The 64384-nt window shown below is 57.8% G+C and overlaps 1 protein-coding gene across 1 annotated transcript; it reads right to left on the bottom strand.

Annotated features, from left to right (window-relative positions):
* Nucleotides 1-4081: 4081 nt before the first annotated feature.
* On the bottom strand, nt 4082-55285 carry SYT6 (synaptotagmin 6). Its single transcript, XM_045816800.1, has 7 exons — nt 55114-55285; nt 44129-44477; nt 42151-42709; nt 15642-15762; nt 12207-12378; nt 10852-10981; nt 4082-5564 (listed from the first exon to the last, which is right to left on the bottom strand). The coding sequence occupies exons 1-7, from the start codon at nt 55274-55276 to the stop codon at nt 5493-5495; spliced, it is 1566 nt and encodes a 521-aa protein (XP_045672756.1). The 5' UTR covers nt 55277-55285; the 3' UTR covers nt 4082-5492.
* Between the last annotated feature and the right edge of the window lie 9099 nt (nt 55286-64384).

The raw sequence follows: 64384 nt of genomic DNA, 5'->3' as shown, positions 1-64384 counted from the left end.
TCCTACTTTACTCTTCTTTCTCAAAACTGCAGTAGCTATTTGGGGTCATTTATGGTTCCATATAAATTTTTGAAGTGTTTGTTCTATGTCTGTGAAATAAACCACTGGTACTTTAATAGGTATTGCATTGACTGTGTAAATTGCTTTGGGTAGGCTTTCTTTGTCCTTGACCTCTAAGTGTTGATGGTTCCTAGAGAACCATCACTTGTTGTATGGTGCCTGTGGGGCCGAGCCCGCCCCCAGTCCTCGCATCTCGTTGTGGGGTGCAGGCTTCCTACAAATCAACACCCCCCGCCCCGCGCCCGACCGCTCTGCCGGCCACACTGGTCACTGCAGCCGTCTGCTGGACATCTCTCTGGCGTCTCCAACTCACTTTGGCCCAAGTTGGACTCATCATTTTCCCCTGGTTCTGCTGAGTTTCTGGTTTCTGTGGAAGGCACTATCATTTTTCTGGTGCTGCAGGTGTACAAAACATACAAGGCTTTTTTTAAAAAAAGATTTTGTTTATTTATTTTAGACAAAGGGGAAGGGAAGAAGAAATAGAGGGAGAGAAACACCAATGTGTGGTTGCCTCTAGCACACCCCCAAATGGGGACCTGGCCTGCAACCCAGGCATGTGCCCGGACTGGGAATGGAACTGGTAATCCTTTAGGTTGCAGGTTGGTGCTCAACCCACTGAGCTACACCAGCCAGGGCTCATACAAAACTTTTGAATCCCCTTTACCTCTCCCTGTCTTCCAGGTGTGCTCAGTGTCAGCCTGTCTGCACTCACCACCTCCTGTGCAGGTGCCTCCAGGGGCACTGCCCATGCCTTGCTCAGCCCTCCATCCCTGCTCGAGTCTCCAGTCTCTCCTTGGGGGCTTGCCACAGCCATGCTGGGAGTGCAGCTGTGACCCAGCCAGGGACAGGCCAGTCCTGTTTCCTGTGCTCAGGGAGCATCTGGAGAGTGCTGACCTCCAAGAGGAGCAGGACACAGCGCAAATCATGAATTCCCAAGAGGCCTGTGGTTGAGCAACAGGCCAAGAAGCTGAGGCTGGGAAAGTGGGGAGGGTGTGGCGCTGGACTGCTGTTCAGGATCAGGCAGGTGTTGCCCCCACAGGTGACCCGCCCGTTCTGGAGCAGAAGCCAAGCCAGCAAAGGCGGGAGGAGAGGCAGCAGGTTCATTCCAGTGGAGGCAGCTGGCAAGAACGAGGTGGGGCCACATCTATGGCCTGCTGGGCTGGGGTTCGGGGTAGAGGAAAGGAGGACCCCTGGGTGGGGCAGAAGTCCAGCATTCTGTCTGGACCCACCAGCTCGAGCAAGGCGGTGGGCGTGCTCAGGGCCCATCGTTGCCCTGGGTTCAGGGTGCGTGGCAGCCCTGGAGTTCCTCAGCGCTGGGCCCTCCCCTATAGGGACCCCTCAGCCTGGAGTGTGCACCCCCCTCACAGAGCTCTGAATCGGATGCCCCCCCATCTCGAAGCTGCACTTCTCCGCCCAGCTGGGGTATTCTCCCTGGACTCCCGCGCCTTTTGTTTCTCCCCCCTCACCGCGCTCACCACTTCCTCCCTTGTGCCGCCGGCACTCTGTTACCAACTGAAAAGACGAGACTGAAAAGCTATTTGTGGGCGAGATCCAAGCCCGAGGCTTGCAGTTGTGTAGCCCAATAGATAGTGCTCCATTTCATCAAACAATAAATAAATCACAGTTTCCCTTCATTAGTTTCTCCGAATAGGCCACTCAGTAGCTGTCACCCTCCTGGGGGTCTGCTAAGTTCACGGGTCTTCCACTTGCTGCTAATATTTCCAGCTCTTCCTCCCCTGGGCACTTGAACTCCTTCGCCAGAGGCCATGTGAGTAAATAGCTCTGGGCAATGAACCATCAAAGGAAAGGGACACGTGAGGCCACTGAGAGACGTTTCTGAGCTCTTTTCCCTTGGGCGTGGCAACTAGCAGCGTCTGAGATGTTGGCTGCCATGTCATCCTAAGTCCCCCTCAGTGAATCCGTGAGCGAGCCCCCCTTGCTGGCCTGCGGTGGACACCTAGCGTGAATGACGAATAAGCCTTTGGTGTTTTCAGCCCCTGGCCCCTCAGATCTGGAGGCTGGTATTGCTGCACGACCCAGCCCAGCCAGAGGGGCCCACCTCCCCTGTTGACGGACCAGCTCTCCGAACCACCAGCACAGGACCGGGTCCTGCTGGCTGCTGGCAGATGGGCGAACTGCTGGGGAGGCAGAAGCGAGGGAAAGTGGTGTCTCTGGGTGGCACAGAGTGTTTCTCTCCGCAGTCCAGCTCCCTCGGTGGCATCTCAGTGTGGAGTGCCAGTCACTCAGATGCAGAGGTGCATGAGTGGGTGGTGCCCCCCCCATCATGGGCTGCCTTCTAAATTAACTAAGAACTAGGGGTGAACAGAGATGATAGCCTATGAAGTTAGAACGCTCTTTCTAATTTTCCAGTCTGCAATCAGACCTTCTTATCACTCGCCCACGTGGAGTTTTATGAGAATTGTCAGGAGTTCTCCCCACAGTGGGCAAAGCATTGAAATTCCCAGACATGAGGACATGACCCACTTAGCCAGGGAAGCTCTGGCATCTGGAGGGGCTGCTGATGGAGCTGAGCAGCTGAGGACACAGCCCAGCCCCATTCACCTTGTGGCCCCCGCAAGGCTGGCTAGAACAGGAGGCTGCAGCCATGTGGGGGGTGCAGGTATTCCTTGGGCAGAATAAAAAACGAACCAGCCCTCTTGCTGACTGAAGGGACGTGGCTGGCTATGTGGAGCAAAGATGAAAAAGAAAAGCTTTGCAGGGTCCTCTGTGTGTGCTGACTGATAAACCTCCAGGGCACACAGTGACAGAGGAATGGGCAAGAGACAGAAATTTAATTGAATAAAAACTCCAGGTTGTGACAGGGGTAGGAAGATGTAAAGTAGTAATTAACAACATAATCTTTTAAATGACGATGCAATTAATTAATGTCCGGACTCTGTTGCGGGTGGGAGTAAGGGGAGGCGCGTTTCAGCCCAGAAACGCCACTGAAAAAAGGACAGGGAAAGTCTGTTTGCAAAGGAAACATCTTCATGCAAAAAGGCCCTGATTACTGCAACGCCAGCAAAGCTCACAAGAGTGACCCAAGAGGTTTCTCATGGTGGAGGAATCTAACAAATCAATCAGCCTTGTGTTTCATTTTATTCGGGAACTTGTAATTTATTTTATTTTCATCTGTGGGGGAGCGATGTCGGGCTAGATAATGAAGTTGGCAGACATACATATTTCCCTGAGGCTTCCTGTGGAGGCCCTGTCTCCCCTGAGCACCCCGAAAGCTTCCCTGGGGTGGGCTCCCAGCCTATGGAAACTTACCAACTTACTAAGACAGCAGGTGGTTGGGGTGGGGGGCGGTGTTGCTGACCATAATCTGCTCTGGAAATGATCTTCCAAAGCCATGTGCGAGAGCGCTGCCCGGGCAGAAGGGGAACGAGTGTCTGAGAGCAGGAATGAGCCCCACTTTCACGCCAAGCACATGCCCTTCTCCAAAAGGGTAGCGTGGTCGCCCTCACCTGCCCACGGGTTTCAGATGACAGCCGGACGTGCATGCACTGTGAGGTCCCATCTGGAAGGACCTCTTCGCACTAATTTCTGGGCTCCTTAGGAGCCGGGAGATTCAACTGTCCCCTGCAGAGTTGCAGGACCTGCAGCATCGGCTCAGTGACTGAGGTGGCTCTCGTGACGGGTCAGTAAAGAAAAGTGAAGTTTATGGCTTGAGGTGAATCTTGGGTTTTTTTTCCCCTCTTAATCTCAAGAGAACATCCATCTGCAGGGCTGACCGACTGGGGAGGCCTGTCTATCACCAGTCATTTGAGGAGAAAACCTGTCTTTATACCAGTGGCTCAGTCGCCCGTAGCCTAAGGCTCAGGGGAGTTGGGGTTTATGTACATTTACTTCTCTAAGCTTGAAACTTCTTCCGCCCCAGTATCCTGTCACATCCTGCCCAATCCGCTCCGGTGGAGGACCAGAAGACACCACCCAAAGCAGAGAAAGCTGGTAACTCGGTTTAAAACAAGGGTTGCTTTATTGAGTGGCGGCTCCCAAAGCACGTGACATAGATAAAGAATAAGACACAGGCGTGTGAAGAGCTCATACGTTCTCGCCCTTCCGTCGTCAAAAGAAGGGGTTCTTCGGCAGACCTGCCCCTTGGCAGCCCCACACACAGCTCTGGGGGTGGGCAACAACAAAGCGTGCGCCTCAGTGGAAACCCACCTCCACGCGTGCCCGAGGCTGCACCGCCTGGTCTGGGCAAAGCAACGTGGTCGCAGGGGGTCGGCGGGAATGCCGACTCAACAGAAAGGTACTGTGACAACACAGAATAGTTTAAATACCTGTTTCCTAAAATGAATGTGGCCTAAGGAAGGAATCTAAAGAAAATAACCATTCATTACCACCGAAACAAACAAAGGAACACAGAAGTACTTAGTAGTTTATGGAACTGAAGCGCGAGATGAATGCTGTCCCAGAGTCACGGGGGCTGAAATGGGCCGCAACTGACTTGATTTCAGGCAAGAGGAGACTCTTCGTAGGGAGGTGGGCTCCGACTATCGCTTGGATTTCAAAATGCCCCACTCAGAAAAGGACATTTTGTCTAGGTTTTTCTTTGATCTGTGCAGGCGTTTTAAACAGCTCGATAGTTCATGGAGTTATACAGCCGTGTATGGTGCAGAATTCATTCCACAACCCACGTACCTCCTCGACGAGGAAGGTTATTTTCTCGGCCAAAGATCCTGTTTTCAAACAAAGATGGTCATTAACCGGGGGTGCAAGAAAACGCACAGCACATTTAGTTTCAGCAGAACCATTTCTAAAGAAAGTGATTCCGTTCCCATGAGGAATCAAGACATTTTCAAGTCATGAAGTAAGTCCATGGGGAAGGGGAGCCAGGAGCCCTGCATGCCGGCTGGAGGTTCTCGGACATCGCAGGGCGCTCGTGGTTTCAACACGGGACCAGGGTCCGCATCGCGGCTTGCGTCCCACAGCAAGCAGCTGCAAAGGGTCGTCTTCGCTCCTGAGCCCTCGCGTGCTCGGGCCTGCACCTGCAGGCCCCGGAGAAGGCGGCCATAGCTCCGCCCCATTTCCTTCCTCAGGGTGGTGGGGCTTAGTGGAGACATGAAATTTCAGAAATTCAAACCACCTTCCCCCAAAAGACAACTATTTTACACTGCAGTTTATTGAGCCGACTTCTGGGCTCTCCACTCTTTGTTTTTGCCTCCTTTTTTTTTCTTTCCTTCCCTTCTTGACAGCAGATCCATAAAAAGCAAAAACCACAAAAAAACATCACCTGGGGAGACAGAAAAGACTAAGACAGACCTGACCGCAGGACAAGGACCTCGGCCTTGACCTACATGGGAGCAGGCAGGGCTGCCGTGAGCGCTGCGCGGCCCCGCCCAGTGGCTGAGCAGCACTGTGTTTAGACGGTTGGACGGGTGCGAAAGAACGGTGCCGAGTCCGTTTGCGTCGCTCGGCCGTGCAGCTCACGGCGTCGGAGGTGGCTTCGGAGAGGGACACGTGCTCTCGCTGTCGAAGCTGGCGGCGCGGCCCTGCCACTGTGGGGAGAGGAGCAGCGGTTAGTGGTCGCCGAGGAACGTGGCAGTTCAACCTCCAGAACCTGTCGGGCCCATGCACTGAATTCACCTCTGTAAGCTTTCGTGAATTTTGCTGGCAGCCATGCAAGACAAACAAACAAACAAACAAACAAACAACATGGAAACAGCCTTAGGGCTTCAAGTTGGGAATACCTGATTTATCTACTGCAGGGATGGTGAAAGCTTTCTTCAGCGTGTGTGTGTGTGTGTGTGTGTGTGTGTGTGTGTGTGTGTGTTAATGAGGCGTGGGGACTGGGCCATTTCTGGGTGCTTTGGCCATTTCTCACATTGAAAATCGGATTATGTTAGCAGCGAAAGAGGCCGTCTGCAGAGTGTGCCCTCGCTGCCAAGAACCCAGTCATGAATTATTAGCAGTTTGTCTGGGAGCTGTTAGTGCAGCTAAAATCCTGATACGGGCTTAGCTCTGGGCGCTCTTCAGTCTTAATGCTTCCTAGGGGCACCCACGCGCGGCCTTCGAGGAGGCAGGAGGTGGGGGTGACTGCAGCTGCCTCTCCTCTCCGGCACCCCCCTCTGCCTCACGGGTGGGTGATGTAATGAGGCCCGAGGGGTGACAGGAGAGGGCTGAGGACAGATGGACTTGCACTTGAGCCCTTCGACCCTCACTCAGATCGAAAAGCCAGCCAATCAGAGCAATGCGTTCTGGGCAAGGACCTGACCCTGTGAATGTTCTTGGCCCATCCGGGGGCCGTATGACTTCAAGGCAAGACAGCCCAGCCTTTATGTCAGTGAGGAGACCCTGTATGCTGCTAGGTGCCCACAGGACAAGGCTCCAGAGAGAGGTCAGGGGGAGGTCACGATGGCTTTTCTGAAACTGAAGTGCAGCCCCCATGCTCATCGTGAGTTCCTGGGGTCTCCCCCAAGGATGATGGGGTGAGTGGGGGCTGCCTGGGCATTGGTACGTGTGTGGGGGTCGGATGGGGAGGACACAGTGCCCCCCTCAACACAGCCATCTCTAGACGAGGCTGAGCCACCTAAGCGATAGACCATTTGCCGTCCAGCATCTCCTCTGGACAGCATGGGAGACCCACGACGTTCTGAGGAGAGACCCAGGCCTGCCAGACGCTGTCATCTCCCGGCGCTAAGGAAAGCCTCTGCTGTCCGCCGCCAGGCTTGGTTCTCGTGGGCCCTCAGTGCTTCCTGTCCAGGCCAACCCGCCACTCTCCTACTGACCCGGGGCTGGGCAGTCGGGCATCGACCACCCCACACCGTCACCCAGAGCTCAGCAATCTTAGACCCAGTGCTAGACCCAGAGGCCCACCCGGAGACACTCCAGTCTAGCTGCTAGTTCTTGAAGATAAGAAAGCAAAGACAGAGAAGTCAGACATGTCTAGCTTGGGGCCGAGCCAGGATCCGAAACCAGGTCTCCTAACTCCCAGCTCAGCGCTCCTTCCACGCCGTCCGGCTGCCATCTCGGCATCTGCCACGCCAGGGGAAGAAGGAGACACGGAATGTAAGAAATGTAGTGAGACACCTAACCTCTTCGGGGCCGCACCAGGTACTTACTCCTAACTCCGGGTGGCAGTCTCTCTGCTCGCAGCCTCCGCGTGAATGCACTCACAACCGAGGGGTCCCCTGGTGAAATATTTTACACAAATAAATGTCTGGTTGTCGAGCCCGCTGTGGCTTCTGACTCAAATGTTTCTTAACCAGAAGGTGACATAAGACGATTATTCAGTTTAGAAGTTCCACTTTTTCTCTTATCACCGTTCGTGTTGGTAAAAGACACACTGTAACCACTGGCCTTGCCCTTGGGCGCCCAAGCCACCTAAACACCCGGCTGCCAGGCCAGATCAGGGGACAGAAACCGAAATGGCTGCACAGAGTCCTGTTTTTCTCCGTGTGACACCCGACGAGAAGGCACACGGAGCATAATCGTTTATCATCGGGGACAGACGAGGAAGGCGTGCGGGCTCCCCCGCCAACCCCCGACTTTTCCTGTGATGATTAGCAAAGGGTGGAGCTGGGTTCGTGGACGATGGGCAGGTGAACGATCCCAGGAAGCTTATCCTGGTGGCTGTGAACCAGCAGAGACCTGCTCCCCGCACGGTGACTGCAGGACGGTGACTGTCCCAGGGCGGCTGCGTTCCAGGAAGCCCCCGTATTGTTCTGAAATGGGTCACGTTCCCACAGAGATCTCAGATCTCTGGCAGATGATCTGAACTTGGCCCTTCAAAATAAAACGCCTTGGAGAAGGTCTCTGGCCAACCGGGGCTCTGTGTGTCACGACAGCGGTGACATGCAGAGGGAGGGAAGGGGCACTGCCACTGCCAGGTAGGGACACTGGCTGTGGCTTAATCAATTTGTATTGATGAAAAAAATCCCAGCAGGGAAAAAATACCTTTCAGTTAATTTGGTCTCCTCAACCCTATTTAAAAATCCCAAACAAACAAGCAAGTATGGTGCCCTCTGTTCTCATTAATGAAAAAAAGAGCCCTGGATGGATGGTGTGGCTCAGTGGACTGAGCACCAGCCTGTGAACCAAAGGGTCGCCGGTTCAATTTCTGGTCAGAGCACATGCCTGCATTGCAGGCTAGGTCCCCTGTAGGGGGCGCACGAGAGGCAACCACACATTGACGTTTCTCTCCCTCTCTCCCTCCCTTCCCCTAGCTCTAAAAAGAAATAAATACAATCTTAAATAAATAAATAAAAGAAATGATGACAACACCAGAAACCCCTCTGAGAAAGCTACAATATAAACAGAGTGCTTTACAGATGCAATGCCATTCATCTTCGCAGGAGCTGGAGAGCAAGATGTCCTCATGTATTATACAAACAGGAGAAACAAGTTCCAGGAGCAAGACTCTTGCTCAGCGTCCAGAACAGGACCGAGAAGAAGGCGGGAGGTGAGCTCTAAGGCTGATCGAGATAACATCCATGCAGGACGCATCACACGACCACAAAGAATGTTTACTTCGTATTAGCCCGGTGGGTTTTCCAATGCACGTTTACGAAGATCCTTACACTAATAAAGGTGTGATAAAGGTGCAGATATACATTTTATACAGATGTGTACCGATGAAATCCTGATGTGGCAAGATGGATGTTATTTTCAACTTCTTCACCCAGAGGACTGATCAGCTGAGTGGGGGAGGGGCAGCCTCGGGAGCTTGGTGTGCAAGTGCAAGAAAAAAGTAAAACCCGAAGGATATAAATCAATTTATTCTCTTTTCGTTTTCCATATAGTGTTACTTTCCCTTCGCTGTCTCATCAAATATTCATTTTCAAGGGCTTGATTCTATTTTATCTCTCTTTTATAGTATGAATGAGTGAGTTGGACTCACTAAAGACAGGATTTGGAATCAATTATTTGGCTTAATTAGGTTGCATTCATCTTCAATAAGAGTGATTCTGGGTCGTACCACCTCTGTGCTGCCCTGCACCCACCCCCAACCCCGGCCTGGCTGGTTACTTCCAGTTTTCTGGACAGCCCAGCCCGGGGACAGTGACGGATGGGTCACTGCAGACTTGGGGCTAGAAAGGGGCTGTGAGATGCCAGCCCCTCCACCCAGTCGTCATTAGGGTCCGACTTGCCTGGAAAGGCAGACCTGGAGGAGCCTGGACACCGGAGTGGGAACAGTGAACTCCCTGAGCTCCACAGCCCATCGGAGGCCTCTTAACTGCGATTCCGTGCCCCGCCCCTAACCCATCCGGAACATTTAACTGTATTCTAGTCTTAAACATCGCCAAAGCATTTTTAAAATAGGAGGGAAGCCAGCGAGATGCCAGATGCTGTCTCCAAGTTGTACAGGATCCTGCTCAGTAGCTGTCTTCTGTGTAGGTAGAGGCTGGTCGTGGTACCTCACCCTCACTCTCCAGAGAGAACCTTCTGGAAAAGAGGGGGCAGAGGCTTCCCTGGGGGCTAGGAGCCAGAGAGCTGAGGGACCGGCCTCAACTCATTAAAGCTCCACAGCTGTGGTGAAACCGAGGCCGCCATGAGACAGGAACGTGAGGCCTCGGATGGACAGGGACTTGGAGTCTGTGCCTCGTGGCCCCTCGCTGGCCTCGGAGGCCGCAGGGCGGGAACTTCAAAAAGCACACGCCCAGCCGGGGAGGTAACCAATCAGGCCGAGCCTGGCTCCCCGGAGGCCTCTCTCTCTCCCACTGTCCCACAGGACCGATTCCACCCGTCCAACCCCCTAGCTCTCCGGAGTCACCGACTGCTGGGAACAGGTGGAAAGGGGGCTTGTCTGCCCCGAGAAGGTGTGGGAGCCAGCAGGTCCTCTGAGTTTGCTGGTCACACCTCTTCTGTGTCACAGAGAAGGGGTAGGAGATCACTGCCTTTAGGTGACTCTGCTTTTAAGCTGAGGGACCATGTGGTGGGAGGGCCCAGCTTTATTTTTTTATTAGCAGATTTTCCGATTTCACACAGCTCTCTAGACTTCCTGGGCTAGGTGCCTGTTCTGATGAGTCAGTGATCACCTGGCTGTCAAGGATACAGACCGGGGTGCGAGCTAGTCAAACAGGGCTTAAAGCATGCCTGGCCACCCCCCCGTCCTGGGTACCACCACGGTGATAAATCACAGGATCTTAAATTGGTGGCATCCGGTGGAGGCGGGGCAGACTAAATGGCACCAGAAGGGACATCTTTTTCTCAGTTGAGAGAGAAACGACGGACTCAGGGTTCTCCATCGAGGAAGGGCCAAGGTCGAAGCCGGGGTGTCGGGAGCCCCCCCGACCCCCGCCGGCACTGCTCTGTCTGCTCCGTCCCTGCCAGAACCCGGCCAGAAAGCATGGCACCTTAAAGCCAGGCTCGTGAGAACCAGCGTTCGCTGGGGCAGGCTCTGCGCTCCGGGCAGTGGGCCTGCCCCAGGCCACCTGGCTGGGGCCTCAGGGACCCTACTGCTCCAGCAGGGGTAGGGTTTCTTGCCAAGTTCTGATCTCAGCTCCTTGGGGCTTGCTCCTCAGGGACTGACTCGGCCCAGTAAGCATTTGGGGCTGCTGAGGAGGCCGCCTCCAAATTTTTATTTTCCACGTAGAACAGAGCGTGGCTCTGTTTGCTCCACGTCAGAAGCTCTTTGTCAGGCGGCATCCCGTGGTCTTCCTCCCTTTCCTCCCTGATGGTTACACCGGGGGAGGAGCACGTGGCCCCCACCCCCTCCCCCGGGAAGGGCCCACGAAGGCGAGGCCTCGAAGCAGCCCGTGGCCATTCTCCAGCGCGCACTGCCATGCAGCAAGCATGCCAAGGGCCAAGGGCGACCTCACCCACCTCTTTGAAGGATTTCTTTACCTCCACCAAGGAGTGCCAGTGGGCGATGGGCTTCCGCGGGTACGCCAGCATCTCATTCCAGTGGTCCCTGCCCAGGCCTTCGGCGTTGATGCCCACCCGGCAGACTCCGATGATCTCGTTGTGGCCCACTCTGAGGGAGGGACAAAGGGTATGGCATGGGGGACCCGACATGCCCTCGGAAAGGGTGGGCCTGACTCAGCACTGCGAGCTCTGGAGAGAGGTGCCTGGCAGGGCCACAGGGTGCCAGCAGCAGCAAGGCTTTGCCCAGCCTCCCTGGGGGGACACTGCACACAGAGAGACGAGCCAGAGGTTATACGCTCATTTGGAGTCTCAGGAAACGGTGGACAGATGGCCGGACTTTCCGGACTTGGAGAGTTTCATTCCCGGCTCATACTTGACTCAGCTTGCACGTCACGCCCACGCTGGAGGGGGGTGTCAGCGTTTGGAAACAAATCAGCCGGCTCTGGGCGCCCTTTCCCCACACCCCCAGCGGCTGGGGCGTGATTTACCCGCTCAGCAAGAACATCAATCCTTGCTCAGACATGCTCACTACCGAGCACCTACTATGCTCAAAAACTCGGGCTGAAAACCCTGGACGGAGGCTACACGGCACGGTTTCCTGCTCCCTCGGCTGAAGTGGCAACGGGGGAGAGGAGCCCTAGTGGCTGGAGTAGGGGGAGCATGTTTTGGGCCAGCCAGGGTGCAAGAGCAGGATTGGGAAAATGGGAGAGAAGCAACATCTCTGATAAAGGAGAAATCAAGGATGGGCATTAAAATAAAAGATTCAAAAACTATCATTTAATTAAAGAGAAGGTACTTAAACATTAAAAAAAAAAGGATGGGCGTGCCAGGGCCAGGTTATGGGAGGCCTTGAGAGTCCGAGGGAAGGGGGGGACAGCAGGGGCCACTGGCAGGTCTTGAGGAGGGCGGGGCCAGAAAGAAGGCGGTCTCCTCCCAGGAAGGCATGCCGTTAGTGCGCTGGCTGGAGGGAGGCGGGAGTGATGGGGGCGGCCCAGCCGTCCCCGAGCGGGAGTGGCTGCAGCAGCAGAAATGCAGAGGACAGAGAGGCCTTTCAAAGGCCAGACGGACAGGACGCGGTGCCCGAGAGAGAGGAACGGGAACAGTCAGGACTGCGTTCAGGGGACGGGTGGAAACGGAGCAGCCGGGAAGTGAAGCCTGAGTTTCTGCTTCAGGCTCTTTCCTCAGGTTCCTGCGCCCTGTTTTTGGGTGCGGCCAGATTGCGGGCCAGTGGGCACCTGAGCTGTGAACCACAGGGCCAAGGTCAAGGAGCCCTGTGCTGCACTGGGGCAGGGGTGGGGGGCAGGGAACCGCGACCCCCCGGGACCCGTACGCACCGATCATAATCCATGACCGAGATGAGCAGGCTGACTTGGTCCATGTTCTCCGGCGGGATGTCGAAGATGACGGCCTCGTTGTAGACGGGGTTGAGCGTGTTCTTCTTTATGGTGGTTTTCTTCTTCTTCAGCCGCCGCCCATCGCAGAGCAGGGACACCTTGACGTATGGGTCTGTGCGGACGGGGGCGGCGGGAGGGAAGGGAGAGTGTTAAACAGGTGTCCTCCGACACCACCTGCAGCAGAGGGACGGAAGCCCCACACCTACGGCTGCTCCTCGGATGCCATCAGCGGGTCGTTAAAACAATGAAACCATCTGGCAATTTACGTAGCACACCTGTCTCTGAGGACACTGGTGCTTCATAAACCTCAGGATTCTTCGGAGGGCGCTTAATGGACTTGCACTAATGGGGAGGCTGGCCCCAAGTCGGACAGGACACCTGCCCGCGGCTGCAGTGTATGACCTAGATCTCGGCTCCGTCACGGCCGCTGGCTCCGAAGGCGCGGGAAGCTGAACACAGGCACTCGATTCGGTTCACCGCCTCGGAGTCCCTTTCCCTGGGAGGGTGTGTCAGTGTTATCAACCACAGAACAAGTGGGGCAGAAACAGCACTCGAGGACACCAGAGAGGAGCAACGCAGCGGAGCCAGTGAACAGCGACAATCACAGCATTGTCCGTGTCCGCCCCACCTGACGAAAGGATTATGGGTCCCATTGTCCCAAGAAGCCCATTTCCCTCCGGCACCCAGAAGGGGGGCAACAGCCGGCCCTCTGCTTCCCCCAGAGCCAGTTCCTGCCCCCTCCTGGGCCGCGGAGGAGGAGGGAGCTGTGGCCTCCTGGTGGCCATGTCTCAGTGGGGTCTTGGATCCATTCTCTCCATCCCAGGAAAAGATGTCCTTTTAATGAACAGCCACGAACCTCCCACCTTTGCCTCTTTAGTTTTCTGAATGGGCTTTTCACAGTCATCTTTCTACCCTGAAATTTTCTGCTCATCCGAGTGAAGTGACGCCGACAGTCTCTCACAGCACAGGTGTCTCGGTCACCGTCGTAATTGTTATTTATGCTGCACAGCTCAAGAAGCGGGAGGGCGACTCGCAGCTAATAATGGCTTTTGAGACACTGATGTGCCGAGACACCTTCTTGTCCGGAAGCCAGGGCTCGTGGGAAGGGGTCAGGAGCTGGGGGCCAACAGCCGCTCCCTGACTCCCTGACTCACAGGTGGGAAGCTGAGATGTAAGGAGTCGCAGAAACTCACCGAAGGTCAGCATCCCAGCCTGTCAGACTCCAGAGCTCCCATTTTTAACCACTGGACTCACAGTAGTACCGACCGCGGTGGCAGACGTGGGGGAGTTTACTCACGCACCACCCCTTCCGGGCAGACCGAGTTTTATTATTTCGTGTTATTATCACGGTCCCCGTAGATGGGCTTTGGGGTTGGTTCATGACCAGTTTAGACCAAGGAGAACAGGAAGATCCTTGGTTTTAGAGGTCAACACCATGTAAATCAAGAAGAGACGGTGAGTAAGCTCTATCTGTTCCTTTGTTTAGGCCAACACCAAAGCAGTGTGTGCTGAGGGTAACCTCAAACTCATCCTCAGGAACAGGAGATCTGGTCTGAGAGGCCCTTGGCATGTACGCCGCCACTGCACCCCCACCTGGCAAGGCTCCTCCAGCTATACATTCATTTTCATTCATTCATGCCATGCTCACTGTGTGCCATGCGCTGTTCCAGACACTTGATTGCATCAGTGAACAAAACAGGCAGAAACCCCTGACAATCACAAGACCCCTGCATGTTCAGAATCAAGCTCAGATTTAACAGCAGACTCCAAAGCCAGGCAGAAAAGAGGGGCAATTGTGAGAGGGACGTTGGAACCGAGCACGAGAAAAAAAGTCTGGCCCAGACCTCTGATGGGGAACAGCCTTGACACTCACCTCAAGCTCCCTCTCTAGCACATCGAGTTAATTACACCAGAGAAGACAGCGTGGGGACTTGGACAGCAAAACCCCATTTCCCTCAGCAGCCTTGAGAGTCCTCAGTGAATTTCTGTCCCCGGCACGCAGTTATATTGATATTAAAATGAAATCTACGGTGGCTGTATTTTTAGAGGAAGCTGACTGGGTTGGAAGAATTTCCAAGCTCTTCTCCATGTCCTGGTGAGTGGCGGTAGCTTCAGTGGAGAGAGAGGCACTGGTGTGTGGTTGGGGCGGGGTGCAAGCTACCTAGAGGAGCTTTCGGCCTGGAGGCCAGAGCGCAGCAGGGAGAAGCAGCTCTGAGCAATTCAAAGCTACAACAAAGACACAGGACGTGTACTCCAGCACTTCCCTGAAACCTCATTTTTCAAGGCCCCTCTTCTTCCAGCTGCACCTGGGCGCAGAAGCTTTCAGCAGGACCGGCCCTTCTGTTAACTGGGATAACACTAAGGAGTTTTGCAGGAAATAGGTAATTAATGGATAAAAGGCAAAGTCTTCCATACACTCCCATCCAAGTTCAGAGGCACCTGCAGCGAGGCTTTACACCCTGGTGAGGCTTTACACTCCGGCGAGTCACAGAAGAGAGCCTGGGGTGAGGCCCAGGGAGACCAGCCCAGCAAGTGCACACTGCCACACGGCTGCGTGTGCCTGCTCCCCAGGAGGCTCCGCCCCACTCCCCTTCTAGGGCTAATTTGGGCCGAGGGCAGGGATGAAGGCTCCCGGGACTCAGCTACTTCTCCGTGACAGCGAAACTCCAATACCTTCTCCAACAGCAGCCTGCAGCATTGTTGCAAAGGAGCAAAGCTCTGCCACCACGTCCAGCCTGCAGTCTCCACAGCTGCTCCTACACAGGCATTTCCTTGGGGGCAGGAATAGGACTTCTTCATTGATTTTCCTGCAGTTCCCAGCAGCCTTCCCGGTGCTGAGGCTGAGGCTGGGAGCCCTGCAGGAAACACTCGAACACAACCGCAGTTTGCTGTCGGGTGGCTTTGCTCCTTCAGGTCCGCAGGACTGCCATAGGCCATGTGACCTCCAAACACTCCGGCACCCAAACTCGACGTAACCCTGGGAAGTCCTGGAGCCTCATGGAATCCAGAAAGATTTCCCCCCATTGTTTCTCCTACATATTTCCTGCCTGCTCTCGACCTCCTCTGAGAGAAGGGATGACGGTGACAGCTAATATCTGCTGAGTGCTTATGACGTGTCTGGCACAACTGGAAGCATTTACATGAGTGAACTCATCTGTGCTTAAAGCAACCTTGGAAATTATGTTTTCAGATTAGGAAACCAAAGGATTACAGTGCAAGGAAGTGGCAGAACGGGAACTGGGATCCAGGTAGTTTCCCTCTAGAACTACTGCTCCTTTTCTAAGGAAACAGACAGTTCCTCCCCCTTCTCTTTCCAAGCTCCCATGTCCGGGCTGCCGAGGGGCCGCGGGCAGGCCACCTGGGCGGGAGAGGTACCTGAGTAGCCTGTGATGTCCATCGCCTTGAGGTTCCGGCATTTGATCACCGTGAGGGTGAGCCTGCCCGCCGTGGGCAGGTAGCAGAGGGAGAACATGATCTCTCCCAAATCCACGCTCTCCTGCAAGGAAGCAGACAAGAGGTCAGGAGAGGGGTCACGGCTCCCTGTGCCGCTGCTGCGGGGCCACGCGGCCAGCAGCACAGGAGGAGCGGCACAGATGCCGTGGAAGCAACGGTTACCTTTTAGCTAGAAGCACCCTTGAAGGGGTGGTTCTCAGTATCAGGTCAGGCTCTGGGGAGGAAGCTGGCAGCTCCACGGCCCCCCTGAGAGGGAGCGACCGAAGGCTGCTGTCTCGGTGCCCCCCCACGGCCACCCCCAGGGACAGTGTGGTGCTCTCACAGCCTGTCCTGTTCGGGGGAGTCCGAGCTGATTTGTTTATGGACTTGGGGGACCTGCCTGGGGTGGTGGGGGGTACCTCAGGGTAAACAGAACCCCCTGGGCTCTAGGAACTGCTCTCAAGGCTGGCTTCCTCTGCGGGGGGCACCGACCTGGTGAGCCCCTCTTTTCTGCAGGGTGCCCTTTCTCCATAGGACTGTGAAAGGTGGGGGCGTGCTGGGTGCTGAGTCTGCATTAGGGTGAGGAACCCCCCTCCACCTGTTCTCTGCACCCAACGTGAACTCCACCCTTAGTCTCGGGGCCCAGATGGGTGGGTGGGGCCCCGAGGGGTGACCTGGAGGCAGAGAGCAATCAGGGGTCACAGGCCCCAAGGCCCGGCCCCAGAACCCTCTGCTGTTTGTGACTGAGCCTCACCCGGTCTGATGGCAAGTTGGGTGCTCTTGGCTCAGTGGATTGGGGGGACTGGGTGGGGGGGATATTGTCCCTGCCGCCTCGCAGGCAGCAGAGGACTGACTGGGCTATTTGATAAAGGAAAATAAACACGCTGATTGTAAGTAAATGGATTGGGGCTAAGGAGACAGAGTCGGCATCTCCTGGTGGCCACACCCTCTCTGGAGAGCCTGGTCCCACGGGTGGCCGCGCCAGGTCCTCTCTCTGTCCTGCTCTCATTTCCCAGGAGGTTTTAGCCCCAGACCTGGGCGCCTTCCTAGCCTTTTATCCTCATTAGGGATGCTTGCGACTTTGGCTTTAATAAAACCAGGAGTGACCAGGGGCTGCAGAGTAGCCGGTGTGTTATTGCTTTCATCTCTGCCCGCTGTCAGGGGAGGCCGCCTGAGGGCCCCCGACTGCTAATGAGCTCCCGCAGCCGGAGAGGTCATGCTGTCCGGAAAGCAGCAGAAACTCACGTGGTCCTCTGGACTCCTGACCCAGGGGCTGCTGGGGTAGATCTGAGCCCAGCAGCAGCTGGCTGGGGGTCCTGGCTAGTGTTTGGAGGGGGTGAGCCTGCTGCCAGGGGTGGCGGGGGGGGGAAGAGCCAGGGTGCTGGCTCCTAGAGAAGTCAGGTTTTAAAGTGCAACCTGTCCCCCTGATGTCGCCGCCCATAACCATAGCACTTTCCCCAGTCGCAGTGCCCAGGTGTCTGGGCAGCCAGAGTCTTAAAGGCACAGCATTACTCTCATTGGGTCCCCAGCAGCCCATCTGCAAGAGCTCATTACAGTGCTTCTCTCTCCTTCGTGCGTTCACATCACCCTAGAGAAACAAATTCCTGTTGGTGGGCTGGCTGGGGAGGAGCGGTGGACCTCAGAGGCTCTGGTCCCCCTGCCACTAACGAGCTCTGAGACCTTGGGCACGTCCTTTCCCATCTCCGGGCTTCAGTCAGGGAAACGAGGGGGTGGTCCTAGATGTTCTGCCCTTAAGGTCCCTGCCAAGTCATAAAACCAAAGATTCGAAGTGGAGAGCCTACCAGCAGCCACCGCCAGTGGAGAAGGCCCAAGGACGCCTGCCTGCCTGGCCGTGTCTCTCGCACGCACGGCAGCAGTTTGGTTTTGAAACCCAAATACTCTCTCCCTCTGCCCCAGCCCCCATGGCCCCCCACGGCCCCCACGGCCCCCACGTGTTTTGTTCTTCCCCAGGACCAGCCTTGTCTCTCCTAAACAGGCAACCAGTGGCGTCAGTGCCTCCGGGCCCGTCTTGGGAATCCAGGCTGCGTGCAGCAAGAAGAAGCTTCCCCATCTCAGAGAACACTTCTAGTCTCTTAGTCATTAAGTGGCTTGTCTGCATCTCTCATCATCAGCAGAGAAGCATCCGCTACACTTTCAGAAAAGCCACAGGAGACCGAAGAGGATCTCTGGATAGCTGGGCAGGAAGTGCTAAGTTACCCTGGGACAGGGGGGGCTGGCAGAGAGACGGGGTGGAAGCCAATTTGGCACTGTGGGGTAAAGCAACATCCAGTGAGCAGCCCTGCGTGCAGGCCTGGGGTCTGGAGCTGAGGGTAGAGACGTGTCAGACGTGGAGGCTGGGTGCTTGGGGCCGGACCGGCTCCCCTGGCATCTGCCCGCAGGGCACCGTGCCCCCGCTTCATGGCCTATAGCTCGACCGTAACTTCCGTGTTGATTGCGGGGATCACAGGATGGGTGCGGTGTCCTCCCAGACTGTGGGCTCTCTGAGCACGGGGCCCGGGGCTGGCTCTCTTTCCCGGGCCCAGCCCACAGCCTGCCACGTCGTGAGCGCTCCGTGAACCCTGGCTGATGGGACCACAGTCGAGCATGCAGATCTGGGGTCAGGCCGCTGCGGGGCGAGCTCCTGCCCTGCCCTTTGTGAGCGGTGTGACTCCCCCCCCCACCCACCCCCCCCCCCCGTCAAGTCTTGGCCTCCTTGTCTGTAGCACGGGGCTCACGGGGCTCAGAACCACACCTGCCTCCGAGCGCAGACGCAGCAATGATACCAAGCAATCTGTGCAAAGTGCTAGCACAGTAGGTGCTCAGTAAAGGTCTGCTGCCATTACAATTATTCCTACTAAGTGCGGTAGTAAGGAGCTCATGGTCTTGGGGCAGGGGTGGGGGCGGGGGGAGGAGCACGTAAGGAACACCGTTTGGTTCCATCCCCGTTTGGTACTGTGAGAGCGGTGTGGGCCAGACGTGGGGCAGCAGAGGGGGACCAACAGACTCTGCCCGGGATCACAGGAAAGGCTTCCCAGAGCGGGTGACAGTCCATAGGATGTAGCAGGGTGGGCAGCAGGGGTTGCTAGTGGAGAGAAACAAGCAAGAGCTCAACTCAGTGGGTATGTAGACACAGGAGGAGCGGATGTGAGATGTCTACGCCCCCACTGCGCACCCTGGCCCCCAGCAGCCCAGGTGAGGCTGGTACCGGGGAAGAGCCCGGACTCGTCTGCCTCCTGGGCCCTACTTGGGCGTGTGCCATTCATTCGTTATCCACCTACTGAATGCTCACAAAGATGGAGAAACAGTAGTAATAAGACAGACCAAGTCTCAGCCCTCTGGGGAGGGAGACAAAAATAAACTGAGCACCAGGGCACCCGAGGGCGGCGAGGGAATCGTGACCCGGTGGAAGACACGGTCGGCGGGTCTGGCACATGCCCAGGGACCTGAGGGGCTGCTGCCGAGCTGCGGCACCCCAGGGCAAGGGCCAGGGGCTGGGGAGACGGCTCCAGGGAGGCAGGGCCACATCTGAGGGGTTCGGATTTTATTCCCCGTGAAACGCAGGGCAGTTTGGAGACCTCAGCAGGAGTGCAGAGAACGGCTGGCAGGGGGGCAGCGTGGATGGAAGCCAGAGGCTCCTGATTGCTCTCCCTCCTGTAGCCTCCACACTGTTCTGCCTTCTGAGTGTCCCCAGACTCCGAGTCCCTCTCTTTCCCTCCTCTCCGTGCGACCTTCGCCCTGGCCCGCACCACCGCCCGCCCGCCTGCGCCTCCCAGCTCTCTAACTCTCCTCGGCCTCCCGCTCCAGCCTGTCCTCCTTCTGCTCCAAATCCTTCCGTGGCTCCGTCCCACACCTGTTTTGTGCTTGGAAAACCTCTCCTTCACATGAAATACCATCCGGAGGCCCAAATGTATACAACCCAATGGAAAGTGGCTCAGAGACTGGGCGCCAGAGCTGTCCCCTGCCACTCGCTCCAGGGAGCAGAGTGGCGGGCGGGTTTCTGCAGGACGGCCCCGCCTCTCCGCCCGCCGGCCTCTCTGCTCCTGGCGCCCTACAGGGCAGCCACAACAGCCGTTCACACTTACTGTTTATTTACTGCATGCTGCTCAGTCCTAAGTGCCAATATACATTAAGCTATATAATCTTCACAAAAGCCCAGTGAGAGGGGCATTGCCCTTACCCTGTTTTCTCCTCGGGACACTGGAGTACAGGGAGGCCGGCCCAAGCGCATGCAGCTGCCACTGCGCCTTCCGCCTCTCTGCACCTCTGCCCTCCCCAAACCCTCCAGGCTCCTTTGCACGACCACGCCTCTGCCCTGTTCTTTTCCCAGCCTGAACAACCTCTCCCTACTTCTGAATGTCCTGGACAGCACTGTCCCTCCAGGTCCGCTGTCCTGTCCCCTTCTCTTGGGTCATCTCCCCCCACCCCCCGGTCTGACCTGGGGAGCGCTCCCATTGTCCCCAGTTACAAGTGTCCTAGAGCAAAGCAAGGCTCCTCTGGGACAGAATCTGCAGGACCTGGTGACCCACTGGATGGGAGGCTGCGGTGGAAAAGAGAGGATATTGTCACTCAGCCGCCCCCGATCCCCCATGCTGGCCCAGGGCTCTGCTGCGAGGGGTAGCCAGGGGGCGGGCGCTCCTCCAGGGTGCTGAGAGGACCCCTGCTGTGAGCACTGGGGCTCCTCCCCGCGCCTCCTCAGGCCTGTGCTTCCAGGCTCCGGGGAGAAGCTGGGGGTGGCGGAGGAGCAAGGGCGGTGTGCGCTGCCTTGCGATGCTCAGGCTCCCTGCTGGGTTCTGTTTGTTCTGAGTTCCAAGCCTGCCTTCTCTCTCAAGTGCTTTCTGGCCCAAGGGCTTTTGCAACGTTATGAATAAATAATAGAGCAGAACTGAGACGCCTTAAAGAAACTCTGTAAACTCCAGCTGCAGCCTGCGGTGTGGACACTGCGAGATCGGGACCCCATGGAGAAGAGGGGACCCTGCAGCTCACGTGGGGCTGGGAGGTGTGGGCCGGGAAGTGGGTGAGATCCCTGGGGGCACTGAGAGACCAAAGCACATCAGTGGGAGGCAGCTGCTACCATATCTGAGCATCTTCAGGGAAACAGATGGTCTTACGTAGGAAACTTTTTCTCAGCCTCTGGTTCGTGAACCTTCCCTTGGAAAGAGGTTGAGTGCTTCACATGCACCATTACTTCTGGGTGAACATCCGTGACTCAGAATCACACTGGGAGGTGCAGATCTCTTCCTAAGGACTTTTGGAAAGATGGGTGCAGAGGGAATGGGGCTGCGTGGGGGCGGAAGGAGCTAGAGGAGAGCAGGGTTTGGAAAGTTCTAGAAGAGGTGGAGGCAGTGCCTGGTCAGGCTGGAAAACCTGCACCACAGGTGCCTGTCCACGAAAAGCCAGGGCCGAGGACCTCACCTCCACTCTGGTCCGTCCACTGGCATCTTCACTAATGATGGAGAGAAAGGAGTAAAAGGCACGTGAGTGACGTTACTGCGTGAGTGTCCATCTTCATTTCCTGGCTCAAGCGGTCCTGCCGTGTGGCTGTCCGATAGCTGTCAGTCTCCCCAGGAAGAGGGTGGGCACCTCAGCAGTGAGCATGCCACCGCTGTGGAGCAGGGCTGTGGTGGGCGGAGCAGGGGGGCGGGGGGGGTGGGCCTTCAGCAGGAGGGAAGACGTCCGTGCCCCAGTGGGGTGTCCCCCTGGGGCAGCTGAATGGTTCTGCCAGCGGGAGCCCTGAGGCCGAACAGGCAGCGCTTTGGGCGCAGCCGAGGGCACACACGTGAACTGCCGCGGACGGTGGCTTCAGCTTCCTCCTCTCTTTGCTGACCCGGAGGTGCAGGCCTCCCTCCACCTCCTGCTCCGACTCCCCAGAGTCTCTGGGCCTCTCGGGGTGAGGCTGCTCTGTGAAGAGCCCCTTTTAGCCTTGCATGGAAATGGCTGTGTGCCCCTGAAACTTCCGCTTCACCCCCTCCCCGGCCCTCCGGCGGTCCCTTCCCGGGCTCTGCTGGGTCCTCTTCCTGCCCCTGCCTCCGGATAGGGTTCCTCGGAGCTCAGGTCTGGGCCCCTTCTCTCCTTCTCACCCACAGTGGTCATGCCTACCTCCGAGGTCGTGACTCTGAACTTGTGGCCCCTTCAGAGACCTGTCTTCCAGACTCCAGACTCACGCAGCCAACACATCTCCGTGGGGACGTCTCACAGAAATCAAACACTTCTCAGAGGCTCAGTGGCAAACTTGGCCTTCCACCCCTCTTTTCCTTTTTTTAAAAAAGATTTTCGTTATTTAGCTTGAGACAGAGGTGACAGAAAGGAGAAAGAGAGGGAGAGGAACATCAATGTGTGGTTGCCTCTTGCGGTGCCCCCTACTGGGCACCTGGCCTGTAGCCCAGGTATGTGCCTAGATCGGGAATCGAACTGGAGATGCTTCGGTTTGCAGGCCGGTGCTCAACCCACTGAGCCACACCAGCCAGGGCATAAGGTGTTCCTTAGGTGAAGATCTCCTGCACTGGACTCACTTGAGGTGGCAGGACTTGATTCTTGAACTGCTCCCACGATCTGCTGAGTCAGAGTCTCCGAAGCTGGGGTCTGGGTGTGTGGATGGTTGATGAGCTTCCCGGGTGATTGTAACTCAATCAATCCTCAGTTTGTAACTTAAGGAGATTCTGAGGCTGCCCTGGCTCCGACCCTGTCAGCATCTCTGTGACACAGGCACGTCCCCTCGGAGCGTGACCAAAGCTGTTGTGTACCAGTGCTGCTGGACAAAAGTTAAGACTGTAAAAGGGCCTCTTCCCCTTTGCTAGGTGATGAGGGTTCCGATGGATCAGGCCACGTGGGACCCGCAAGGGGCAGCTTGCTCACCATTGCCCTTCGGCTTCTCCCCACACACCACGGGCACCCGGACAGCTGAGTTTTAGCAAGAAGGCATCTCACACACATACGGAGGGTTAGAAATGGGTTGACATCTGTAAAACACTGCCCAGTTTAAAAAACAACAACAACTGGGCAGTGTTTTAAAGATGTCCGGCCTCATTCTCTAACGACTCCATACGGCGTTCCTCCTCGTGTGGTTCCCTGACCAGCAGAATCAGCCCCGCAGAGAGCCTTCCAGAAATGCAAATTATCGGGCCCCACCTTCATGGGGGGGTGGGGCCCAACGGTCTGGTTTAACAAGCCCTCCAGGGAGGTCTTAGGAACTGAGAACCGTCGCCTGAGCGAGTTAAAAGAACCAATTGAGTGTGTCCGCTCTGGCCAGGATTCTGAGCTTCTTGCACTTCGTTTAGCCTACTTCCTTCGGTGATCAAGGCCAAAGTCAAGGGAGAGGGGAACTAGCAGATAGAAAGTGTCTAACTAGTTTGTAGATGCCATGCTGGACATTCAACATGTATTTAATTCATTTCATTCGTACAGCGTCCCTCTGAGGATCCCATAATTACAGCCGGATCGAGGTTCATGGAGGTTAAGCCACTTGCCTAGGGTCTCAGAGTGATTAACCACCTCTGGACGAGGACTCACGTGGTCACCTCTGGAGGCCTTGCTCTCCTCCACCCTTCCCCCGCCCACCCCTTGCTCCTGCTTGTTGAGGATCAGGTGCCCAAGGGCCCGTGTGGGGCTCGAAGGTGAAATTTCTTGGTGTCCTGGAAGCAAGAGCACTGGAAACGAAACCTCAGGGACGGCGTGTACCTCCCTCCACCTGCCTCGGGCTGCTTCCCCTGGAGAGGGGACACATGGGTGGTTTCATAGGCTGTGCCACAGATTTCGAGGGGGAGCCATCTCCTGCTAACTTAAACCAGACAATGTGGCACCGGCCTCAGCCTGTCATTTGTCACAAAATACACCTGTGTGTCAGCCTCTTGCAAGGTGCTAAGTCACCTGGGGACACTGCCTTGTAGGAGAAGTTGCGAGAGGAGGAAGCTGGGCCGGCGGTGGGCAGAGCCCCTGGGCCGGAAGCTCTTGTCCCCATGTGGAAGCTCTCGTCCTCGTGCGGAAGCTCAGGGGAAAGACCCTGGGCTCTCTGCACACGGGGACCTGGCCACCTGAGCTTGCCCGGGGCACTGCCGCCAGGACTGGGAGGACGAAACCCGTCAGGGCGGACGGCTGGGGCAGGTGAAGTGTTTCCCCCGTCTCCTGCAGGGTTGGAGTTCTTCCTCTCACTTTCACTTTCTTGCTTCCTAAAGTCCTGAGGTGGGGTGAGGGGGTGGTGCACAGTGCCTACGGGCTTCCTGGGAGACCCGGAGGTGTCACGTCTCAGGATTCATCCCCTCGGTGGGATCTTTGTGGATCGGAGCGAGGCAGCTCCCATCTCGTGTCACTAGGCAGCAAGACCGAGTGACTGGTCAACTCTCCCAGCCCTACCTCCACACTACACTCAGCCACCAAGGCCTCTCTTTAAAACATCACCCGTTTCCCAGTGTCCCATCATCTGGGACTCGGGAAGTGATCCCTCCTGTCCATCCCAGTGCCTCCCAGGACGCCACGCCCTCCCCTCCCCCTCCCGCCCACTGGGTCATCATAAAACACGGACTCTGTGCCTTCGCAGCCTGGAAGGCCTGTAGCAGATTTTACTCCATCTTCCCTTCTCCAAAGGTGAGAAGCTAATGTTTCAAGGCATTTGGGCCTCTTCTAGCCCCAGAATTTTTGGCTAGGGGCTCTGGTGGAAGCTGGGGTTTTGCCTCTTCATCCAACCAGAGGGGAGGGATTACAAGTCTGGGAATCAGTGTGCACGGCTCCAATGGGGGATGCCCAGGGTTTGGGGCAGATCCTGGGGTTTGGACCCCTGCCCTACTGCTTTCCAGCTGCGTGGCTGTGAAAGGCATTGAACTTCTCCGTCTCTGACAATGAGTATTAGCCACCCTTGAGGTGGTCCCCTACCAGGCAGCTGCTCTGAGCCCCGGGTGCGCAGGCATATGAGGAAACCACCAGTAAGACTTGACTGTCTGCTGGTAGAAAACCAGCATCCCCATGTAGCAAGTGTATGATTTGTTCGTAAACCTCCCACTCTCCTGCCATGGGGGCCAGGTGGTGGCTCTGCACAGCTGGGTGTCCTGTTGAAAGCCCACCTGGTGGTCTGAGAGCCAGGTGTAGCCCGTGGCTTTCAGAGGCCACCAGTCCTGGTGTTAGGGCCCATGGGAAGCTGCCCTAGCCTGTGGGTTGTCTCTTCCCTCTCAGCCCTGGCCTTCCCCACCCGTCAGCACCTTCAGTATGTGGAGTGAGGAAAGGCATCTTGTGGGTCTTCTGAGGCTCCAGGCTCCAGCAACAGAATAAACGTAGGGCTAACATTGACCTTAGAGCCAGAAGGCCTGTGTTCAGATCCCAGCTCTGCTGCTCACCAGCGGAATGATGGAGGTCAAGTCACTGTGCCTCCCTGAGCTGCGGTCACCTCAACTGTGAAGTGCAAGCGTTGTGGCAGACGACCTCACCTCCTCTTCAGCACAGCAGGGTGGACCGTGGGAGTGCACTCAGAGCCCTCGCCTACTGTCTAGTGCATGGCAGGCCCTCCAGACCTTTCCTTTCCGCTCTGTCCTGCTGCGGTGCTGCGTCGTTGGGCAGCCAGCTGGGGTTGGCTTCAGCCATCGCCACAGTGCCTGGCGACAATGCACTATGGCTGGGAGGAGAGGACAAGGCGGGAGGAAGCCTGGCCCCACCCCCACTCCGTGCAGGGAGGCTGTTCTGAGCCACGGCCCGAATCTCCCTTCCCACTCTGCTCGCCATGATGAAACACCGGGTTAGCTCCACAATTCTAACGCCTCCCAAAGTTAGAGACTGCTCGTGCTGTGAGAGTCAGTTAGTGTTTCCCATTGGTGAACAGGTGACAGCAAGTGCAGAGTGGCAGGAACAGAGAGTGAGGAGGGGGAGCAGTGGCATCCGTGGGGGTGGGGAAGAGGGGCCCATGGAGCCCAGGCTCCTGCTTGTCCCTGCACCAGCACCTTGGCCCGTGGGTGTCTGAGCCCCAAGCAAGTTCTTGTTAAATTAATGAGCGACCCTTTTGAAGGGACTTCCTTTTGCATCGATGAGCCTGGTGTCGGGGCAAGGCCACACCTCAGCGGCCCCTCCCACTCCTCACAGGGAACCCGGGGACTCACCGATGACAGTTAAGCAGGTGCCTGGTCCACGGCGGCGGGAAGTGGACCTGGGGCCCACCCGATCTGTGAGCTGGTCTTCACCACCCGACCTCTGAGCCTTGGCCCTGTGTGCCTGACCCCTTCCTTCCTCTAGTTCTCCACAAACACCCTTCCCTTCTTAAGCTTCTGGAAATTTAATCCCAGAAACATCCAGGCCTACCCTAGCCGATGCATCAACCCTGTCTGTCTCCAGGGCATTCCTGCGTTCATAGGACTTTTCTAAGCAACGGGAGGCCTCTGGATTTCATCACAGTGTTGATGGTGGTTATTGCAGGATAATTGGCTTACAGTGAGCAGTGTTTCATATTTTGTGGCTTTCTGTATTTTCCAAAATATCTAAAACAAGAATATAATACTTTGCCTCAAGGCAAGGAATGGTAAAATATACTATAGTCATATAGCTTTTAAAGAAAATGATCTCGGTTTTGGTTCTCTGCTCTATCGCTTTAACACTGTGTGACTTTGGGGAATTCCCTCGGTGTGCCTCATTGATAAAATCAAAATTCTGATTTCTGACTGTGTCGACAGGCTTCAATGAGATAATGTATTTAGAAAGTGCTTTATAAACACACTGTATTTTACTGCTGCTAGAACAGGATCAATAAACTGTGGCAAGAGCCTCAGAAGGCCCTTTCTCATTGATATTTTATTATAGCCTCACCACGCCCTACAGGATACTTCCCACATTTTACCAGCGAGGAAACAGAGAGGGGAAGCCACTTGTCTGAGGCCACACAGCAGAGGCAGGATCCAGCCCCGGGTTCTGGGCTCCAAGGCCCGCTTGCCTGCAGGTTCTGAGAGGTTCTGAGGGCAGGCACAGGTCTACTCTGTGCCTTGTGGGGGCCTCGTGGATGCTGACAGACAGGCCAGAGCTGACCCTGTTGCCATGGACAGTCTTACACCTTTACCAGTGCCTCGGCCTCCTCAGGAGTGAATCGAAGAGATATCTCTCTCCTCCTTTCTCAGCACGTGGGAGACACACCTCAACTGGGAGCACTTGTGGGCTTATTCTAACCACTCCCACGGGTATCGAACAAGTTGCATCATCTTCAGGACACAAGGTCCCCCTGAAATTCTTTTCCTAATGCACTTTCTTAGGACAACCAAGAGGTGTCCCATGCTGAGGGGCTGGAGTCCTCTGGGGAAGGGGAGAATGACAAACAGCCAATCCTTGCGTCAGGGAGCTCGCGTGTGGGCGCGTGGGTGGGTGTGTGGGGCTGCCCGAGCCTCGCCCCGGGAGGCGCCGCCTGACCCCCCGGGGGCCGTGCACAGGCGGGTGGGCTGAGAGCCCTCCCCTGCGGTCTCCTGTAAGAGGAAGCAGTCACTCAGCCAGAGTTTCTCTGGTCAAAAACATCGCCCAGATAGACTTGGGGAAATAATTTTCCTTAAGGAACACTCACTCCAGAGAGAGCTGGGCGTCTGCCCAGTCGTGGAGAGGATTTACTAACACCAAAAAAGCAAAAACAGGCCCTGTCAGCAAGAACTGGAATTAAAGGCACGCACAGCCTGCCTTTTCCCCCAGCCTGTCTTCCTCCCCCGCCCAGACCGACCAGAAAGGCCCAGAAGCAAGACGAAAGTTTGCTCCCCACTGCTCCTTAAAAGCCACCTGACAGCCTTGACCGCCCCCACTTCGAGATGCCTATCTATCCGGGGTCTGCCTCCCTGGGCAGCGCGCCAGCTCCAGAATCCTCCCTGATGACAAGCCCCTCTGCCTGCTGCCCTCTTAGACCCTCAACACCGAGCTGCTCCCCGCCCTCCCGCCTCTCCACTGTGCACCAGCTCTCGGTTAACATGATGTATTGATTTGGGGGAGGAGGTGAGGAAGGCTCCTCCGAGTGCCACTCTAGCGGGGCCCCTGGGAGTGGCTCAGCTGGAGAGGGTTCTGACAACGTGGGGGAGGCATTTTCCAGCAGGTACCTCAAGTCACAAAGCCAGCCTGTCCCCAACTTCTCAAGAAAGGACATGCTGGTCACAGTTACAGGACACACCACCAGAGCTGTTCTTCTCTCTGGACGCTGGACTCTTCCCAGCTCGTGGCCCAGTGTGTCACTCCAGAGCTGTCACTACAGAGATGGGAGGAAACCGAAGGCTCCAGGGGGACATGAACTCACACAGTCCCCAGGGAAGGAGCCCCGGGGCCTCTCAGCAGTCTGCTCTGGGCGGCGGGGGAGGGGGTGGTCGCCGCTCCCCACCCCACCACAAGCACAGGGCTCCCTCATGCAAAGTAGCTGCCTGCCTGGCAGTAGGGAAGGGCCTGGGGGCCTGCCGGTGGGGAGGGGCGGAGGCAGTAGCTCCTTCTTTCTCCCCGAGCTCCCCTTTCCTCTTAGGGGTTTTCTCTTGGGTTCTGGCTGCCCCACTTCTCTGCACTCTCTTCCAAGCTCTGGCCCAAGTGTGCACCCAGATCCGGTCTCCTGGTTCCCATGGCTGCCCTGGGGTATCCTGGGCCGGGGGAGAGGAGTTGCTCTCCGGACTGAGGTGACAGGAAATAAGCAGCGAGGATGCAAACGAGACACAGATAGAGGGCTTTGGGAGTCTTACTCACTGGGCCCCCAGGGGTGGGGCAAGTTCACAGGCCCCTCCCTGCTCATTTCTGGGCAGTGGCATCCTCTCTCTTGTCTATGTCCACCTGTGCTGTCCCTGCAGCCCGTGTGTGTCCTTCCTGCCTGAGACCCCGCCCAAGCCTGCCTCGGGCCTGGGTCTCCCTCCGAGGAAAGGCTGTTCCCTTCTCCCGCCACTGGCAGCACTGGGAGGGTGCAGACGGAACGCGCTGCCCCTTCCCATCCCAGGAGGCCACTGTGCCTGTCCCCTAAGGCGGGGCTTCCTCGGCACGCAGAGCCATGGCCCGACAGGCCCCTTCCCGGTACACAGAATGTCAGTGGCTACAGCAGTTCTCAGGTCTCCGGAGAAAACACTCGCCCTGAAGAACCACAGCTGCCATCTCTGGAGGGTGGAGCCACTGGGAGCCCATGGAGCCTCAAGGCCCCGCTGCTGCCAGAGGAGGTTCCAACTCAGCCGAGTGCCTTGTTGGGTTCTGACGGTTCGAAGGTGGGGCTGGAACAGGGCCTGGGCACAGGCGCTGGAGAGACCTCAACCGTCCAGGGCAATTTAAAGAGCGGTCTGGTTTGTTGGTCTGTGACCGTGACTGAGGCTGGGACTATGGAGAGGGGTCGGCAGGGGGTGGAACTGGCATTGTGTGGGAGGCGTGGCGGGGAAGACCCCGGGGCGGGTGCCCACCAGCAGCCCCGTGCCAGGTGGGGCTATTCACGGGGCAGTGGGAAGGTCAACACCCAATTCCCATGACGACAAACCTCCACTGAAGGTTGTGACTCACTTCGTGTCGCTTGGGGTGCGATGGGGCTGGGCTTGTGTCCCGTGACTGGGTCAATGAAGGAACAGCCACTGGAGGCCCAGAGGAGAACATTCCAGAAAAGGCAGAAAAAAAGAGCTAGAGGCACCAGGAGAACAAGAATTTCCCCATCCTAGGGGAGGCAGGGCCTCAGGGAGAGCTCCCGGGAGGGAGGCAGCAGGGAGAAGAGTCGGGAGCGCAGCGTGGGGCCGACTCCCCAGGGTCTGACTCTCGGCTCTGCCTCTCACTGGTCTGTGACTGTGAGCACGTTGTCTGAGTTTCCTCATCTGGCAACTGGGGACAATGATGGTTTCCACCCTGCAGGGTGGTGGTGAGGATTCAGTGTAAACTACTGCACTCAGAGCCGGGCACTCAGGGGGCCAGGGAGCCCCGGGGACACCCCGCTTCCACCTGCCATCGGGATTCTGCACGTACGCAGTAACTCAAGTCTCGTCCTCCCATCTGTACCCCATCTCACCTCGACCCCCTCACCCCACATGTACTCAGACCAGTGATCTCTGATCACGGCATAAAACAGCGCCTGGGGAAGCCAGATTCACGGTCAAGGGTGATGGTGCCCTCCCTGAATTCCAAGCTGTGCCAAGGCCAGGCCATCCGCAGGGCAGAACTCTAACATCCGTCTTCTGAGACAACCACTGGTATTTCTCAGGCCACCAAGACCGAGGCCAACGCCGGAGAGGGGCGCCCAAGTCAACACCTTGCCCAGGCCCTCTCTCCCTGCCATCTGTTTCCCTACTCTAGTTCCCCCACCCAAGGCCACGTGGGAAGTGAACTTGATGGAAGAGCCTTCATCCCAAGTTTCACTGCCGCCCGCCCTAGAGAGACCCTCAAGGTCATCCTTTGCAGAGAAAGGAAGGCATTAGACATTCACGGACGGTGAGTGGGTGTCAGTGCAGACACAAGAGGAAAATGTGGCCACAGGGGACGGCTGATGAGGATGAACGAGGGCCAGCTGGGCGCAGGGTTGGCGGGGGGCGGGGTGGACAGGGCTCCCTGCTGGAGAGGCTGCATCTTTCCACATTATCGCTGACGCTGAAATGGCATAAAAATAGGCTAGCAACCGGACCGGGCCACCCGCAGCTGGCCTTGAATCCTTCCTCCTCCAAGGTGTAAATATTTATGCGTCATGGGGGGCTTCGAGGTGGGGGCTTAGTTGGCTTAAGGTGGGAGGTACTTTGCCAAAGCCTCTCTTTCCTCCTCGGTTTTCTGCCTGATGTTTCTTGTTGACTTGCCTAGTTCTGGTCTCAGTAGAGACAGGGAATCTCTTTCATGGAAGGGAAAATGATGTCATCTTTGCTCTGTGCCTTTTAGGACACTTCACACCTTGAACTCCGGGTCTTCCCGTGGCTCTCTTCCCTACAAGACAGAGAGGCTCGCAGGCCCAGAGTGAAGACGGCGGGTGGGCGATGACCTTGGAGTGGAAGTGCGGTGGAGGGCGGGGAGATTGGAAACAGGGTGAGAGAATTTCCTATGAAAAACCAGAGACAAGGAAGACAGTGGACAGCATAGCACTGGGTCGCACGGGACCTGGGTGCGGTGTCCACTTTGCACGGACCCACTGAGCCACCCCAGACGGGTGTGACTTCTCCCGTCTTCACCTGCTCATCTGTGGCAACATTGGGCTGAATCACCCCAAGGCCTACCCAGCCCTGAGCTGCTCAGAGCCCACAGAACATGCATGCACAACACTGTGGTCCGCAGGAAACTAGGAACCCCTCAGAGGCTGCCCCCGTTTCCCCAGGACCACCACTATCCTGCTCAGAGGTTCGCCTCGAGCCCAGTCTCCCTGAGCTGCTGCTGACCCAGGGGGGCCACACTGCATCCCTTCCTCCGGAGCGAATCCTGGAGTTCGAGCAGCCTCCACTGCCCAGAGGGGGTGTCTGGCAGTCGCTTCCTTTGTGACCAAACACCCTCTCTCCGGGAGGGGATGTCGCTGTGGGTTATCAGGTGATTGGAGCAGCAAGGCAGGAAGCACATCAGTGAGTGCCCCAGGGTTGGAGGAATAGATTTCTGCCGATGTAGGAGCTTGTTGACTAATGATTTCCCATTCATTCTCATGTAAGGAAAGGATGAAATATTTATACGACAGAGACAAACACATACTAACTAACTAGGGGCACGCGGGGCCGGCAGGGCGGGGCCAGCTGGCCCGTCAGCCGAGCTGCAGCAAGCTGCTGGCGGACAGGGGGGCAGCACAGGGCCGCCGTATGGCTGCCCCTGGGAGCTGGGCTGTGCAGGACATCAGCGAGGTAGGCAGTGGGGCTGTCCGGATGCTAGGAATTGAGCAACAGTGAGAAGGGAGCTGTCACCACTGTTCTGAGAGGCCGTTTCCTGGGAAGTTGCAGGGAAGGACCTATTGCAAAAGGCCGGATTTAGAAACCACTTCAAGGAGAACACCCGAGGCCAGATGAGCGGTTATGGAGTAACTCAGCTTGCAGCCAGGTCAGAGCCCTGTCTGGACCAATCAGCTTTATTTTCCGGCATTGCACAGGAAACCTTTGACCCCACGTCCCCAGCAGCAGCGGCCAGGCCCAGTCGGCCCGAGTGGAAGGGCTTGAGGGTCAGTGCGCATCCATCATCTCTGCCCCACACCCCACCTCCCTACCTTCAGGGTTCTCGATGGGTTTTCAGCCACCATTTTCTAGGGGGTCCTTGGCCCCTTGGGGAGTCCCAGAAAAGTCAAGTTCCTCTCGGCTTCAGAACCTGGCCCCTGCTGAGCCACATTCTGAGGACCTGAGCTTTGCGCATGCAGCGGCCCCTTGGTGCACCCCCTCCCGACTTCCTCCCCATCACGAGAAGACATGAACTCTAAGGACAGGGCTGCAGTTCTTATCTGGAAGCAGAGCAAGCTGCTCTCGGCTTCGATGATCCCACGCAGCTGTCCTCTGCCTGCCCAGGGGCTGGAGGAATTCATGGGGTGGGGGCCTGGACTGGACGTCCCACCCGCAGCCTGAGCGTGGGAGTGCAGGAGAGCTTGGCATTCCGGGGCCTGGGGGGCGTGAGGCCGGGCCCGAGGCAGCGTGGTGGTGAAGGAGCGTTAGCAGAGACACGCAGGCCAGAGGCCGCTCCTGCTAGGCAGCCCCATGCGGTTCTGACTCAGGCAGCGGGCCAGGAGGCCGGGAGGGCACTGCCAGGACTTGCCGGGGCCAGGCGGCTCACAGCAGGGCCGGCCAGCTTCCTGCATTATTCAGAGTGGCTCTGGCTGACCAGCTTGGGGAGCGGGCTTCACGGGTCTGGGCCCGCAGCCCAGGCTGGGCCTTGCTGCTGTCACACCCCCTGGGGCTGCTGTGAGACCCTGATCTGCCCTGCAGGCCTGTGCTGGAAAGCTCTGCCTGTCTGCTTCCGCCCTGGCTTGGTCCTGCCTGCAAGGGTCCAAACACTCAGGAATTTAAGCACAATTCTAGGGATGCTGAGGCCTGGCTGCAGGTCCTGGATGGTGTGTGTGGTCCTGCTTGAGCTGCTCTGAATGGGTTGGGGTTCTCCCCTACACGCCCCCCACCAGCCCGCCTTTTCCCCAAGGTATAGCCTGTACCTGGACATGGCCTGAGACACAGGGCAAAGCCAGCTTTCCTCGTCTTTAAACCTCATTTCCGGGACTATCCACAGGAGGAAGTTTCCCTGAAATGGTGAACCCACGTCCGTCTCCCACAGGCGATCTCGTCCCCAGCCAGGCTCCACCAAAACGGCTCTGGTCAAGGCTGATGCAGGACGAGAGGGGCCCAGGACTCAGTCTGCATCCTGCCGGAGCTGCTGCTATCTCTGACCCCGGGGGATCCTCCCTCTCTCGCCCCAGAACCGTTGTGCCCCTGGACACTGCCCCTTCCTGGGCTGCCTCCCGAGTCCCTGGCTGCTGGCCGTCAGTCCCCTTTGCCGCCGTTTCCTCGTGGCCCTCACATCTAAACAGTCGAGTCTCCCAGGGCTCAGTCTTGGGTCCTCGTCTCTTCTCGAAACTTGGGGTCACAACTAGTCTCGTGGTTTTGGACACCATTTATGTGCTGACATCTCCTCCGTTTATTGCTTTAGCCGAGGCCTCTCTCCTGAACCCTAGACTCTACATCCAAGTTCTCATTCAACATCTCTACTTCGGTGTCCCAAAGGTACCTCAAATAGAAAGTGTCCAAATCTGAGCCCCGATCTCTCCCCCCAAACGGGTCCTCCCTCCAGAATCCCTGACTCAGTGAATGGAGAGTCCCTCCTGGGTTGCTTGGGCTGAAAACCTGGTGTCTTCTCTTTCTCTGCACCCTCGACCCTACACCCAGTCTGTCAGCAAATCAAATGCCAGCAAATCCTGCGTGTTCTGCTTTCCAAGTGCAGGGTGGGCTGAAAGCAGGTCCACAGTAGTTTGTATGGAAAATTATACAGTAATTAATAAATAATAAGCTCTGTGTTTTGCATACTCACAACTGTAAACCTACTTTTTCCCCACCTGTATATCCAGTCACGCCACACCTTACCTCTCCGCCTCTACCCTTACTCCAGCCACCACTGTCTGCTCTTTGTGGCAAGGTCCTTCCAACCGGTTTCCATGACTCAGCCCTGGTTTCAGTCTGTTCCCAACCTGTCAGCTACGGTGACCTTTTAAACTCCTGGTGGTGGAGCCCCACGAACCTCTCCTGCCCCTTAGCCTGTCCCATTTCATCTTGTACTCTCTCCCCTCCGCAGCCCCATTTTTGCTTCAGCCGCACTGGCGCCCTCCATGTCCTTTGGACAAGCCAGGCGTCCCGCCACCTCAGGGCCTTTGCACATGCCTTTCTGCCCGGCCGGCCCTTCTTGCACATGTCTGCATAGCTCGCTCCTGCTCCCCTTTCAGGCCTACTCAATCGGCCCCCTCTTTGGGAGGCCTCCCTGGCCCACCCAGTCTTTCCCTGCAACCCTCTGTTCCAGCCACCCTCCCCAGCCCCACGGCCCCCAGTGCGTCCCCTCTTTACGTTCTCCATGACACTGTGTGTCTGACTCGTCCATTTGTCTTCTCCCAGGCAGCGTCCGCCGAGGGCAGGGGCTGCATTCGCACCTGCCTCCCCGTGCCCTGGGCCTCGCGTGGAACCTCCCGAAGCTCACACACGTCGCGGTGGAACGCACAGCTCCCGAGCTGTCCCTCAGCTCTCTTTCCACTCGGGTTGCCGCCTCCTCAGTGCCCTTTGCTGGCCCCTCCTGACTGGGGGGGTTCCCCAAAGCTCAGCTCTTGCTCCCGAATTCTCCTTCCACCTTCTCTCACTCTCCCAGCTTCAACAACCGCCTCTATCTCCCCTTTGTCCTTTTCATGCCACTTCGCTGCGCTCCGTTGCCTGCATTTTCCATTCCCCTGAGACCTCCATTCCACCATAAGCCCCTAAAAGCAAGAATCATATTTGTCCCTCCAATAGCCAGTGGTTCTAGGACCCAGAGAAGTTCTCTGAGGGATCTCTGACGGCGTGTTGGGTGGAGGGAGATCCACGGTGTTGCTCGCTGGCTCTGCCTGCCTCCCACCCCAGGCCAGAACTCGAGGTTGAGATCCAGGGCGGGGCACTCGGAAGGAATGCGCCAAGCCTCTGGTCAAGGAGCCCGAGCGAGGCTTCCTCCCAGGGTGGTCTCCTGAGCCACAGCGGGTCACCCCGGCCAAGTCTTTGGCCTACTCAAAAAGGCCTTCCGCGGCCGCCTTTGGGCCTCACGAGCTTGGAGTGTGTGGACGCAAGAAGAAGATGCAACAAAGCTCTTTTCTGGCAATGAGGGGAATGTCATTCCAGGAGGCCGCCTTCCCTCAGCACGCGGGGCCGTGAGGACCCGCACATCCCCTCAGCAGCACAGTGTACCCCACCCCCCAACCTGTCTCTCAGACTGTGAGGGCGGGAGGGCAGGACTGGAGTCGAAGTCCTTGTATTCCCCACGCCAGCTGATGGCTGGTGCATAGCAGCCACACCACAAACAGTTACTGCATTAAGAAAAGAAAGCCCGTTTCCCTGGCTGGTGTGGCTCAGTGGACTGAGTGCTGGCCTTCGAACCAAAGGGTCGCCGGTTCAATTCCCAGTCAGGGCACATGTCTGAGTTGCAGGCTAGGTCCACAGTATGGGGGTGAGCAAGAGGCAACCACACATTGATGTTTTTCTCCCTCTCTTTCTCCCTCCCTTACCCTCCCTAAAAGTAAATTTTAAAAATATATTTATAAAGAAAAAGAACCCTCTCTTATGTAAGAGAAGTTCTTCCTAGAGCCTTGCCCCAATCCAAAGAAAACAGGGAAACACAAACTCTCTCCTCCGAGCACCCTCTTTCAACGCTCTCCCTGCGCACTGCCGTCAAAGCCAGGCCCAGGACTTCCCTTTTCTGGAGACCTTCTCAGACAGACCTGCTCTGGCCTTGACTTCCTTTCTCCACCTCTCCTCCACACCCTGCGCATGGTCTGGAGCGCAGCGGCTGGCACAGTTTTGCAGTAAGCTTCCTGAACTGGTCCGTCCCCACCTGCGCACCCCGTGTGTGAGGGGGCCAGGGGCCTGGGGAGCCCCCTGGGCGTGCTCTGCAGTCCCCATCAGTCTGGGCACTCGGAGGCCGGGGGCTCACTCTGGGCCACCCTCTCCTCTGCCCGGCTCCCAGTCTGTCCCCAACAAGCGCTCAGGGCCGCAGCAGAGCAGCACGGAGCTGACACTCAGCACGCACTCATTGAATGAAAGAGGGGTGAATGTCAAGGTCAATGCCCACAGGCAGAACACTGGGAGATGGCAGAAGATTCCAAGGTGGGGGCACCAGAGCTGCCCCCACAGCAGGAGAATGAGAGAGGCTAACCAGCCACAGGGGGAAACACAAACCGAACAGCCTTCCGGGCCCTTGACCTGCTGCGCGACTTCAGGAGCAAAGTCATCACACCCCCTCCAGCCCAGCAAGGGCCGTGGGCTCTTCGGGCGACTGATCCAAATCTTGGCTCTCGACCCTTTTCTGCTGGGTGACCTGGGTGAGTCACGGGACCCGGAACCTCCGCTTCTCTGCTTATATACCCGGGGCGGGAACGCCACAACAAGGATTGTGGCGAGGATGAATTCTGGTAAAGCTGGTTGTGCTCTTGGCTCCCAGTAGGAGCTCGAGTTATAATCCACATGGTCCCCAGGAAATGGGAGACCCAGGAGGCGACAGGTGGGGAGGGAACTCAGCCCCGGCACGGGACTACACTGTGTGGGAACAGGGGGAAGACAGCTTGCTGGTGCAGCCTTCCCCTGGCGGGAACCTCCCCAGGGACATTTCCCAGGAGCCAAAAGAGAGAACTGATTCCTACTGACATTTAAGGGGGGTGGGTGCGTCTGAAATTCCACCCAGTGGTTTATGATCTTCGGAGTCAGGCCTTTGCTACGGAGACTGAACTGCAGGGGCTGGGCGCCTCTGCCCTGGGAGAGTGAGAGGGCCGTGTCCTTCTCTGCAGGAGAGACCGAGAACCTCAGAATCGCAGGGCTCTGCAGCGGGTTTCACACCGAGAAACCACAGCCCAGAGAGGGGAAGTCACTTTTCCAAGGTCACACAGGAACACCTGGCCTAGCTAGGACAAGAAATAGAATAGGAATGACAGTAACCACCAACCAGTCAGGGCAAGCGGTCTGACGGAAGTGGGGGGTCGGGTCTGGGAGTGGCGCAGTGCAGTGACCGACAGGCGGAGCTGGAAGGAAAGGCACAGTGAGAATGCGGCTCGGGACGCTGCTCTGTGACAGCACTGCCCTAGGCCTCCTGTCTGTGTCTTTCATTTAATTTGCTACATATGACACCACCGTGATCCGCACGCCATTATCATCATCCCCGTTTTGCTGATGTGGAAACTGAGGCACGGCTCAGTGCCCCCGAGGTCTGAGAGCTAGAACGCGTGGAAGCTAGAACACAACGCAGGTTTGTCTGGCACCGAAGCCTGAGCTCTTCGCCCACAGCTCTGCTCGCTCTCGGGCGGAGCCGCTCCAGGGAGACACTCAAGCCGTCGGCATCACGTTAGGCATCACTCTCTCCCTGCCGACTCGGAGTCCAAGCTCCCCGGGAGTACACAGAGCACTCTATCACCCCCCCCCAACACGTACATGCACCCATGTAACACACGTGTACACACATGTGCACACACACACTCACTCTGACCCACCGGGGACCTGGCGAGGCAGAAGGACGGCCGAGTCCATTAACACCAAGCACGACACGTATTCATGGCCCCAGGCACAGCCTTCGCCTCCCCCCACCGCGAAGGAGCTGGAATGGCGACAGGAATAGTGCGCGCACCGAGGTCTGCGGCCTCTGCAGCAATAACTACACGATTAGAGAGATGTTAGCAAACCTCGGTGACGGCGGCTCTATTACAATGATAAATCTACAGCTTTATGTAGAAATAATGAGACTGGGGGCAGGAGAGCGGGGGAGGGAGGTGTAGGGTGATGTCAGCCAATCAAAGCTCTGAGTGGGGAGAAGACCACGAGCCGCTGGGAAAGCCCAGTAGCCCGTCAGGGGGCCTTGGCGAAGCCGGGCAGGACGGCGGAGGGGGCACCAGGGCAGCCCTGCCAGGGGAGGGCGTGGATTTAATGAATGCTCTCGATGCCTTCCCACGCGTGGGCTTCCTAATGGGATGGAGCCGTAGAGGCCACCAACTGCCCTCGCGTGTCTGGTGTGCCCACTTCTCACCGCCCTGCGGCCTGGAAGGGGGTGCAGCGGCTCACCGTTGCCTAGGCTTTCCTCCGGAACAGCCTGGAGGCGGGGAGGCAATTGTCCCTGCGGCTTCAGGGTTGCAGTTAACAGAGAGCTGGGCTCCCCGGGTGCACACCCCTTCTCCCTGGTCTCGAAGCTTGTGCTCAGTGGGTGTGGGAAGCAACCCAAACACTCCAGGCTTTGCGGCTTCAGACCACCTGGAACAGAGCCCAAGACAAGGGACACGCCTGGTTCCACCTGTCAGGGCTGCATCTGGGTCTTTGACACAAGCCTGAGAAGCAACAAGGGGACAGCATTCATGGACTCATGTGACCTCGGAGAGCGCCCCTGGGCCCCTTCTCCTTCTAGCCAGCCTGTGGGTGACTGACCCTCCACTTCAGTCCCGACTGGTTAATCTCTTGCCACTTTAGACCTCTGAAGGGACACACAGGCTGGGTCTCTCCCCACCAACCCTGGCTCTACCCATCTTCCAAATGGCCACCTTCTCCAGGAAGCCTTCCCAGGTTGACCGAACCCAACTCCTCTGCTTCTATAATGACCCTGCCCTTATGCACCAACACAGACGGTCCCTGACTTACGATGGCTCCACTTAAGATTTTTCGACTTTACAATGGTGTAAAAGCTCCATGCGGTCAGTAGAAGCCACACTTCAGTGTTGAATTTCGATCTTTCCCTGGGCTAGCGATACGCGGTGTGCTGCTCCCTCATGATGCTGGGAAGAGGCAGGCAGCCCCAGCTCCTCGTCAGCCACACGGTCACGAGGGCAAACCACCGACACGACACAGCGTGTCCGTGGTGTTAGGCGACTGTGCCCAGCTGCAGGCTAGTGCGGCAGGCTCGGCTAGGACAGGGTGATCGGCAGGTTAGGTGTGTTGTACGCATGTTGACTTGCGATGTTTTCAACTTACGGAGGATTTATTACGGGGACATAAGCCCAGGATCACTCGAGGAGCATCTGTATGTGGTTGTAATTGGATTAACAAAGCCATCCGTCTTTCAGCAAGAGTGTGCTGAGTTCTTACATGTGCATAAAATGACACGCTCTGCCCCGAGGGGACAGTACACGAGAAAAGCAAATGTGGGACACAAGTCACTCCCGAGCCACTGGGAGCGTTTGGCAAGACGGAATGTGGTTCAGGCTGTAGCCGGGGGACAAGAACACAGAGTGACTCTGGAGGAGCCGTGGCTGACTTCGGGGAAGCTGTAGGAAGGAGGCGGTGGGTTTGGGCGGGGGCGTGGGGGGGTGGGGGGAGGCCTGCCTGCCAGGGGGTACCTGTGTGCAAAGGCAAGACGCAAGAGGCAGGAATGCCGGGCGTGTTCGGGGAGCAGCCTGTGAGGCTGAGGAGCTGCGGGAGTTCTGAGCTCGGGCCCGAGGGCAGCTCGAGTCGGGAACTGGCGGACGGCCGTGCTTGTCTGCAGCACCCCCACCGTGCCGGCTGCGGGGTTCCACCTGCACGGGGCGCTCGGCCGGCTGTTCCTGGTGTCTGCGCCTTGGGCCTCTCCGGACTCAAAATAATTACCAGCTGGGAGTCAGCGCCAAAAAAAAAAAAAATGGGCAAAAGTGTCAGCCTTCTTTATTTCCCTTTCCCTTCTTCTGCTTAATCCTTTGCCTGCTGGAGAGGTCTCCAGGGGCCTCGCTTAGGTGTGACATCCAGGGCAAGACAGACTCTAAACAAGACAGGGAGTGCGAGTCTGGTTACTGGCTCCCAGCGTCGGACACTCCCGGGCCCGGACACCCCCCAGCCCCCCCTTTTCCTGGCCACACTCAGCTCCTGGCTAGAATGCTTCCCCTTACTCTTTGCTGATCAAGTCCCCCCCGCCCAGCTTGATCGTCCTCGTCTGGGAAGCCTTTCCGGCTGCCCTAACTCTCAGGTCTCGCAACCCCACACAGGGCGTAGTATTTGCTACTATGCTTCGCCAGTTCCTGCACGGACGGTTCCCGACTCCGTAATGAGATGACACGTTCCTGTGCGTGAAGAAGCTGCCATCTAGCTCGTCCCCTTCTTCCCCCACAACCTCCCCACCCCCCAGTGCCCAGCACAGGGTTCTGCCCAGAGAAGATAGAAGAAGATTATAACAGCCATGATGAGGAGGGCAGCGACAGTGATGATTTGTCCCGCACCTTTGGAGGATTTGCCTTTTTTCTGCAGCTCGGCTGTGGAAGGGGAATGGGGCGGGAGCAGGGACAGCCACGGAGTTCTAGGGTCTAGGACCCTCGCATCCAGGTGTGCTTGCACGGACCGCTGCCTCTCAGGCCCGGGGCTGAAGTCCCAGGAAAGGGAGCACTCTGGTGAGAGGGGACAGCCCCCGGCCCTCGCGCCTGCCTCTCCCCCAGCCCCTGGGTCTCAGCCACAGTGTGGGGGTGTGGGGAGCACTGTGCGGCCTTTCTCTCCCCGCACGGTCTCCATAATGAAGCTGTTGCCTTAATAGACCACCAGGGGAGAGCTGCTCCAGGCGTCAGCTCCAGAGTGATTTATTGAGCGGGGCTGCTGCGGCATCCCGCCCCGCCTGCCCACCCGGCACACTCGTCCTGTCTGCCCGCCCTGCGGTGGGTACTGTTCCTGGGAATGACCTTTCAGGAAGGTGAGGGTCGGGGAGGTGCTGGGACATCGGACCAAACTGGTCAAAGCCGGCACCAGCTCTGAGAATGGGGTGCAGAGACCCTCTCCCTGGGGCAGAAACAGGGCCCACCAAATTTCTCTTTCTCTCTGAACGTAGCGAGAGTCTCACCCTTTTCTTACCAGAGCAGGGCTGATTTTCCCCTCCTCTCTCATCGCAAATTCAAGATAGAGATAGTGGGTGCTGACCGCCCAAAGGGAAGGTCTGCCGCCTGAGCTGGGTCACCCGTGCCCCAGAGAAATATCGAGGGAGACAGTCAGGCAGTTAGCAGTCCAGACGCCAGCTGTGAGGCCATTGGTGCCCCGTGGAAACACCCCTGCTAGGCTCTCGGCTGCCTGGGCGGACTCGGAGAGGGACACACCGCCCACCCCTGCAGGGTGCGGCCACACAGCCTCCCCCCCCCACCGCCCCCGCCCAGTGCCCTGGCGCACGCCGCCTACACCGGACCTAGGAGCCTGGGGCTGGCCTCTCCGGTTCTCTGTGCCAGAGCTGTCCTCCCTCCTCTCCTCGGCTCCTCGGAACCTGCTGGGTGAAGTCCAGTTGCGTGTGGACAGTCTGGCCCCTCTCTCCCTCATGGAGCAGGTGTCCTCTCTGGCTGGTTCCCCTGCCTCCCAGGCTGGTCGGGGCAGGCAGTGCCTGCGAGAGGGAGCTTTGCTGTGGGTGGTCCCTGCGTTGGCCATTAAGTACGCCCAGTTCTCCTGGGCACACGCTAGGATTGCCTTGCCCTGCCCCCTTCATGTTAGGAGCCGTCACGTGTCTTGCTTTGGCCAACGCCATGTGACTGAAGTGACACGTGCCACTTCTGCGAGGCAGCTTTAAGAGACAGCGCACAGTTTGCCAGGTCCCCTACCTCCCAACGTGGGGGCGGGAGCGCATGCCGAGACGGAGCCTCTGCCGGCCTGGGCCCCTGGCGAACAAGGTGGAGACCAGCCCGGCCAGGCTGCAGACCCGTGCGGCGTGAGCGAGAGCCGAAGCGTGGTGGCCTTGAGCTGGTGACTTTCAGCCCCTTGCATCTCACGGTGGTGCACGTAAACTAACTACTAACATTCTGCGGCACGCCAGAAACCATATGCTACCTTTTGTCGATCTGACCAAAAATAGGTGTAATTTTGGCTCACTCACACTGGACGGCTATCGTCGCGTTGGCTGTTGTCACTCTTTGATTTGAAAGTCTAAGGGGGAAGAGGTCGGTGCCCCTGACTACACAGTCAGCTGGCGCGTGTTCTAAAAATCCTCACAGCACGCCGGCCGAAGTCGCTGCTCTGAGCCACCAGATCCCAAGACTGCCACCGCCGCCACGGCACAGCCTGGCTCATCCTAATCAACGCAGCCTGTCCTCGACGGCCTTTTCCAGGACGCTGCTGTCTGGTTCAGCCCAGGGGCCTGGCCCAGTCCTCACCCACGACCAACGAGACATACAACGGTACTCTGTAGTCGGTAACCCTGAGGCCTAACAGGTAGAGAGGATTACCTGGAACAGGCCATCGGAAGCAATAAACATTCCCCTCCCTTCTCACCCCCATGGGGGCTCTGGTGCCGCCCACCTGGGGCAGAGTGCAAGGACTTCCCCTGGGTGGGCTGGGCCACCGGTCAGTTTCCACTCCCCCTTCATAACCTGAAGGGTGAAGGCCCATCTGCCTCCAGGGGTCAGGGGGTGTGAGCACACCCTGCTCAACCCAGAACCAGGAATCTTCCAGAAGCCCAGAGGGCAGGCTGTACTCACACTCGTGGCGTACTGGATGTCCTTCCAGATGGAGGTCTCCCGGGACAGGTCGGAGGCCTCAAAGAGGTTGTCCAGGATGACCTCCCCGATCATGTCGTGGCGGGAGAAGCGGTCGAAGTCGAAGACGCTGAGGTGCAGCTTGCGGTCCGCCAGCTCCTCGTAGGGCACCGGGAAGTGGAAGTTCTCGTCAAAGGTGGGGTTCAGGGTCTTGCGGTGCACCCGCGTCTGCTGCTTGCATTTGCGGTCGGGCAGGAGGTAGATCTTGACGTAAGGGTCAGAGCTGCCGCAAAAGTCCTTGGCGGGGAGGTCAAAGGCCTTCAGGATGCGCACGATCAGGGTCTCGGTCTCGTAGTCGTAGCGCAGGCTGAAGTTGATCTTCCCGCAGCTCTTGGCCGCCTCGGATTTGGCATCGTCCCCGTCCACCGACTTCTGCTTGTACAGCTCGGGCTTGATGCGGCCGATGCTGGTGGGCTGCTCCGCCGCAGGCGGCAGCTCGTTGCCATAGTCCACGCTGGAGACGTGCATCTGCCGGGGCAGGTGGCGCTTGAAGGACGTGTGCCTGGCGGGGGGCGGGGGAGGGCGCAGGGGGCGTGGTCAGCGCTCAGCCGGACTGGATGCAGGCAGACCCAACGGGGGCCCGGCTCACCCTTTCCCCCTGCACGCACGTCGTGCGCATGTCATTGTGCGCGGTACACCTCTTAGTATATGTACAGTGGCTGCAGTGGGGTCGGGTATATAGTAAGCTCACTAAATGTCAGCCATTATCATTTCCCCTGCCTTTCTGCTAACTAACCTCTTTCTAGGTTTCTTCCCCAGGAGACGTGACTCTGGTTCCCACGTTAAACCTTGAGATCCCTCAAGAGGAGGACCATCCTTTCCTCCCCTGGATATGGCTGGCGGCTGCCCCGCCACGCCCCTCTCCCTCCATCACCAGAGCTCACATTACTGGGCTTTGCAGCCAGACTGGAGAGGGTAATTCTGGCTCTGCCCTGTCTAGCCATAGGAGCTTGGGCAAGTTACTTAACGTCTCTTTGATATAAGATGAGGATAACAACAGTAACAATTGCACGGGGTGGCTGTGAGGACGAAATGAGCTCCCACATCCGAAGCGCCTGCTCGAACAGGGCCGATGTGTATTAAGTGACATCCTTAGCTCTCACTGTCACTCGGATTCCTTCACGGGCTCCTCACAGCAGCCCTAGGAGTCGTCAGCTCTATGTTAGGGTTGGGGAGAGCGAAGCTGGGGAGACACGAGCAACTCGCTCACGGTCCTGCGGTAGACTCTGTAAGTGGGGCCCCGCACTCTGGTTCCTGGCCTCCTTTCTCTGGGCTGGTTCCCCGAGAGCTGGGAGTGGGGCAGGGCACCGCAGGGCCCCAGGAACCCACAGGAGCCCTACGCTGTGAACAAACACAATGCCTCATGCCTGCACGCATCGCTTCTTTTAGAAGGGTTTCTGGATTTAGAGCAGGTTCTTGTCGTTATGTGGCGGTTGTTTTGCTTTTTCAGTTACAGAACGCCATGCATTCGATCGCTGCCATGCAGAGAACTCTGCCCAAGGCTATGAAGGGACCCTTGTTCCCAAACGGTGAGACGCTCTCACCTTGTCTCCTGTGCCCTGCAGACTGCATCTCCGAGGCTCTGCTGACATAGCCCTGGATGCCCTGTGAACTCTCATGCCTCTAGGCCTTTGCGTATTCTCTCCCCTCCACGGGATGTCTTTCTTTCCCTCCAAACACCCACATCGCCCGCCCACCCACTCACATCCCGGTGCACACCACACACACGGCACCCCACCCAAAAGGTCCCCCTTTCCTGAGGTCTTTGCTGGCCCACCCTCTAGCTGATCGCCCACATGGACTGCATGATCTGAAACGCTCTCCACTCGGAGCTCACTTGTGGCCCTCGCAGGCCGGGACCTCTCTCCTGAACAAGGGAATGTGCAGGTGCAGGGTTAGGGAGGGGGGCTCCACCCCTCACCTGGTGGATGACGTGGGCTCTGTGGTCTGTCTCTGCAGCCGCGTGTGACGCGAGATGTGCTCTCTGACCGACATCTGCACCTCGGCCGGGATGTCTGGGGACGTGTGGCTGATCTTCACGGCCGCCTCCAGGAAGCCCAGGGAGTGGGGGTCCTTCAGCTTGTCTGCCATCTTGCCTCTGGAATGGGGGTTCTGCAAGGCTCCCAGGGGCGCGTCAGCAGAAGAGGGGCTGGAGGCCTCCTTGTTCCTCCAGGGCGTCCAGCGCAGCTTCCAAAAGAGAAAGAGAAAAACTGCCACCAGGGCCACACCACACACAATAACCACCACTGCAAGGAGGCTGACAGAGGTGCCTGCCCCCGGCGGGAGCCAGGCAGGGACACACAGAGGCAGGGGGAAGCCGGGCAGGGGGTTGGGAGAGGGAGCACACACAAGGGACGAAGACGGAAGAAGAGAAAAGAGTGGTCGTGAGAATGCTGCCCAGGCGGAGGAGTGGTGGCTGGAGGGCTGACACTCCCCAGGCCACTCGCCTTTCCCAGCTCTGACTTTACACCCCCACCACCTCCCCACGGGCCTGGGGAACTCCCTACCGATGGCTGGCATGTCCGAGGAAAAGGAAAGTGACTTCTGTAACAGCCTCAGCAAATGTGCACATTTGCGAAGCATTCACATTTGCATGCTATTTGAATTTCTATTAGAGCAGTCACACTGGCCAGACTTGGAGCAGAGTCATTATCGTGCGCAGCTCTCTTCCTCAACAGGCTGAGTGGCCTTGGAGACCAGAGGCTCCAGGTACTGGCCCATCCTCTTCCCTGCCCCACCCCCACCAAGCCCAGAGCAGGAGCTCCATAAATCCTCCCGGAGTCGAAGTGAATGAGATAGCTCATGATTGCTCTGAGCGCCCCGGTTAGGTCAAGTGCATCTTCTACACTCAGAACTCGGCGCATAGTAGGCTCCACAAACACTTGCATTAAGTTGGAATCCAATCCACACAGTTTATTTCGAAGCTAAGTACAAATGACCCCTGTAGCTGTCTTTTTTCCCATTCCTGTGGCTATTTGAGAGTTTCATTGTAAAACTGGCATTTTTGAATGTTGTTATTGGCTCAAAGGTGGATGCTCGCTGCCCCACCCCCAGGCCACCCCGTCCGCAGAGGGTGTCTGTGTCCCCAGGGAGCTGTGAGGACACCCCCCTCTGGGAGGAAGGATCTAGCAGACCTCTCACCGCACTTCCAGGAAAGACCTGAGTGGAGAGGCCCGAAGGCTCCGAAGCAAGGAAGCCCCCACTACACTCTCTCCCCCCGAAGGTGCGCATGAAGGTCGCTGACTACCCAGCAGAGAAGCCTTGTCCAGCAGCTTGCATGGTGATTGGGAAATTGAGAAATTCCACCACTACAAGCATCACACCGGGTTTTTTGCTACTTTGGCAAAGGACAGATGTCTTGGTACCCGCCCTTGAACTCACACATGGTGGGCACGGGTGACTCCCTTTGGAAGGACGTGTCCTCACCAACTCTCCTCCCTGTTCCCCACCTGGCCCCTGCAGGCCTGTGAGTTTGCAGCCTCGGGATTACCCTGTCCCAGTGCCTTAAGAATCTTTGTTAAGGTGAGAAGCGACCCTGAAATCACTGAGGCCAGGCTGTGCTTCTGCAGATAAGAGGAGTGGTCCAGAGAAGGGGCTCGCCTGGGGTCACAGGTCAGCCACAGAGCCTGGATTGGGGGCCTGAGGCCCACAGCCCTGCCTGGGGCTCTTGCCACTGTCCCAGCCTGTTTCTCCCTGATTGAGCTGCAGGCGACTGGAACCCTCTGTTTTTATATCTGCCTGACTCAGGGCCTAGCATAGAAACTGGCCCATGAGAATAAATGAGTAGATGAATGAATGGCACATAAAGAAGCTGTAATTATCTCTCAACCAGCATTTGCCGAGCATTTGCCTTGTGCCAGGTGCTAAGCTCTGCTTGGAGTACCAAGATGCCAGGTCCCCCCTGGGGGGACCCGGAGCACTCTCATAACACACAGGCCCAGGGAGGGCGTCCCCATCCGGGGGGTCTGACAAGGAGGTGAGAGCATCAGCCATCTCCTCCGGGGAGCCGGTACTGCCTTCCGACTCCCTAGCTGGAAAGCAATGGCCTTGATCAACTACCACCTTCATGACTAGGGACTAACAGCAGACAACCCTCAAGTCCTCGGCCACTGGCACCAACCCCCAAGCCCCTGCACAGAGACACCGGGGCCTTTCCTTGGCCAAAGGACCTGGGGCCCGTCCTTCCCCCAGAGTCTGCCAGGGACCAGGAAGGCTGGTTCTAAGGCAACTCCTAGACTCACAGTCTCCGACGTGGTGTGCACGCACCTCAGGGGCACGAGAGAGAAACACAACAGATGTTTAAAACATTTATTTATTGTCTTAAAAATAAGACATCAAGCCCTGCCCGGGTGGCACAGTTGGTGGGAGCGTTGTCCCGCACACCGGAATGCTGCTTCCTTTCCAGGTCAGGGCACACACTCGGGTTGGGGGTTTGATCCCTGGCTGGGGCAGTACAGGAGGCAACTAATCGATGTTTCCCTCTTACATCGATGTTTCTTTCTCTCCTCTCTCTCTCTCAAATCAATAAAAAGCATTCCTCAGGTGAGGATTAAAAAAAAGACACCAAAATCTTAATATATGTACAGGTTGACAGTAATAGTATTGGATCTAGTCAAGTTATTGAATATTACTATGTCCAAGGCATGAAGCGCTTTTTGTGTATCCACCAATGTCATGCTGTCCATGGAAGGAGGAATGGTTACTATCAGAGGACGCAGAGGCTCTGAGGATTCGACAGATTGCGCAGGGTCACACGGCTCCTAAGTGGTGCGACTGAGGTTCGAGGGCCACCCACCAGACAGACGCGTCCCCGCTCCGAGCATCTGGCCACCTCTACACCCTCTCTGCTCTCTGTCACAGCTGCCCTGGGTGCCTTCTCCGCAGTGAGTCATCTTAAAACAAAAGGTATTTCTAGGGCTCTGGCTTTCTTTTGATCGTACATCTTACTTGCTCTGGTAATAATTAGAATTTTAATGAGGAAGGGGAAGGAACGGGGGAATCCAGAGAGCACAAAGTGCATTTAAATGCTCAGCCTGACAAAAAAAAACAAAACACTGAATTCATAAATGAAAAGAGGGGTGGGGGCAGGGGGTGGGCCGAGGGAATCAATTTCTCCTCGGTGTAGCTGCCATTTCGAAAGCCGCTCCACGTGACCCGGCTGCTGTTCCCTCGAAGTTGTTTGGGAGGCCAGGGTATGGATTACTGAGAATCAGCACCCTGCACTCAATACTGACTACATAAGACCATGCCGGGGTGGGGGGGGGCGCCCACAGAATCTTCTGCCAGGACCCCTGACGGGCAGGCAGTTGGGGGAGAACCAGGTTCTGGGGTCCGCCTGCACAGGGGACCCATGGAGGTGAGCACGGCTGGTAGGAGCAGGGTTAGGCCAGGGCAGGGCATCATTGCCCAGGACTCAGCCCCTTCAGATCACTATATATGGCCCTGAACGCAGCCAGCCTGATGAAAGGCAATTTGAGGCTGGGAAAGGTCGGTCTTGGAGGCCTAAGAACTGTGTGCAAAGGCCCACGTCACCTAGGACATGTGCCCTCCTACCCTGGGCCCACTGGGGCCACCCGCCAGGACATGTTGCCCTCTAGGAAACCCCAGGCGCATGAGTAGCCTTCAAAGCCTTTTCCCCACTTATGTCCTGTTTGACCCACAGCCCTGGGAGGCAGATAAAATTTTGATGGTCAGCTCAGCCACTGTGTGAGTCCTGACCCAGTGCATTTCGTATATATTCCAGGCACTAGCTTCATGGCAGAAGAAAGGTACACCTCTACTGAGGGTGAGAGCCCACTGGGCAAGACAAAGTATTTCCTAAATATTAGTCTTCTTCCCCCATCTTCTCCCTTCTTTATTTTCCATTCAGCCTGGAGAGAAAGAAGCACGGCCCAGAGTCACGCTGGGCTCATTCCAAGTCTGCTCTCACTGGCTTTAAACTGTCTGGCTTCGACAGGCTACTTAACCTCCCCGGGCCTCAGTTTCCTCATCTGTAAAATGGGTATAATGACAGTGTCTGCCTCATAGGGGCATTGTGAGGTTTCACTGAGATCAAAACTATATCAAAAGTGCTGAGGGGCTGTCCTGGAAAATGGGAAGCAACATCATAAATATTAGCTATTTCCACTAGAAGTGTCTCCTTCCTCCAAGTCTAGTTTTAAATATCCCCTAGTTTTGAAATTTGTTTTGTTGGCAGGACACCTGCAAGCCATGAACCCCGGGGCACAGAGGTGGCTTCAACTGCGTCATTCAAACCAGGAACAAACGTGCTAGCAGAAATAATGTAGTTGGTATATAGCCAGGTCTCTCGATAGCGCAAGATATAATGCGCACAACATGAGGACCCGCGCATCTCCACGTCTCTCTGTCGATACTCATTTGCTCACTACTTGTCCGGTTGTCTTGTTGTTACTGTCACTGGTTTTGTTGCTACCGGTGAACAGGAGGGAGCTCCAAAGGAAAATCGGGGAAGAAGAGTCAATAACTGACAAGCTGCTGTGCTTTTGCAAGGTTTTCTCGGAAACTGGGGAAAAGAAGTCGGTGACTCAGTGCTAGGTGTGACACATCTTGCTTCAGGTGTCAGAGGCATGAGTCTTCTGGGGGGCACCGGGTGTGGGAAACCATACTGCGCAATTACCCAGCAGCCTCTGGGCGAGCAAAGAGCTCTGGAACTGGGCTTGGGAAACAGCCGGTGACCTGGCCTGAGGAGGGGCCCAGGGCTCCTTTGCCGGCTGGGAGAGTGGACTTCACTGGGGCTCAGACCCACGGCAGACGTGCCCGGGGAGCACCAGACCCAGAACCACCACAGGGCACGTCCACCCACGTTTCTAACTGTGTGACCTCGGGCAAGTTACTGAACTTCTCCAAACCTTGGTTTCTTCTTCCGTTTAATGGGGGTTCTCATGCTCCCTCCTTCGCAGAATCACCATGAACATGAACTAAACTAAGCCTGAGCACAGTTCCCAGGACGTGGTAAAAGCTCCCCGAACGCACACTGCTGTTGTTCTTCACGCTTTGCTTTTTTGGTGGAGGATAATCATTTGCTGTGTACAGAGTGGCCCCAAAGCGGGACCCTCTGGGGCAGCGGAAGGGGACACCAGACTAGAGGCACAGCGTCAGAGAGACCTCAGGCCCCTCTCCCCCACTAGGAAGTTAAGGTCTCCCCGAAGACCTTCAGGGCGGGACCTGCTTGTCACCCTAAGTGGGACAGTCTGGCAGGGGTGATGGCTCTGTCCCTGGGAAATGCTAGGTGATCAATCCAGGGCTCTCTTATCTCCTCCTGCCCCTACCCGGACTGACACTTCTGTCTCCGAAGACAGAGCCCCGTGCCCCGCCCCTTCCCTCCCCCCACAGCATCAGGATTCATCGGCAGTTCTTATCGCTTGCTATTGTCTCCATTTTTCTAATGGGCTTGCATGTCGGGAAAATCCATTTTGTAACAGTAACAGGCATTTTCGTTAACAGATTATAATTGAAAAGATAAACTGGGATGAGGAAGCGAAAGAAAGGACTGCTTTCCCTGCTCCCCTCGAAGCCGGAGAGGGCTGCCTGCGGGGCTGAGGCTGGGGCTGGTGGACCCTCAGAGGTGCGGGTGCTGGGCCAGGCACAGCGGGAGCCGGTGGGCCCAGGGCTGCCGCTCAGACGCAGGCAGAGACAGACAAGCACAACCCAGAGACCAAACGCAGAGGCACAGGGGCTCACACAGGGGAAGGGGGCCTGGTCTGGGAATGGAGAAGACTAGGCACCATTACTACAATATGAACCCTAGTAACATTATTTGTTACTTCCACATGGTCTGCATTGCACCCCCTTACGTTATCCCACTTAATCTTTAAAGCCTCCCTAAGAAATTATTATTCACGTCTCAAAGATAAATGAACTAAGTTTAGAGACATTAACTAAGAAACTTGCTCAAGAGAACATCATGTTAAGTGGAAGAGCTGGGATTTGAACCTGGGACTTTCTGATGCCAAAGTCCAGACTCTTGAGCCAGGCCTCTGAGGGGACTGGAGGCTGAGCTAAAGAACGGCCAGGTTGAAGGCTGGGCAGAGGAAGTGAGGAGGCATGTCTTCATTACAATCGGGGAAGGGCGGGGGGCAGCCTCTGCTCTATGACCTGATGCTGCAAACCTGGGCAGAGCCCTGGAGACTAGGATGAGGGCCAACGTCCTCGTCCCCATCCTTCCTTCTTCCCTGGAAAGGGGAGACGCTGTGCATTCTCCATCAGCCTCCAGGCAAACAACGGATGGCCGCTGGGAAGTCTCTCGCGGAGACGCACCTGAGAGAGAGCTGAGTGTGTGTGAGTGTGTGCGTGTGTGTTGTGTTGTGGAGACCGGGGCTCTGCTGCTCAGAGGCTCACAGATGTGGTCCATTAATAATGAGCTCGGCTGTGGCTTGTAAATTTATTAGGAGAACCTGGTGTAATTAAAATTCCGGGTTAGCAGGAGGGGGGAGCAGAGAGACTCTGCTGTCTTTCCTTCTTTCAGAGATCCAGGCCAAAGTACCGATGGGGATAATTAGCAGAGTCCAGACAGAGAAGGAATTAATGCTCCTGCAAAAGCCGTGATGGGGAGAGACAATGCCGGGCTAATCACGGCCGCACAAGCTTTATGACGGGGGGCCGCTTCCACCCTCATTAAGGGATTCGGAGATGACGCGGAGACCAACGTGGAGTGGCACAGCCAGCAGAGTACTGGCATTCGCTTAGCAATTGTTAGTATTATTTTTTTGGCAGATGATGACTGGACCTTCCTGCCTGATTGGGCAGGGCGTGTGGTCCCTCTGGATGTGGAGATCAGGGCCGGGGTGATGGTGGAGGGGCAGACAGAGGGCCAGAAAGATCCTTTACCTCTCTTCCCGTTTATACCTGCCACTCCTCAGAGGAAAGGTCTCCCTGGGTCCGTGTGAGCTACAGAAACAGATCGGCCGTGGAAAGGAGGGAGGGCTGAGGTGGTGTCGGACACGGAGGCATCCAGAGCTGGATGCCCTGCTCACCCGGACTTTCCGAGGCCCCTCTGGCTTCACTTCCGGACTGTGGCCCCCCCCCAGTCTGTCCGTCCTCAGGGCCCGCTTTTCCTGAGCGGGACCAGCAGGGAGGACTCCAAGCTCCAGCAGGTCTCTCCTCCACTCCAGACACCTGGACACAGACCCTCAAGAGACCACTCAGTCTGAGTTCCAGATGCCTTAGTCTCAGCCCTAAGGATCTGCAGTCACGTGTTATGTGCCCAGTTCTGTGGCCAGGGAGCTCAGAGTAACGAGAACAGTCGGAGGAGAACATCTTTTGTACAGAGCTTGGAGGGGTGGGGCATTCCGAACCTGCCTTCCCCCCTCTCAAAGCTCCCACGGTTAGGAGAAGAGAACTTCTAGAACGTGAGTCCAAGGACCCTACCTACTGGACCCTGGTTCTAGAACCCTGAAGCTCAAGACACACCACAGAGTCAGGACAGCGCCGTGCAAGATTCTCCTGACACAATCCTCAAAGGAAGGCAAAATCTAGGGAATGCCTTCTTCCCAGCGAGAAGAGAGGGGGTGACTGATTATTCCGCTACAGAAACAAGACTTTTGTGTTTTGAGTCACAGGCCGGCACTCAATCCGCTGAGCCACACCAGCCAGGGCAGGACTTTTGTGTTTTGATGAAATGCTGTGCATTTACTGTTCCATCACAGGCGGGACAAATATTATCTGTGTGCAAACGACCTACTTCAAAGCCAGGGGACTGAATCATGGAGCATCTCCAGAGTCATTAGAGAAGCGAGCAAACAGCACATATATCTCGCGGCCATTCACAAGCAGGAGCGAGCCACCGCTGGATGCCAGCCTGGGAGAGGCAAGGCGGCTCAGCGTCTCCCGTCAGCTTCCTGCACTTTCCAGAACACCTCTGCACCTCTCTCTGCTTACTAACCTCAGACCCAGACGCACGCTACTCACACCCAACACACCGCAACTGGTCCTACAGAAAAAGTTGAAAAAAGGGTGGAGAACCGCCTGTCAGAGTCCCCCGGTGGGGTCAGGGGAGGGTATTACGGAAGAAAGCAGACCTTTGTCTTTAGAGTTTTTTAAAAGAGAAAAGGAGCTTGCGTTTCGCCGGGACAGTGTGGGTTGAGGTGGTTCCAAGCTGGGGTCTGACGGACTGCGATTGCCCGGGGAAGCTCCCAGCACAGACCCCGCCTGGCCCAGAGGGCTGCCCCGGCGAGTGAGAGTAGACGCCGCATCCCGAGTGTGGAGTCTCAGGGCGTTTCTAGGAATCCCAGGGACCAGAGACCTACCCAGAGCAGGAAGAAACAGGGCAAAGGTGAGATGGGGAAGGGGACTGAGTGTGTGCTAGCCACTTGCATTTTTCGTGCCACTGCAAATAATTAAAAAAAAAAAAAAGACCCTCAGCAGAGTCCGACTGGAGAGTCTGCAGCCTGGCAAGGGCTCTGGAGTGCCAGGAGGAGGCTGGGAGGCAGGTAGATACCTGGGGCCCTGGGCCCGAGCGCCACAGCCTCTCCCCAGACCCTGCGCTCACCTAAACCCCAAGACCCTGAAGCAACAGCTCTCAACCTCTTTCTTCCTTCTGCTCTGACTGAGGACCTCCTTCTCCCTCCACCCCCAGCCCTTTCAGCCCCTCTTCTTGACCCCCAGGCTTCCTGAGGCTTGTGACTCAGCAGCAAAAGTTGAAAGTTCCTCAGGGCTGCCACTCAAATTCACTTTCTGGAGCAGCCTTGTGGGGGTGGGGGGGCAGACCGATTCATCTGAACCACCCGCTCTCATTCCTCAGCCTTCTCTCACCTTCCGCCTGGCATCCAGGTAGGTACTTGTCACTCCAGACTGCGCCGTGTCCCTCTGGAGTCAGGAGGCCGGTGCCTCCAGCTACTGGATGTGCTACACCCACATCCCCCACCCCCAGCCACCCACACCCTGCATTTCTGCCCCGGGGCAGACAGGAGGGGTAGCCACCACCCCAGGCAGACCTGGACAGGTGCGTCCTCGCCTTGCATCATTCCCTTTGGGGTCTGAGGACTCAGGACCGGCATTAAGGGCCCCACCGGGGAAGCATCATTGGAGGGAGAAGGATGGAATGGGGCTGGGAGCACTTGATGAGGAAGTGACGCCTACCTGGGGAAGGCCGGTGTCCAGTAGGCACCGGGCATTGGTGTCGGAGGTGAGGGCACCGCAGAGCCAGTGTGATAATACTTACTGGGTCTAATCTGGTCTGAGGGTTCCCGAGAGGAGGAATCAAACCCTCCAACCTCCACCACTGTGCCACCCTCTGAAAGTTCTTTGTCTCTCCGCTGTAGGAGTCAGCCCATCGATGAGACATTGCCCAGGCCACAGAGAGAGAGAGCCCAGCGCCCCGACTACAGCACACAGGGCTGAGGGGGGCCCGCCCCGTGCTGGACAAACCCCTCACTCGCGAACGGCTCCCCCCAGACCCGCTGCTGCCTTCCTCTCTCCTCCATGCCCGGAGGCCTGTTCCCTAACCCAGGACCTCCCTGTACCTCTGACCTTTAACCTCGCGCGAAAACAGGGCCCCGGGAGGGTTTGCACCACCTGTACCCGCTCCTGGCACCGCCGCCGCTCCAGTCTGGGGGTTCTGGTCCCAGGAGAAGCGCGTGGAGACGAAACTCCCGCCTTTTGCAGCCCCCCCCCCCGCCTCGTTCCCCCGCCTGCCGTACGAAGCCGCCGGGCCCCCTCCGCAGACCCCTCGGCCCCGCGCCACCGGGATCCGGGTCGGGGTCGGGTCGGGCCGGCACGGCGGAGGCTGCGGAGCGCCAGGCGCCCCGGCGCCTCGGTCCCCGCAGGACCTCCCCGCCCCCACTCCGCATTCTCTCGAGGCCTCGTGCTGCACCCCACGCCCCGCCGCGGAGGAAAGGCGACCTGGCGCTCCCCCCCGCCCGGGACCCTCCGGACGTCGGGACCCGGACAAAGAAGCCGGGCTGCCGCGGGCGAGCGTGGCCGCACGGCTCTGCCGGGCAGGTGAACGCCCGGGCCGCCGGCCGCTCGCCGCCCACCCGCCCGCGGCTCCCGCCGCCAGGGCGCGACCCGCCGTTGCCGCTGTCGCGACTCCGCGGAGACGCCGCAGCTGCGCGCCGGGCCGCGGACTCACCGGCTCCGGCGAGCTCGACTCGGTTCGGGCTCCCGCCTGGGCTCGGCGGCCGCCCGGGGCTGCGCAGCGTCCGCGCCGCTCGGGCAGGAGGCGCCCGCTGGGCGAAGTCGGCGAGAGGCACCGACTCAGCCGCGCGCCGGCCGCGAGTCCGAGTGAGTCAGAGCACCCGAGCGAGCGAGTTCCAGGGGGCGGGGGCGGGGGGCGGGGGCGGGGGCTGCGACACCTTCCCCCCGCCCCCCGTGCCCCCCCCCCCCCCCGAAGCGCAGGGAGCCACTCGCAGCCGGAGAGACGCCCGGACGCACAGCCCTCGTGCCAGCCGCAGACCCAAGTTTGTCCCCGAGAGACCCCGGGAGCTCGGGCCGCGTTCCCCGAGAGAGCAAACGGACGGGCCGACGGGCCCGGGGACCTCCACATCCGCGAGGAGACGGCCGGTTTCCTCGGCCGGGGCGTCCCTGGTCCCCTGCTCGCCGCACGGGCCCCTCCCTGGCGGGCGGCCCGCAGGGCGAGAGGGGAGACGCGAGGGAAACAGAGCCCCGAGGGCCGCCGCACCCCGGAGCCCGGCTTTCCGCGGGGTCCCCTGCAGGGGGCAGGGGGCAGGGGGCAGGGGGCAGGGGGCTTCTCTCCTGCGGGCCCCCTTCGCGTCGCCCCATTCGCCCTGCGAGCCGTGGGCCAGGACCCTGGTCGCGGCTGGTCGCGAATCCACAGTCCTGAGCCGACTTCTCTTCCAGGTTCCGGGGACCCCGGGGCCGGAGTCGTGGGGATCGGGGGCAGCCAGGGCGACCCTCCGGGAGGGGAGCGGGCCCCGGGGTTTGCGGTACCTGCGTCGGCCGCGCTCGGACTGCGCTCCGGGGGCTGTAGCTCGAAGCTCCGACAAGTCTCCACGTCCAGCCCGGGAGGGGGCGGCCGGGCCCGGCACAGCGAGGCCAGGACAGCGAGCGCCGCCTGGCACCGAGGCCCCCCGGCGCCCCGCACCCCGCTCATGCCCCAGACGCGCCCGCCCTCCGAGCCGCCGCCGAACGCGCGCCACGGCCGGGCTGGGGCGGGGCGGGGCGGCCCGAGACGACCCTCCCCGCGGCGGCCCCCCCGCGCCTCCGTTCGGCTTTTAATCACTTCCCCGCGGGGCCCCCGCCCCTCACGTGGCATCCCGCGGCAGCTGGCGAGTCTGGCGCCTCACGGCCGCCCCCTCTGCACGCAGCGACCGGCCTGCGTCCGCGCGGGCTCGAGGGGTGGCGCCCGGCCGTCCCGCTGCCGGAGGGTGCGGGGACCCGGCTCCGCGGTCGCGGGCGCGAGTGACCTCGGGCCCGGGCCCGGCCCGACCCCCCTCCGCGAGGGAGCGCAGTGTTGCCCGAGCTGCGCGCGCGGCCCGGGGCTGTAAAGACAGTGGCGGCGACAACACGGGGGGCACTGCCACAGGCCGCACAAGTGGCAACGAGGCAGACGAACGCCCTCGGAGAGAAGGCCGGCCGGCTGGGGGCCGGAGGACCTGGGCCGGGGTCCCTGACGCGAGAAGTTAGTCGATTTGCTCCAAGTCCCGGTTTCGGGGGGCAGGAGACCCTCCGACTGCGCGGCATTGCGAACTGCAAAAAGTCTTCCCGAGCCCCGCAATCCTGCGGTCCGCGGTACCCGCGCGTTGCCATGGCGACGGGAGCAGCGGCCGTCTCTCTCCATGGCAACCGGAGGGGAAAGTTTCTGGTGAACAGGAATAGGGGGCATTTCCAGAGGGCGCTCGGTTCCCACCAGACCCACCTCCCTGTCTCCGTACCACACCGGGGAGAGAATGTATGTCGCAGCTAAGCGTAGCGAAGGCCAGGGAGCCAGAACTAAACGGGAGGATGGAGGCCGGACTTGAGGCAGCACCGCACTCCGGGAACTGCGGCCTGAGGTCCGGGAGCAGGTGGCTGAGGAGCTCCGAGGAGCTTCCCCAGCGCAGGAGACGGACGAGTCGCCCCCAGGCGCGGTCCCGCGCGGGGCGGGGGTGCCGCGCGGCCCCTTCTTGCCGGCGGATGGGCCCCTTCCTGCGTGGGGCTCGCCCGAAGCGCCAGGCTCGCGGCCCTGTGCCTTCCCGGAGCAGCTGGGAAGGAAACTTTAGCTGCAGCCTCCGGAAGCCGCGGGGCTGGTGTGCACCCACCCGGTGGCGAGTGCGGGAGGAAGGACTTTCCTTCTAATTAACACGCTAATCGCTGAGCGGCTCGGGCGGTGACTCACGTTCCGGCGGGAGGAGGTTCGGAGCCCGGCTCCTGCCGGCCTGCACCGTGCGCCAGCCGCGCCAGCCGCGCCAGCCGCGCCAGCCCGCCCGCCCTGGCTTCGGGACCGCGGACGGCGGGTGCCCCGGAGCCAGAGGGCCAGGCCAGGCCCGAGAGGAGGACCCCGACCTAACCCGGCGGGTGGTCCCGCCGGGACGCGCTCCCGGCTCTGTCCACGGTGCTGAAGCACCAGTCTGCACAACCATCGCGTGGGGACAGGGTGAGGGGAGGGTGGTGCGGGCAACTCAGGCGAGTTCGCAGCTTCTGCCCTGACGCCTGCAGTGGGAGCGGGCTGGGGACGCAGGTGCGAGGAACCGAGCGAGCCCGAACTGGGCGACACTGTGCAATCCAGACCGCCTTCCTGCGGGAGGTGTTCAGTTCCTATCCCAAGAACAGGTGGGGCTGTGGAGCCCCCGTTCGCCTCCCAGTGCTTCTAGAGCCCAGCGGTTCCGTCGCACCCCCCTCCACCGACAAATGCAGAGCTCAGCTCTTGCGCGGTGGGAGCGCGGAGGCCCCGGGTTGCAGGCTCATTAGCAGTTTCTGAGCAGGCAGGTTCGTGTTTACACAAAACACAACCGCGGAAGGCCCTCTCTGCCCGTGTTTATGGCACCTCTGCCACTCCTCCCCCTCTCGAGTTCCCAGGGAAAATCGCAGAACAAAGCGCCGCACCTCCCTCGCCTTTGCAGAGAGTGGAAAACACACACGCGCGCGCACACCAGGATTCCAAGGGCCCAGACCTGTGATGCAGAGAAATCAATATTTTGCTTAACAACGAGGGGGGCGGTGGTGAATTTACATCCACACTGAAGGCAGAAAAGCCTGCTTGGAGCAGAGCAGGTGGCAGGAGACAAGAATTAACAGATAATTTCTCATTGTTCCCGGATTCAGCCTCCGCACTCGGCAGGCGGTTCTGCAGCGTCTCTGGCGCCCGGCAGCGGCTCTGGACCTGGCCTTTCTCCACGGAGCCCACAGGGAGGAGGAGGCTCTGCTCTGGCAGGGCCGCAGGAAGGGGCTGGGGCTCTCTGGCCACTCAGTAGTGACTGGGTTTAGCATGCACGTGAGTGAGTGTGTAGGGGGAGAGGCACAGAGAAAGACGCCGGGACAAAGATGGAGACAAGAGAAAGGGAGACAGAGGCAGCGATGAGATAGACACAGAGAGAGAGATCGGAGAAAGACAGAGGGACCGGCACACATAGAAAGCGGCGTGTAAGGGGACACTCACTGAGAGAGAGACAAACGAAACTTTTCTCCTTGCGTTGACAGAAAGCCTCGCCCTAGTTGTCTCCTTCATGCCCACTCCCCCAGGTCGATCGCCGATGTCTGCAGTCACTACAGCCACAAAAGCAGGAAAAAGTCCTATGTAAGGCTGGGAATTTTTCTCTCGAGAGCCCCCTTCTTCCACAAGTCAACTCTTAAAACACATGTGCACTTCTCCCTGTATGAAGAAACCTAATTCAGACTCACAGGGTCCTACCCCGACCCGGGGAGGGGAGTTGAGGACAGAAGGGAGATTGTTGCCCTTTGACAACACTGTGTCTCGGGGAAAGACCACTCTGAGCTTTGGCTTAGGGGCGGGGGGGGGGGGAGAAAAGGAGGAGCAGAGACCGCACGGCATCACGGCAAACAAGGGCAGTGGGCAGGGCGCCAGCAGGCTGGGTCCTGGGCCTGGTGCACCAGCCCAGCCGTGGGGCAGCCACATCCCCTGTCGGGGCATCAATTTCCGGATCTTTGAGGTGATGAGTTTGAATGAGGAGCCAGCCCTTTGAGGCTCCTTCCAGCAGCAAAACTCTACAGTGTTGCATGGAGGGGTGGGGGAGGAAGGAGGTGGACAGCTAGGAGCAGCATTTCCTGGTGCTGAGGGAGAGGGTGGTGGCACAGAGGCCCGGGCTGTCTTGGGCTTCCCTTCTTCCCCGGCTCTTACCTCATCTGCAGCCGTGGCTGGGGCCTCCTGAGTCTGGGGTCTGCCCCCACCACCCCCTCCACCGGCCAGACTGCTCTGAAGCAGGGAGGGGGTTTGGAGGTGGCAGGCACGGCAGAATGAGAGCGGGTTTGAAGCAGAAACCAGCGACCACCCACTCCTTTACCCTCTTCTCAGAAAAGCCAAAATGCACACCCGAACCCCCACCCCATCCAGGCCTCTCAGGTCTGGTTGCCTTTGGACAGGTTCCCACCCCGCTGTGAGCAGCCACGTCCTGATGAGTTATGCTGCAAACGAAACAACTGAAAACAAAATAATAATTTCTTTAAATAATGTCAACCTCAGTAGGAAACTGCTCATGCTGTAGGCAGAGAGAATGAGCTCCTTTGACATGAGCTGATGTGTCATATTGTCTTTACACGTCAATGCAATTTCTAAATAAGGAGCCCTTTCCCGTTCCCTTCCCTGGAGACTAAGGGGAGCGGTCTGCGGTGCGCAACTGGGCGGCCTGCTGTGTGCCGGGCGGGCAGGCAGAGAGGCAGGCGCAAGTGGGCCTCTTGAGTGGCCACGCCGGAGGGCTCTCACCCAGCCTGGGGGGCCTCTGCTCTTCCTTCCCCTCCTCCCCCGTCTCCTGCCTACTGAGGCCCGTGGCCACATTCTGCAAAGGTTTTAAGTTTATTCTAAGAAAACAGACATCAGTTGACCCTGTTCTACTGCTGGGGGAGAATTAAGATGTTGCCCTACATTGGACAACATTATTTTACATAAACTTTATAGTAACTTCATGCCATTATTTCAAATAAACTCTGCTATGGGGTCTCCCTGGGGTTTCGGCCAGAATGGCCTTAACGGTATTTCCGGTAGGGGCCAGCGTCTGCCCCCCATCCCCCGCCCCGACACAGCAAATCTAGCCAAAGCCGGGTGACTCATGCAAACTGTGTCATTCCGAGGCCTCATCAGTGTTTTCAGGAATTCCTCCCTGCCTGAAAAGACGCAGAAGCCCGGAGTCAATGACCAGTCTGGCTTTCACTCCAGGAAAGAAGCTCAGCAATTCTCAACGCCTGAGCCGGGGGGCAGTTACCTTTCTCTCATTCTGCCCCCCACTCCGAGGTTTCGCCTCTGTTCTGTGCTCTCTGCTCACGCATACCATGTTCCAGGGCAGACCGGGGAGGGACGAACAGGGTGTGAGCTCCCAGCAGGCTGGGGAAGCAGATGCAGGTTCAAAGGCAGAAGGCACCATCAGCTGTAGAGCTGGACCTGACCGTGGTGGGTCCAGGGTTCTCTCTGTTATTTAAGAAGTAAGAAAGATATTGGAGGGGAAGGGCTGGGAAGGAGGCGGAGTGCACGCCTCTTCACACTGATCTTGTGTAGAAGAAGGAGCTCCTGTGACCTGTGTGCATGTCCCAGCCCTATCACTTACCAGCTGTATCACTTTAGCTTTCCAAGCCTCAGCTTCCCCATCTGTGAAATGGGACATAGAAGGCCTGATTAACAGTATACAAGGATTATATGAGTTAGGTTAACATCCTAATGTACCGTGACCAATTCGTGGCAGGTGCTAAAATGAATGACAGTTCCCACCCCCTTTCCATCGCTCAGATCACAGGGGGACGGACATCCGGCAGGCACACTGCCCCAGGTCAGCCCTTACTCTTCCATCGGGCAAGTCCCTGAAGATTGCCAAGGGGGAGTTTATCTCACCTAACCCTATAGCAAACCCAGGAGGCAGGATGGTGGATGTTTCAGTCCATGTGGCAAGCGAGGAAATGGAGCGACTGGCCCCGGGTCACACGAGTTGGAGGTGGCAGAGAACTGGAACCCGGGGCTTCTGACTCCTGGTTAGTGCCCTTTCCTCACATTGAGGAGGAGGCGGAGGGTGTGAATAATCTTACTTCTTTTAGCAAAAAGGTTATAATACTTTAAAACTGACATTTTAGCTTAAAACACATTTGGAAATGCATTACAAAGCAGTGAAAAATGGACTCCTGGGTCTCTTTGCAAAGCCCTCTGGCCTGAGCCATTCCAACGGCCTCTTGGACCCCGCTGCTGGCCCAGAGAAAAGACAGTGTCGCCGATGAAACACAGGCCTGGGGAGGGCAGCTTCGCGGCGCGGGTCGCATGTGGCTGCTTCACCCTGCGCAGAGACAGGACTCCCCAGAGGGCAGCTCAGGAACTCTCTGCATCGCGTGTCCCGAGGCCGCAGCCCGCTTCCCGGAAAGGGCCAGGCCCAGGTTCCTGTAACACCAGGCCCCGGGTGACCGGAATCCTCCCCAAGGAGCCTGGAGAGGGTTAGCCATCTCAGGACTCTGGCCATTCCACTAATGAAAAGAAACCAGATAAAATGCCAAAGCTAATTAAGCTGACAAATCCGAAAAGGCCCTGTCAGAACTGGGAAGTCTTCATCCCTGATTTCGCAGAGCCCGAGCAGGAGGGAGTCCGGGGCCAGCAGCCCCCTGTGGACTCGGGGGGTGGGCTGTATCTCCTGAGGACAACGAACCTGTTCCCCCAATCTTGGTCTACGCCCACCCAGTGGAATAAAAACCCTTTTCCACCCCAGCCCCCCCGCCTTCGCTGCATTCCTGCCGTTTGCTGGGGGCGCAGTAATGGCTTTAACGAGCCAGTCCCCGAGCTTTGTCAACACTCCTGTGCGTTTGTGACGCGAGGTGCGGTGCACACAACAGTCTTCCGCATGTTGTCTCATTTCACACCCGCGACAACTCTGGGAAGTGGGTTTCGTTGTCTTCGTCTCACTGGTGAGGCCCAGAGAGGCTAAAAGTAACTGACTTGGGATGACAGCCAGCAGGCGGCAGAGCCGGAGCCGGAGCTGTCTTTTCTCATCGTGCGTGCATGCATGCATGCGTGCATTCATTCATTCATTCATTCAGCATTCATCGAAGCGCTACCGAGGCCCAGTTCTGCTCGTGAGACACGGTCCTGTGTTGTTTCCCCGCCACGCCGGCCTCCCATCACACCCGCGTGCGGAGTTCCAAGCACGTGGGCCCCGTCTGGAGGAGAGCAGGGAATGGGTTGTGGAGAGGCCTCCCGTGAAACTGGGTTAAGGTGAGTTCCTTACCTCTTCGCTGCAGAGCTGCCCTCGCCCGCCTCGACTGTGCAGTTCCCTCCTCACACACGGCTCTCTCTGGATTTCCTCCCTCCCCGACTCCCTCACCCCGTCCGGAGCTCAGCGCTCGCTCGTCCCTGCTGCCTCTGGTCTCTCTGAGCGACCTCATCCGCTCCAGGGCCTTCAGACACTAATGTCGCTGTGTCAGTGTGTCCCGAGCACGTACTCTGTCTGGGCCAGCATCTCCGCGGCTGGCTTAGAGCGGCCTAGGTCACTTCCTCCTCACAAGGAACCCACTCCCGTCTGCGGTTTGCAGGTTCCCAGAGGCAGGATTTGAACCCAGGCCGCCTCCTTCCAAGGACCCCCGATTCTGTCTCCCTGAGTCCCTTGTCCCCCTCCCTGGGACCCACATCTGCTTGTCCACGTTCCCGCTCTGAGTGACTTTACCGCAGCCCCCTGAACCCAGTGTGTCACCACGGAATTCATCTTTTCCCTCACAGCCTGCTCTGCCGCCTGCCTAAGGAAGGACGCGAGACCCAGCATCTGAGAGCCTTCCTCATTCCCCCCACGCCTTTATGCACCCGCACTGGGTCTGCCACGGAATCCTCTCGTTTTTAATCTCCAGAATGTTTTAAACCCCCGCCCCCACCCCCCATCCTGTCGCGGCCAGAGCTCAGGCACTTAGCACCCTTTTCTTGTTTCAAGACGGTCCCCTGTGGGGTCCTGAGACGATGTCATAGACCTCCCAGGGCCTTCGGGGTGAGGTTGACTAACGCGCTCTCAGACTCAGCACACAGGCCCTGCCCCCCCCCCGCCCCCTCCCAAGTCTCTGGCCTCCTCCCCAGGCGCTCCCGGCATCCCTGTAGGGGCATCCCTGTGGGCCGCCTGTGCCGTGGTCACAGAGTGCTCCTTCCTGTCTCCTCCTCACTCTCCGCGCAACCTCTGTGCGTTTGCCGTTTGTTCCTGCGGTTCCTCTCCTCCCCCGTGCCCTGTCTCGAATCATGGAACTTTCGCAATTGCGTGTTTCTCTGCCCTAAACAACTTTCCCCTTTGTCTCATCACCCAGCTGGTTCCTACAGGATGTAGTGGGGCACCGAGGTTAAGAGTGTGGGCTTTGGGGCCAGGCTGCCTGGGTTCGAATCTTAGATCTGTCACGTGGTAGCTGTGTGACCTCAGCAAGTTACTAAACCTCTCTGTGCCTGTCTCCTTCCTTCCTTCCTTCCTTCCTTCCTTCCTTCGTTCCTTTTTTAAAGACTTTATTTTTAGAGACACAGGGAGGGAGGGAGGAAGAGAGGGAGGGAAACATCCATGTGCGAGAGAAACACCAGTTGGCTGCCTATTGCACACCCCTTACTGGGGACCTGGCCCACAACTCAGGCAGGTGCCAACTGGGAATTGAACTGGTGACCTTTCAGTTTGGGGGCTGGTGCTCAGTCTGCCGAGACATACCAGCCAGGGCTCTTGCCTGTTTTCTTGTTCATACAACGGAGATGACAGTAGTATACTTCTGCCATCAGTTTACTGAGAGTTTTAAATGAGCTGATATACACAAAGCACCCAGCACAGCCCCTTCCCTGACTTCCAAAGCTGTCTCGTATCCCCTTGCGTGTCCACCCATTACACCCAGTGCTTAACTTTGCCAAGGAATTTAGCAACAACGAGAGCCCCTTGACCTGGGGTCTGTAGCTTCCTCATCTTTGTATCCTCAGTGCCTCACACTTAATCCACACTCAGTGAGCGTCAGCTGCTTTGAAGAGGGGTGGATATGTGAACGTGATATGGTGCAAAGTGAGTGTGCGAGTAGAGTTAAATGGGCCAAATCAGGGAAGGCTTCCTGGAGGAGTAGAGCTTTTTTAGCAGGTGAGACTGGAAGGAATGCAAACATATTCCTGTCAGGCTGCGGGCACAGATAAGCACTTCGCGTGAAGGGGGAGTGAGCAGAGTTTCCTGGCTCGAGCTCAGAGGGTGGACAAGGCAAGAGAGAGGCCGGCAGCCCCCACTTACCCCCACATTCACCACCCCATGCCCAGTCTCACTCAGCCAGACTTTCACGGAGAGCCCAGGTCGCTCCAGCCAGTCAGAAGACACGTGGAGGGAGCCCCAGTCCCTGCCGGCAAGAAGATTATGGCAGAGCCACAGGACACTGGGAGGAACCTCGGGAGCCTGGGTCATGAAAAGTTTCCTCGGGAGAAGGAATGGCTCGTCTTTCTCAAGTGCCAAGCCATCGCTGTGAAGAGAGTGCGTGTCTGCTGGGACAGCTGACTGTTTTCCAGGATAAATTTCTGGTAATAACACAGAGTCATTACTGTGCAATTAGCGCTGCTAATGGGGAATGTTCAGTTCCCTTCCCGGCCCCTCCCCTCCCTTTTTACCTCTCTCCGCTCCTTCTCGTCGCTGCACCCGAGTTCTCCTCTGCCCTCTCCCTCCCCGCGGCAGGGCTGGCTGCGGAGAAGGGAGGGCCCAGACCGGGCTGTCTGAGTCTGCATCTTGACTCTCAGGTTCCCACATTAACCGGAGCCCCGCAGAGGGGGAGACGATGGGTGGACGAGGGGCAGGGGGAGGCTGAACATCTGCACATTGGAAAGGGGGGCGCCCAGGAGCCCGGGAGAGCCACTTGCCCCTCAGGGTGTGCAGTGCGGTCTGCCACCCTCGGGACTCCATCCAATGCCCGGGAAACGGGGGATGTGCTCCAGTCATGGGGAAATAACACCCTGCTGAGGCCAGGTTACAGGCCGTGCGTGGGTGACACTGTGCTTATTGAGGCTGCTGGGAGAAACAGCAGCTGAGCTTGATGGGAGCATATTTTGCTTCATTCTGAGTAATTATTTCCCTTGTGCATACACACGCACACCACACACGCCCTCAGC

This window comes from Phyllostomus hastatus, unplaced genomic scaffold, assembly GCF_019186645.2.
Source record: "Phyllostomus hastatus isolate PE091 unplaced genomic scaffold, TTU_PhHast_1.1 phas_scaffold_216, whole genome shotgun sequence".
In the NCBI taxonomy this organism is placed as follows: Eukaryota; Metazoa; Chordata; class Mammalia; order Chiroptera; family Phyllostomidae; genus Phyllostomus; species Phyllostomus hastatus.
Note: the sequence above shows the minus strand (reverse complement) of the source record. Positions and strands in the feature narration are given on the sequence as shown.

Excerpts from the sequence above, each read along its gene's own strand:
- SYT6 (XM_045816800.1), bottom strand. The coding sequence starts at position 55,276 with ATGAGCGGGGTGCGGGGCGCCGGGGGGCCTCGGTGCCAGGCGGCGCTC. Across the intron at positions 44,478-55,113 it reads TCCGAGCGCGGCCGACGCAG|GCACCTCTGTCAGCCTCCTT; the intron begins GTACCGCAAACC and ends CGCCGGGGGCAG. Across the intron at positions 12,379-15,641 it reads GGACATCACAGGCTACTCAG|ACCCATACGTCAAGGTGTCC; the intron begins GTACCTCTCCCG and ends CCGTCCGCACAG.